General features: G+C 34.7%; 9 protein-coding genes and 2 pseudogenes across 10 annotated transcripts in view; 4 read left to right on the forward strand and 7 right to left on the reverse strand.

Moving 5' to 3' along the window:
* LOC131614405 (uncharacterized) overlaps positions 1-4067 on the forward strand; it is a 4671-nt gene extending 604 nt beyond the window's left edge. The window contains exons 4-5 of the mRNA XM_058885990.1: positions 3164-3352; positions 3503-4067. Of these exons, the coding sequence (XP_058741973.1) occupies positions 3164-3352; positions 3503-4067 (754 nt within the window). The remainder of the gene's footprint in view (positions 1-3163; positions 3353-3502) is intronic.
* An 8679-nt stretch (positions 4068-12746) lies between these two features.
* LOC131614406 (F-box/kelch-repeat protein At3g23880-like) lies at positions 12747-14003 on the forward strand. Its single transcript, XM_058885991.1, has one exon. The coding sequence runs from the start codon at positions 12747-12749 to the stop codon at positions 14001-14003; it is 1257 nt and encodes a 418-aa protein (XP_058741974.1).
* A 1026-nt stretch (positions 14004-15029) lies between these two features.
* On the reverse strand, positions 15030-16472 carry LOC131614407 (F-box/kelch-repeat protein At3g23880-like). Its single transcript, XM_058885992.1, has one exon. The coding sequence runs from the start codon at positions 16470-16472 to the stop codon at positions 15030-15032; it is 1443 nt and encodes a 480-aa protein (XP_058741975.1).
* A 1134-nt stretch (positions 16473-17606) lies between these two features.
* Positions 17607-21797, reverse strand: LOC131614408 (ACT domain-containing protein ACR9-like). Its single transcript, XM_058885993.1, has 8 exons — positions 21763-21797; positions 21552-21611; positions 21403-21470; positions 19756-19974; positions 19422-19527; positions 18861-19212; positions 18481-18768; positions 17607-18384 (listed from the first exon to the last, which is right to left on the reverse strand). The coding sequence occupies exons 1-8, from the start codon at positions 21795-21797 to the stop codon at positions 18238-18240; spliced, it is 1275 nt and encodes a 424-aa protein (XP_058741976.1). The 3' UTR covers positions 17607-18237.
* Positions 21798-22099: 302 nt separating this feature from the next.
* On the reverse strand, positions 22100-23570 carry LOC131612134 (dnaJ protein ERDJ3B-like). Of its 2 annotated transcripts, XR_009287286.1 has the most exons (4): positions 23436-23570; positions 23185-23333; positions 22432-22561; positions 22100-22270 (listed from the first exon to the last, which is right to left on the reverse strand). XR_009287286.1 is itself a non-coding variant. In XM_058883951.1 (3 exons), exons 1-3 carry the CDS (start codon positions 23504-23506, stop codon positions 22674-22676), a joined length of 249 nt encoding a protein of 82 aa, XP_058739934.1. In that variant the 5' UTR covers positions 23507-23564; the 3' UTR covers positions 22579-22673. The 2 variants fall into 2 exon arrangements, 1 of the variants encoding a protein (XP_058739934.1); XM_058883951.1 differs by lacking the exons at positions 22100-22270; positions 22432-22561 and adding an exon at positions 22579-22702 and having other exon boundaries at positions 23436-23564.
* Positions 23571-33704: 10134 nt separating this feature from the next.
* LOC131612135 (F-box/kelch-repeat protein At3g23880-like) lies at positions 33705-35720 on the reverse strand (annotated as a pseudogene).
* A 4945-nt stretch (positions 35721-40665) lies between these two features.
* LOC131614409 (F-box/kelch-repeat protein At3g23880-like) lies at positions 40666-41922 on the reverse strand. Its single transcript, XM_058885994.1, has one exon. The coding sequence runs from the start codon at positions 41920-41922 to the stop codon at positions 40666-40668; it is 1257 nt and encodes a 418-aa protein (XP_058741977.1).
* Positions 41923-42228: 306 nt separating this feature from the next.
* LOC131614410 (F-box/kelch-repeat protein At3g23880-like) lies at positions 42229-43478 on the forward strand. The gene is made up of 2 exons (XM_058885995.1): positions 42229-42265; positions 42559-43478. Exons 1-2 carry the CDS (start codon positions 42229-42231, stop codon positions 43476-43478), a joined length of 957 nt encoding a protein of 318 aa, XP_058741978.1.
* Positions 43479-57992: 14514 nt separating this feature from the next.
* On the forward strand, positions 57993-58481 carry LOC131614412 (uncharacterized). Its single transcript, XM_058885996.1, has one exon. The coding sequence runs from the start codon at positions 57993-57995 to the stop codon at positions 58479-58481; it is 489 nt and encodes a 162-aa protein (XP_058741979.1).
* Positions 58482-61777: 3296 nt separating this feature from the next.
* On the reverse strand, positions 61778-63201 carry LOC131614413 (protein NLP1-like; annotated as a pseudogene).
* A 153-nt stretch (positions 63202-63354) lies between these two features.
* LOC131614414 (myosin-15-like) lies at positions 63355-64304 on the reverse strand. Its single transcript, XM_058885997.1, has 3 exons — positions 64035-64304; positions 63804-63953; positions 63355-63528 (listed from the first exon to the last, which is right to left on the reverse strand). Exons 1-3 carry the CDS (start codon positions 64152-64154, stop codon positions 63355-63357), a joined length of 444 nt encoding a protein of 147 aa, XP_058741980.1. The 5' UTR covers positions 64155-64304.
* Between the last annotated feature and the right edge of the window lie 7548 nt (positions 64305-71852).

Raw genomic sequence — 71852 nt, forward strand, 5'->3', positions numbered from 1 at the left:
TCATTACTGGCCAACAGATCGACACTGAAACTTAATCTGAAGGATCAGGATGCAGTCCTCACCATACTCCTCCAGCCACGTACCACACTAGATCCCATCAGCTAAGTTTTCTTTTTTTATTTATTATTTTGTTTTTATACATCTTTTTAGGTATTTATTTTTTCTCAGTTTTTTTATTTGTTTCATTTAAACATCTTTTTTTATCATAATAATTTTCATATAATGATTTATTTTTAATTGAAAACTCGATTGTTCCACAAATTTATCAATAATTATTTTTTAAACAACGAAAATTATTATTTTTATATATACTTTTAATTAATTAATTAATTGAAAATTAATAGTTAATTTTTAGGTTTGTTAACCTCGATTCATTTATAAACCCTAGAATCCTCAGGTAGGTGGTGTTATCCACTAACACATTTTTAAGCCTTATAAACCTTCTTGGTCACAATAACTTTTCTTAAATAACCCTTTTAAGTTCAGGATTAGGGTTCGTAAACTTTTAGGGTGGATTAGGGTTCGTAAACTTTTAGGGTTTGTAATCAATTAGGGTTTAGATCAGTTAATGCACTAACGTTTTTCTTCTTCGTGGTTAATTTTCAGGATTAACCAAGATCCTTCAGCCACGCGCCATCAGATCAAAAAGCTAAGTTTCTAATTCTTTTTCTAATTCTTTTCTTGTTTAAATTTATTTATCATTTTATTTGTGCCTTAAAAAATAAATTAGGGTTTACTTTCATCGTTAATGAATTGGTAATACACTCACCCCTATTATTTTCATTTTAATTTTCAGTGTCAATCAAGGGTTCGAGGAAGATCAAGGCATTCAATGTTTAAGACTAATTATTGATCCCTCTTATTTTCTGCCTTTACTTTCCGCCTTTTAATTTCTGCATTCCCCTACAGGTTTTTATTGTAATTCCCCTTCCCCGCAGGTGTTTATTGTAATAGCGTAGGAATTTATTTTCTGCCTTTAATTTCCGTAATATTAATTGTTGTGGTTAGTAATCCTAGGGAGTGCAAGCCTGCTAAATAACTTAGATCACTAATTACAAGATAAATATCATCGAAGTTAACCACGTGATTGTGGCACCCACACACCTTTAGGGTAATCCCTCTTGTTGCATGTTGCCTTATATTGTTGCCTTATTGCCTTAATTTTGTTGCCTAAAAATAGTCAAGTCCCTCGATTCCGAGGATACCTAAAGCAATGTTGCCTTCAAAGTTATTGAAACTCCCTCAATGTTGCCTTATAAAAATGATTGTCCCCGATTGCTAAGGTATCCTCGCATGATGCCTAAAAGATTAATGATTATTATATCCTTCCCTTAGACTACCTGCCATCTTTATGGCAAGGGATAGTCTTGTGGCGAACGATAATTTCTCGATGACCCTTCAACATCCAATTGAAAGACTTCATGCCCTCTTATGGTATGAATAGACTCTTTCGCCCGAAAGACTAAAAGGACAATTTTTCTAACTTAGGGTAGTTGCTACTAATTGCTTGCTCTAAATTCAAAAACCCTTTTCCCACTTTTTTCCAAAATCAAATTCAAAAAGACTACGCTTATTTACAAGCTAAAGTTCTTCTTCAAAGTTTTTACTATTCACACACGACACTTCAAAATCTTTTCAAACAATTCAAACAAAGTGAGCTAAGCAATTAAGAGCCCATGGATAACCATGGATACAAAGGGTGCTTTACACCTTCCCTTTGTATAACTTACCCCCCAAACTCAATCTCTTTCAAAAAGGTTTTTTCCTGTTCTTTTAGCCTTTCTTATTGGATAAAATAAAAGTCGGTGGCGACTCTTGTATACCGCACATTTCTAATAAAGTCAGTTCACCGTATTACACAAGAATTGGGAGATTGGTGGGAATTTGATCATTGGAAACGGTAGCCATTGTTGGTGTTGCAGCGGATTGGGATCAATAATCAGTGCTCTTGATGCCAAATGTTGGAACAACATAAAACATAAAACCAGAATTTTGAAGGTAGTAACAGTGGTGAAAAGAAACTTGAAAGAAGATGAATTGAGAGAGAGAGAGAGAGAGAATTAGGGTAGAGAATAATATTGATGAATAAAAAATGGCATTAACTTTGAATTGGGATTACAACAATGTATATATACACAATACACATGAGAGAATAGTACAACTAATGACAAAACCAACTAAAATGCTATGCTGTTAAATTCTGTTATTTTTGAAAACTAACAGCTGTTATTGATTGGCAACAGCTTGCTGAATTTTCAAAGAATCAAATTTTTAACAGCTCACAACATATTTGGCACAAGCTTAACCTATATTTATAACTTCTCCCTAACTTTCGTTTTATAAAACCATGGCATTATTATCCAACTATTAAATGCAATTTTGACTATCCTTACTTCTAAGTAACTGTTACGCTTGAAAATCAACGCTGGGTAAAAGAAAAAACAGAGGAAAAATTGAACAAATAGATGAATTAAGAAGAGAAGAAGAGAAACTAAAATTTGGAAAAAGAGGACAGAATGAGAGAGGAGAGGAGTGGAGAAAAGTAATGGAATTGTTTGTATTCGTTTGTTAAATTTTTTAGTCATCTTTTTACTTTTCACTCTTCATAACTCATGTCCTTTATTTAGAACAAATAGACATAGATTATATATCGAAAGAAGAAATACAAAAAGTGATATCAATAATTTTTTTTCTTATATTTTTTGTTCCTTTGCCCAGTGGACAATTATATTTTGAGTGAAACTCTTAGATTTAATTAGGCATTATTATTTTTTTAGTTGTCAATCAAAGTCTTAATTTTTGGTTTTTGGTTTAGGATTGAAGAATAGTTATAATATTCTATGTCCTTTAGGATTGAGGAGAGGATATGTATTCATTGGATTAGTTGGAGGGAGGTGACTAAACCTATGGAGACGAGGGGTTTAGGCTTAAAAAATATAGAAGATTTCAATTTTTCTCTTTTGTGCAAATGGAGGTGGAAGATTATTCAAGGGGCGGATTCTCTTTGGTATAAGGTTTTAAAGGAGAGATATGGGGACTTAGTGTTGAAGATTATGGGTGGAGTCGTGTGTCCTAAAGAGAGGAGGAGGGCGTCATTCTGGTGGAAGGATTTATTGAAGTTGGGGAGTGACTCTTTTTTTGACCCGTTTGTTTCTTCTTGTAGGTTTATTTTGCGTAACGGCTTTAATATCCCGTTTTGGGATGTTAAGTGGTTGGACGGGATGGTTCTTAAGGAGGAATTTCTGTGTCTTTATGAAGCATCCCGCTTGAAAACGGTGTCGGTAGCGGCGATGAGAGGTTGGGTGGATAATAAGTGGATTTGGTGGGATTGTGGTATTTTGGGAAATCGGTTGTAAGACCATTTGTTGGCGATCGATTGGGGTGTTTTTCGTGGAATGTTGGAGGATGTGGGAATGATGGGCTCGGATAAGGATGGGGCGGAATAGGTTAGTAAAGGGGGTGATGGCTTCTCGGTGGCTTCGTGTTATGAGGAATATGCTAGGTATCGCACTCCTTTTGGGCCGAATGGTAGACACTTTGAAGTGAAGAATTTGGTTTGGAAATCGGTTGTCCCTTTCAAGGTTAAGGCTTTTTGGTGGAGGCTCCTTGCCAATAGGCTTCCAACAAAAGATCTCCTTGTGCTCAGAGGTATTCCGTTATCTTTTGACATGGTCTTGTGCTCTTTTTGTAAGATTGATCCGGAGAATCAGGATCATTCTTTTTTTGGTTGCTCTTTTGTAAAGAATATTTGGAGGGATATAGCGGTGTGGATAGGTAAAGATGGGATAGGAGAGGAAGAGAGCTTCTCGAGTTTTATGGATTGGCACTCTTTTTGTAAATCAAAAAAAGTTTTGGTTAAGAAAGTAGATATTATTTGGTTGGCTACAACTTGGTCTTTATGGTTAAGTAGGAATGTGGTTTGTTTCTGGGAAGAGGTTTGGAATCTAGATGATTTGATTTGGAACATCAAAGTGTTGGTGTGGAGGTGGTCTTTTTGTGGAGAGAATACACATTCCAACTATTCCTTTTATGATTTTGTCAAAGATCCGATTCGGTTCTTATCATAATCTTTAGTTGGTTTGTATTTTCTTGTCTGGCTGTGTGCCCCCCTTTTGTAAACAGGTTGGAGAACCCTTAGTTCTCCGGTTTATATTATCTTGTTTACTCAAAAAAAAGTTATAATATTCTATGCAAGAATGATGCCTTAGGTTATGTTTGGGAGTTTGGAGGGGAGGGGAGGGGAGGGGAAAACGAATTTTTAAAAAAAGATTTGACATTTAAAAAAATGATTTTGTTTAAAATGATAAAAGAGTCATTATCACTCCAAAATTTTTAACTTTCAAAATAGTATAACAACCTAAAATATATTTGGAAGATTTATGTAAGCCCTCCAAAACTTTCTAAAATCCTCCTTCAATACAATTTTTGAGTTCCCTAATTTTATGGGATTTTTGGTGTTATGAATAAAATCAAATCCTCTAAAACTCTTCTACCCAAAATCTTTTTATTCTTTTCACCCAATTCTTTCTATTTTTCAAAGTCCTCCCCTCCCTCTCCCCCCTCCAAACTCCCAAAAATAACCTTAGAAATGTAGAGAAAAAATTGTTTAGACATTATAATAACATCTTCATGAGTTGTTGCATAGTATCCTCCCAATATAATGAAAAAGTCTCTGTTAAATGTATCAATATGGAACAATCGTTCATAGAACTTAATCAACATGCTAATGTATATTTATGTATCATCTATTTTATATATAAAGCATGAATGAATTATTTTTTAGAAATCTTTGTATATTCTAGTTTATAATGTATGAGAAAAAAAGAATATACATTAACAATGTAACGAATTATAAATGTGTATCTCGTCAAATCACATATAGTAACATTTACGGGATTAATCTTTGTGATGCTAATCTTCAAAATGTCATCAACGTTTATGTCTTGTGGTATAGGAGTCGCTCCCTTCAAGTTTTTGGGTGTTATGGTGGGGGATAGTCCGAGGAAGACGACAATGTGGGAAGAAGTTATTAAAGATATAAGGAGGTTGGATAAATGGAGAGGGAAATTTCTTTCAATAGAAGGAAGGGTGGTGTTGATCAATTCGGTGTTAAACGCAATTCCTTTATACTCGCCTTTGTTTTACCAAGCCCCAAAGAAGGTGATAAAGGATATCATAAGCATTCAAAGAAACTTCCTTTGGAAAGGAGTGGAAGGAGGAAGAGGCATAAGCTGGGTTAGATGGCATAATGTATGTTAGTCTAAAGAAGAAGGTGGTCTAGGCATAAGAGACGTTAAAAGCATGAATATCTCAATATTAATGAAGTGGAAATGGCAAATATGTACAGAGGAGAAGGCAATTTGGTCAGATCTTTTAATCCATAGGTACAAAAATCCGGAGGTTAAAATGTTCGTCAACGACACGGGTGTTATTTCTAGGAGACTCTATATGGTGGCGAGACTTAATCATGATCAACGATTGCGAAGACTCCAACAGTCTATCTGTTTTTGGTTTATTTCTTTGCAGGGTCAAAAGTAGAGCAATATTGTCCTTCTGGTTCAGCAAATGGGTGGGGAATCAAACTTTGTCGGAAGCGTATCCGGAGCTGTATGATAAAGCTGCAAACCGTTTCATGTCAGTAGCAGAGGCTGGCCATTGGGAGGAAGAGGTTTGGACCTGGGATTAGGACTGCTGGCTGCAAGAAACTGAAGCAGAATATGTGGAATTCTTGAGCTCCTTGCTTCAACAATTGCTGCTGGTCAGCAGCCAAAATTCTGGCAGAGATGAGGTCGTTTGGATGGCGGATGAACAAAAAGGATTCTCAGTTAAAGGTTGCGCCAAGGAAATCAGTCGTCACACAATCCAAGGTTGCAATCTATTCAATTAAGGAGAATCAAATTTGTGTGGAAGATTAGAGTTCCTTCTAAGGTGGGTATATTCGGTTGGAGGTTCGTTTTGGGTAGACTACCGACGAGAGAACAATTGAAAATTAGAGGGATTATAGTGGATGATATAGATTGTTGTTGCGTTTTCTGTTTTCAAGAAATGGAAACCTCTTCTCCTCATTTTGACAGTTGCCCATTTACTAGAAGAATTTGGAACAAAGTGGGACAATGGATAGGGGATAACGTGAACTTGCAGAATGAGGATCTGAGGAATTTCTTGGATCATTTTGATAAGATTAAGGCGGTAAAAGAACGATTAACTGTGGGAGTAATTTGGATAGCGGTCATGTGGAATCTGTGGATGATAAGAAATGCTATTCTCTTCAAAGGTAGCATTTTTAATTTCGATGAGTGTTTCTCCGCTATCGTCCTTAGTTCCTGAAAATGGTTTAGAGTAGTTAATGATTCTTCTAAGGCGTGTAACTTTCACGCTTGGAACACTTATCCTCTTCTCTGTATAAAGAGGTAACGTGATTTCCTTTGTAATTTTGTTCCTTTTGTGAATAATACCATTATTTATTAAAAAAAGAAAAAAAACATATAATATATTATTAAAAAAGGATATATGGTTTTCAATATTTATTTATGATACTTACATCATAGGGGGAAGAGAGACCCTCAACTTTTCAAAATTTTATACTTGAAAAATATTATTATTCTTTCTCTCGATTAAATTAACAAATCAATTGTTGAAGATCAAAATCAACATCCTCAAGAAATAAATCATCAAGTGGCATAAAATTTACATATATAAATTATGACTGCAGAAATCTCCTAAGCACTTTGATTGAATTTTAACAAACAAGAGTGGCAAATTGAAATCCCGTAAAATGCAAATGGATGAGAATTCATAAATTGCATCATAGTTAACATAATATTAAAACCATAATCTTTCGTGTAGAAGTGTTGTAGATTAACATTTGGCTAATAGAATCTAATACACCAATACTCTAGTTCCTTGATTATGCCACAAAAGAAGAATGGATTACCAATAATCTAGTTCCCCCGTTTGGAATAGCTTTTTCTTCACCCCCAATGCGCCATTAAATGCCATTTCACCTTGAATTTTCACCTTGATTTGAATTTTCACCTTGTAGAACCATGAGTGCTTTTATAGACTTCCAAAAACCTCTTCAATATGGCGCAGCTGTTCCGCTCCGGCACCCTGTAACAAGTAGTTGAAAATCAAAACTGAAACCTAAACAAACACCAAAACCACAATTACACAAAAAAAAAGAAGCAACATCCATCCATTATTCTATAAAGAAAACACGAATTCAAACAAGTAAATCATAAGAGAGGAACTTACTTTTAATTAATTGGAACCAGGCTTTCAACATAATCTTGGACAGAATCGGAAGATAAATAATATCTTTTTCTACTTGTAGTAATTTCTATTTGTCGTACTCTATTATCTCTCCAATTATAGAGAAATGCTCGGGCATCTCGATTGCTTTTAAGCATAAGTGTATCACGATCTTCAAAAAGAAGCAACGGTATCAATTGAAAATGATACTTTTTATAGTCACTAAAGGCATAATCTATTTCAAGATTTTGATAACTAATTTTAAGAAACTGGATCCAAGAATCTTGAACTCCAAACTTCTTTCATCTGCCATATAACAAAATCAGTTCCCTTAATAGAATATTTTGTTAAATTTAGTAGACAATGAAATTATTTTGTTATAAATTATTCAATTAAATTATGTTGCGATTAAACTTTTGTTTATATTTTATAATTATGTACTATTTGATTGTGTGTGGTACTTATGTGTAAAATTTGAATTTAAATTATGAACTTGTGAATTTTTTTATAATATGATGTTTTCAAAAAATTTAAGTACTAGTTATATTTTGTAGGGACTGAATCATCCGGTTCGACAGATTTTACACATATATAATTTTGTTATAACGACCGGTCTATTCAACCGAGTTATCCGGTTTAACCCGGTTTAGTCATGCGGTTCGACCAGTGACCCAGTAGTTCGACCAATAAACCAGTGACCCAGTACCCTCACCGGTTTGATGTCCGGTCCGGTTTTTAAAACACTGGTTGTAACAACCAAATGGGGCGGTGAAGATATAGTGTGAAATTAGTACGTGCAAGATACATTTTTACCGTTTCTTTAACATACCATGATTTTGATGCTTTTAGTTGTACAAATTAGATGTAACATTTTCTTTGGTAAAAATAGTTCAAATTTGAATCACTTTAGTGCTAATATTTAGTGTGAGGAGATTTTCCATTGTATATATATTATTTTTGTGGATACCAACAATGTGCGTTTAACTCGTGTTTATTATGTTTAATCGTGCGTTTTTATTTAATTATGTAAAGCATGAAGGTGATCAAGGAGTTTTGTTTCAAATTACGAGTATAACTTCTCTACCAAAAATAACCTACCCGGTGAGTGTGTGAGTATTTGCTAACCACTTAGAACCGTTTTGCCAAGATTCAGTCGGTATCATTTCCTTATTGTCAATTGGTTATCATTGCCGATTTTTGATTTGAATCTTGATGACTTTCTTTTAACCTTGAAGAGCTACCATGAAATGTGGTTAGGATTGATTCCTTTTTGCCTTAGAATAGGGAGCATTCTTAATTATGTGATGGTGATATTCAAGTTGGGGAGAAATAAAAAAAAAAAAGAGAAGATGTAATGGTATGGAGAAGAAAATAATTAATTGCTCAAGAGTGAAAACAAAAAAAAAAGAAGAAAAGAAAAAGAAAAGAAAAGAAAAAGTAGAATAAAAGCTAATAGCTTTGTGAATCTAAAGTGTAAGATGACCTCTTGAGCAATAAAAGAATGAGACCGGTTGGTAAGGATGTGTGGATTGAATTGTGATATTGAATGCTCTCTTAGGTATTGACACTTTCGTTTCAATGGCCGTGAGAAATGACACTTCCTTGTTAACCAAGCCAAGCTACAACCTTAAAGTCCTTTGTGATTCATGCTTTTACGCTTTTTGAATATTCGTGCTTAGATGAATGCATAATTAATTCTGGATGTTGGCGTCATTGTTGTGTGAGTGTTAGGATCCTCATTTGTGTTCTCTTACAAGAGAAGTGTGTAGATTGTGATTCATTCTTGAACTTCTTTTGCTTTAGGAATTGTTGACATAGAATTTGTATATAGCCTTAGTATCTTAATCATGGTGTTATTATGGTAAGGGAAAGATGTTGCTATGTGTGCTTTTGGAATTTGAACCACCCATTTGTTCTTGTTTTAATTTGCGATCTTGTGGTTGTTTTATGTTCCTTGTAATTTATCATGTTTTTTTGTTGAGGACAAACAAGGTTTTAAGTTGGGGAGAGTTGTTAGGTGCCAAATTGTGTTAATATTTGCTCTTGTATTTGGTACCTTTCGATCATTTTTTATCGCATATTCTTGGATCCCCGTTTATTTTGAAGTAAATAATAGTATTTTAGTTAATTTAGCTTTCATTTTCTGTTAATCTATTTTTTCAGTGATTTTTGTACAGGTTTTCTTTTGTGGATGGAACTTGAGGCTTGGATTGAGGAAAGTATTGCAAAGGCAAAGTATTGCAAGGGCGCGTCGCGAGCTGGAGCGTGCACCGCGCGCTGTAAGGAAAAACAAAGTTCAAAATCCAGTGGCTTCCGCGCGTCGCGAGTAGAGGAGCGTGCAATGCGCGCGTCACAAGTTTGGGCGCGCGTCGCGCGCTGGACAGAAACTGAATTTTGTATAAAAGGGAAAATTTTGTTTTTGAGAAAGGTGACATCATTTGAAGAGCTTAAGAAATCCTAATTTCAGTATTTCAACATATAATCGAAGAATCGGAGCATTGATCGTCGAGAAATCACCGTTGATGCTTGCTATCCTTCCTACATTCCTTCTTGTGCAAGCTACCATGTCAATGGATAGCTAAACACTTTTGGTGTCAAGGCTTTGATGTAATCCTCCTTACTTTTTGTATGTTTTTCTTATGAATATTGTGTATGAACAAGTTATTAATCAATATAGATGATCTAGTTGTTTATTCTTGAATTTTTATGGTTTAAATGTTTGTGAAATACAATATTTAAATCTTGATCTAACTCTATCATCTATCAAACATGAAGTCTAGACATAGAATTAATGGTTGATAATCACTTTGTATCGGTTTATAAACGTTATTTGTATTGTTCAATCGGTTGAGAAATCGTTGGTTGAACAATAAGCTAAATCTTGCTATAACGTTGTGGAAACGAACAGTATAGACGAACGATACTTGAAGTATTGGTTGAAAACGAATTCATACGCATGTTTGTAGGAAGACATACAATTTTAGGTCGATTTAATCAAGTCTTGATACTTTTCTTTAAACTTAGAACTTTCCTAATTTTACTCTTTGCTACTAAATTTGTGAATGATCTTTTACCAAACCAAACCCAAAGTAACTTTAACTCAAGACAACATAAACTATAGAACGGCGGTGATATCGCACCAATCCCTGTGGAAACGATAAACTAAAAGTACTCCAATATACTATCAACAATTTACTATGTGATATTTGGATTAATGTGTGCTTATGTGATAATTGGAGATTGTGTTGTGGCAATAATTGTAGAACTCATTAATTGTGAAGTGTGTTAAATTGTTGTATTGTAATAATACTTTATTCATTGTACACATTATATGTATTCATTATGATGTGAATTCTCACCCTTCTGTTTGAATGATGTTCTATGCGACATCGCGCAGGTTCCAACGAGTAGAGAACTTGCATGAGGATTTAGCCGAGGAGCTTATCGGTTATTTCATTTTGATTTAGGTAGAGAATCAATGCTCTGATCATGTAACACTGGAGGGGTATTTGAACTCATGTTTTGGATGTTGGATTATTGTTATCTTTATTGTATTCGATATGGTATTTTGGATATATTATGTTGATGGCTATGTTGCCTATTATAGGATTCATATGACATTTAATGAGATGATAATGTTATTATGATTTTGGTAGATGATTGTAGTATGAGATATGATCATTGAAATGCTTGAGAATTTATTTTCCGTTGCGATATGCATATTGATGAAACATAAAAATTTCAAATTGTGTTATAAAAATGATTAGGTGCATGTTTGTACGTTTTTCTTTGGTTTTCATTGTTATGGAAACAGCATGTGATGCCCTTTTATTATATGCATGATATATTACTCTGTGAATGTATGCTATTATTTGGGGGTTAGAAAAGAGGTGCTACAAAGAGGACATCCTGGAACCATGGCTCGGTAGGCTTCACGAGAGAGGCAATCTTCCGGCCGTGGTTGTAGAACTTTTGGGGATCGCTATCCTGAAATTTTCCAAAAGAAAACGTTGTTAATAATAAGCAAAGTTATAAATAATTAATCTGAAACTGAGGACAAAAAAGTAATAAGTAATAAGTCTAAGAAGTTTTACATCTCTGTCTCAGATATGTCTGGCTGAATGATCTGCATACCCTGTCAACAAGGATAAATCTGAAGGACCCCCTGGGTAAACGACAGGCGCCTCAGTCGCATCAGTCTCCTCGTGCAGTTCAGAAGGTGGCACCAGAGATCTAGCATCCTTCTCCGGCGGTGGCACAGGAGTAGAAGAAGTGTTCCAGCAACTACTGCGGGCAGAAGGCGTCTGTGAGGAACCCTCACCATCATTCCGAGGCCTCCAGGATGAGAGAGTAGATGTGGAAGGCCCCTCTGCTAGAACAGATGTAACATGTACCTCTGTTGGAACGGGGGTATTAGGTGCATCTGCTGGAACGACAGATCCATCTGTCACTTATGACAAGACCTGCATTAATTCGTGCATGTCGCACAGAGGCATGCTGTGAAATCCTCCAAGATATAATGTCTGGATGGCCGGCCATAATGTCTGCATTGTATTACAAATAAGAAAAGAAAAAAAACAAATTTACTTCCGTACGTACAACTACGGAAATCTTCCGTAGATGTATCTACGAAACAAGCTTACATTTCAAAAAACTGGGTTTGTTCTATAGTTGCATCTACGAAACTACCTAATGTTTCATTTTTTTCATAGATGCACCTACAGAACGTTCTGAAACTCCAAGGACGCAACAATGACGTTTGTCACTGTTCCAGAGGCTTAAAAAACCCAATTTTGGCGGATTGATCGTACGTTTTACACATCCAAAAAATACCTAAATTGTCTTTAAACTATGTTTCTAAAAATATTCAATCATTTTTACGGAGATACATCTATAACAGCAGAAGAAAATTTTGACAACGCGTATAATGCATAAGAGAACCAAGGAGTGGGGTTAGATATTCTCTTTAAAAATAGTTTTTAAAGAATAAATAAAACTTAGCTAGCCATATTTTAAGTAAATGCCGCCTTAATTGTTAAATCTACATTTTATATTTTTCTAATCCAACCAAATTTTATTTTAACTCTTATTTGATGTGTTTTATTTTATACATTAAAAATTTCTAATTTTTTCTAATAATTATAAAAATAAATTCAATAAATTTTTTTAAAATTTTGGTTATATCCTAAAAATATATATATATTAAATAAGCTTTATTATTTTTCTTTACCTCTATCCTAAATTCAACCTATTTTTTAGTTGAGTTAATTAAGTACTTAGGGCTAGATTCAAATCCGTGATTAAAATTGTTGATACAATGACTTAAAATAACTTTGAAAACAAAATGCCAAACAATATTTAATTTTATTTCCTTTCTTAAAATAGTTTTTAAAAACCTAGGCCCTTATTTATATTAGCAGGTTTCTTCAGTACTTCCTGCTAAACGGCGCTGGGTTGAGTGCAAATAATCAACCACATCACTGCATCATTCTACGATGATTCGGTCGCCGATCGTGCTTCACGATGAACTCATCGCCGAAATACTTTCCATTCTTCCCGTCAAATCTCTTCTTCAATTTAAGTGTGTCTGTAAGTCTTGGAAAACTCTCATCTCCGATTCCGCCTTCATCAAATTGCACCTCAAGAGATCAGCAACACAAATTCCGATGTTTGCAATGATCTTGGATCGCTTGAAGATTACTCCTGGCGAGTCTCCCGACGGTAATGACGATGAATATGAAGAGAATTTCAGTGTTTTTCCATATCCTACTCGTAGTTTACTGGATAATTCCTCAATCACCCTTTTTGACGATCCTTACTATGATGTGGAAAACAAAGAGTGCTCTAATGTATTTGCTTCCTGTAATGGATTGTTTCTTTTGGCCAGTGTTATCTTCACCGGTCCCCATAAAAAGTACTCGTTTCAATTGTGGAATCCAGCCACCAAGACAATATCTAAAAAGTTTGGATATTTTTGTGCTATTCAATATCAAAGTTTCACCTTTGGACTTGGATTTGATGATTCAACAGACACTTATAAAGTGGTGGTGGCGTCCCGTTACATTGGTAATCAACTGAAATCTAATGTGAGAGTTCTTAGCTTCGGTGATGATGTTTGGAGAAGCATAGAAAGTTTTCCGGTTGTTCCTCTTCCTTTTGAACTCAATAACTATAATATCCATGATGGTGTGTATGTTAGTGGTGCTGTTAACTGGTTGGCTATTCGCAACAACATTGACTACCATAGTTGGATTAATATGAAACTCACGATTAATAAGACTATCACAGTTGAACATTTTGTTGTTGTTTCTCTTGATTTGAGGACTGAGACGTATAATCAATATCTTTTGCCCCTTGATTTTGACGAAGTGCCGTCAGCTCAACCAATCATTAGTGTTTTAGGGGGTTGCCTATGTTTTTCTTATTCTTATAAGGAAACTGATTTTGTTATATGGCAGATGAAAAAATTTGGAGTTGAAGATTCTTGGACTCAATTTCTTAAAGTTAGTTATCAAAATCTTCAAATAGATTATGACTTGAGTGGCTATATGAAATATCATTTTCAATTGATACCGTTGCTTCTTTTCGAAGATTGTGATACACTTATGCTTAGGAGCTCTCAAAACTTTGAAGCAATTCTCTATAATTGGAGGGATAATAGAGTAAAGCAAATAAAAGTTACCGCAACAACAAAAGATTTTGAATTTTGGGACCCTGTCAATTATGTTGAAAGTTTAGTTTCAATTTATTAAAAGTAAGCTCTCTCTTATGATTTACTTGTTTGAACTCATGTGTTCTTTTTAGAATAATGGATGTTGTGGCATTGAATTCTCATATTTGCATTTTGCTGAATTTCAATTTGCCAATTTTTTTTTTGGGTTAAAATTCAATTGTTGAGATTTCAGGATTCTTTATACTACCCGTTAAAACCATTTTGCTTATAATATATATTTTATTTTTATAATTTTCTAAACGTTGTTCTTGTCTAGATAAAATATGACGTTTAATCAATCAACTATAAGAGTGATCAATGAAAATTAATAATTAGTGTATCTCTATCCACAAAATATCTTTAGATAAAAAGCTCTAATGACTAATCCATTTTTTTCTCTACTAGCTTGAAACCATTAATATTGTGAACAATTTTCTAAAATAACTTTCAGTTTTCCATGACTAAGTAATTAAGAAACGTTCTCAAATAAAATCTTTTACCTGAATCAAGAGAAGCAAAGTTTTCCAGTGGAAAAAAAATCTAATAGTTTGTATTTCATATTAAAGAAATCTAGCAAAATAATCTAGTGGTGTCCAGTCCACTCATGCGATGTTGTTGGTAGATGATAATGTTGTTGGTCTTTCAGCAGAAAAATGTGTGTTTTTCTTATCTCTAAACACTAAACAATCATGTTCATGTCAAAAAGGAGATAATTTTAAATCTGTCCACAATGGTTTTATACCGTGCAAGCAAATATATGGAAACAACTATCCCAACATGTTCATATAGTTATATACAAAGTACAACCCATATAAATTTTCTCAATATAAGCCACATGCTCAATATACAATTAACCTAAGAAATCATTAAAAAGAATACTCACATGGTCGATTATTATGAACCACTTACACAAATGAACATAAATTCCAACAAGTAGTAAACCATGGAAGAGAAACTTACTTTCAAAAAATTGGAACTAAACTTTCAACGTATTATTATGAAAACCACTTACACAAATGAACATAAATTCCAACAAGTAGTAAACCATGGAAGAGAAACCTTACTTTCAAAAAATTGGAACTAAGCTTTCAACGTAATCCTTGGCATCCTTCCAAAATACATGATCGCTAGTCCTATTATCGGTAATAGTTCTACTTACAATAACTTTTGTCCGCTCTACTCTATTATGTCTCCAATTATAGAGAATTGCTTGGTTTTCTTCATTGCTTTTAAGTACTAGTGTATCACCATCTTCAGATAGAAGCAACGGCACCAATTCAAAATATTCCTTTCTCCAATCAACACTAAAGTCATGATCTATTTGAAGCTGCTGATAACTAATTTTAAGGAATTGAAACCAAGAATCCTCGACCCCAAATTTCTTCATCTTCCATATAACAAAATCAGTTTCTTTATAAGAATAAGAAAAACAAAGACAGCCCCCTAATAGACCGACCATTGGTTCTCTAGGTGGTACTTCATCAAAACCATGTGGCATTGGATACAGATTGTATGTCTCGGTTCCCAAATCAAGAGAAACAATAACAAACTGTTCAACTGTAATATCCTTATGGTCACGAGAATACCAAAAGTAACTGTCCATGTGATTAATGGCCATCCAATTAAGAGTGCCACATAAATACACACTACCATATATACTAAGACCGCCAAACTCCAAATGAAGAGGAATGACAGGAAAACTTTCAATATTTCTCCAAACATCGCTACCCAAATTAAGAACTCTCACCTCGGTCGTCCCTTCATAACGACAAACACGAGACGTCACAACTTTATAAATGCCTGTTGAATTATCACAACCAAATGCAAAACCAAATTCTCGAGATGGAGAATTACTAAAATCATTAAAATACCCAAAAGTTTGAGACGTTGTCCTGGTGGCTGGATTCCAAACACGGAGCCAATAGTTATCATCCTGATTGCCGTTCCAACTATCAAGAAAACATCCGGCCAAAAGAATTAGTCCATTGCATGAACCAACTATATCAGAGCATCCTTTGTCTCTCACATGATAGTAAGGATCGTCAAAAAGGGTAAATGAAGGGTTGTCGAGTAAACTGCGTATAGGGTATGGAACAACACTGTGCTCACATTCCTCGTCACTACCATATAAGGAATCTTCGGGGACATGTTTTACGCGATGCGTGATTAGTGTGAAGAGAGGATTTCGTGTCCCTGATCTCTGAAGATGTAATTTCACAAAATCGGGACGGGAAATGAGTGTTTTCCAATACTTACTTAGACATCTAAATCTAAGAAGAGATTTGACGGGTAGAAAGGAAAATATCTTGGTGATGAGATCGTCGGGGAGGACCACAGGCGACGGAGATGCGGCTGATTGAATATTCTTATTTGCAATGAACGTAGAAATGTGGTTGAAACGTAAATAGTTTGTAATGAATAAGAGAAATGCCGTTAGGTGGAGTATTGCCATTTTAAATACCCCGGCTACAAATAATGCAACATCGGTTTTCTCCCTAACTTTCTTCATTTCCGGCCACCCCTAAACCTTTCTGAACCCAAATACATATAGCAGTATAAACAAGGATATAATGGTAAATTATGCTGCAGTTAATTCACTATCCACTTTTATTCCCTTTAGACGCTTCCATTTCTTTTCTCATTAACTATTTCATTGACTTAAATTTATTCTCACATTTTTCAATTATTTAATTTTGGCCTTCCATCTCCTCTCACAAATTTGCTTACTTATGCATTTAGAAGTTTCCAATGTCATGAAGCCTAAATTTTGTTTATGCGGCATTTTAAAAGTTAAATCACACCGTAGTTATGGCAAAAGTTTTCAATATAAAAATCGTAACAAAATCAACCGCATCTGCAATAATTTTTTAATTTTATTAATTTGATTTTTTATTTTAATTTTTACTTAAAATTTTCAAAACGAGGCAATTAGGCATTCAGCATTTTGTACCACTAGTACAAAAATGTTAATTTACACCCGTTTTTTATTAAATTTACACCCATTATTTTTAATAAAAATCGGGTGTATATCCACAGGGTGAGAAATGTCTATAGCATTTACACCCGTTTTACACCCGTTTAAAACGGGTGTAAATACGTTCGTAATTACTCCCTATTTTAAGAATATCGGGTGTAAATACGTTATACGTTACACCCTATTTTAACAAAAATCGGGTGTAATTGGGCGTAATTACGTTTTTAATTACACCCTATTTTAATAAAAATCGGGTGTAATTACGTTTTTAATTACACCCTGTTTTAATAAAAATCGGGTGTAACTGGGCGTAATTACGTTTTTAATTACACCCTGTTTTAATAAAAATCGGGTGTAATTGAGTGTAATTACGTTTTAATTACACCCTGTTTTAATAAAAATCGGGTGTAATTGGGCGTAATTACGTTTTAATTACACCTTGTTTTAATTAAAATCAAGTGTAAATATGTTCTTAATTGCATCCTATTTTAATAAAAATCGGGTGTAAATACGTCATTTATGAATGAACAATTATATTATATTTAAATCTATTTACACCCTATTTCATATACACCATTTAGTTATATTTCATTTTCAGTCATAATATTGCAAATACTACTATAAAATCATACACATAAAAATCATATTTTAACTAAGTCAAAATACTGATTGTTCAATCTGAATTACATTATTCATTTGCTTGTTTGATCTTTATACATGATTCTCCAATTTATACATTAATACAAAATCATGAAAATTTACATCAAGAAACAAAGACTACAAGTTTCAAACATTACATATCTACAGTTTAAGGTGGCCTCAGTCTGCTGCAAAGTATAACAATTCTTTCACTATAGGACTGCGTTTGCAGTGATTATCTAACAATTTCCTAGAAGACACAATCTGCATATAGCATCTTGCAAAACATCTTGAGGTTTCTACAGACACAATCTATAGTGATGCCACTGGTTTACCTTTCTGTTATTCCAGCATTGCTTCATGTGGGAATTGCTTATGGATTTGTTGATTGGATAGGTTTGAATTTCCTAGAATCACACTTGAGATATAATTGTAGCCGACTCAGCACTAACAGTTTCGAAAACCAACATTTCTCTGGTAGGTCTGCAATAACAAGGGTACTAGCAGAATTCCTCAGAACAATCCTCAGTCAGAAACACCATCAGCTACCACAGTGCCAAATTTACATGATTAGTTAAATAACTAATACATAAACCAAATTTAAATGACAGCAACACAAATACTCAAACAGTGTTTTTTATTTGATATGAACTGAACCAAATTACCAACCCATCAATGTTCTTCTAACTTTGTCCACAATCTGACTTCTTGCTTTACTGCTGTCCAGTGAAAATTCCCGACTTTCCTCCAACAAAAACCTGTAGACTTCCCACTGGCGTTCTTGTGTCGAATGTCTAACAACTTTAGCCTACGGTAAAATCAAGACATCATCGTAGTGAAATCATCAAAGTCTGTTAAATTGTTAATGTGTAGTTATTGAACTGTAACTTGAATAAATGCTTACCGAGAAAATGAATACTCCCAATGCTTTTAAGGCCAATGTAACGTCATAGAGAACACGAGGTCTTCCCCCTCCGGACAATTCTACAGGATTGGCAACCAGTAGTTCTCTATCAGGACCACGGTTCACTATAATTACCCGTAAAGGATGAAGCATCTCTTCTTTTAAGGTAGCACATAGAGTTTTATGACGTTCGGGATCTATGATCTTTTGCCCATCTTCTTTTTGTTGAACAAATAAGTCAATATTTTGAAAGCCTTTCACACTTGAAGTGAATCTACCATAAGCAACCTGATTGAGAAGGGCAAAGCGAATATAAATATACCAAATAATCCAAAAAATGCATGTACGATGATTGAAGAGAGTATGCAGAGACAAAATACCTTAATACCAGAATCCTTTGAAATCCTCATAATGTCATAACACAAGCCCTTTTGATCAACACACTGTATCTGAAGCAAGGTATGAGCCGGGCTCAACGTATTATCCACAGTAACACTCGGTTTTTTCAGTGTTGTCATGTCTTGACTGAGAGGATGCAGCCACACCTTGTCTGATAACTCAGGACCAAATAGTTCTTCAGAATAAGCTGGTGGAAGAGAAGAAAACCCCTGCAAATGTCCATCATATTCAGGTCCAGCCAACTGAAGCTCACTGGAGATACATTTCTCTCCTAAAGCTTCCATAAGATATTCACATACATCGTCTCGCCGCTTTTTCGTGTGAAACAATTCCCTGTTTTTTAAAACAAATATGGTTTAAAAGAACTGTGATAAGCTATGATGCAAGGATATGAGTATCCACTTTTTTTTGGTAAATGTATGTTGGAATTTAACTTTTTCGATCATATCATTGCTTTAAAGATGTGATAGTAAAGAGAACCCAGCAGAATCAGAATATAAACTAAATCTTAACAAATATGAATCCAATATAGCTACACTCACATTTCATCAGTGATAAAGAACAAATCTAGGGCCCTTCCATCAGGAGTTGGCATCACTTTAACTCGCTGAATCGTAAGTTGGAGGTTACACAAGATTTCGTTGATATCTATAAAGATAGAACAAAAAATAAACATTGTATTTGATTCCACATGTGACAGAAAAAAAGAGAATACTCATCATGATCTAGCGCAAGTTGTTAGTGCGGAGAGTGTGTGTGGGTGGGTGGGTGAATGTTGTAAACCCTAGATATCAAGTCCGATTCTTACTGATATAAAAAAAAAAGCAAAAGAGAGAACATAAGAGAATAGTGCTAAGTGTTAACATAACTAGTTACCGTATAATAATCCTTTATGATAAAAAATCCAAACCTTCAACAAGTAAATTTGATTTGGGGAAGGATTAGAGGATTGTTGTTTGAAATGATAAGAAAACAAACATGAAGGACAAGGTGAAAGAAGCCTTGTCTTCAAGCTTTCCCAGTCAACTTTGAGTGAGTCAGGATGCGGAATAACCCAAAAGATCATGTAGCACCATCTTCCATCCGTCGAAATATCTACATCAACATCAAATTCATCATGAAAACAGACCAAAAAATACAACAAAGTCTAATTACAAATTTTAAACCATGAATAAACCGAAGAATTGAACTTTGCACTGGTTTTTTTTCTAAAACTTAAAAATAAATAAATAAATCAAAATAAAACAAGCAAATATAAAAGGAGTTGGAAAAAAGGTAGGTTCTAGGCAGTCTTGTCTATGGAGGAGAGCCAAAATCCCACCTTAAAAGCCGCTTGGTGGCACTATCATAGCACAGATTATGGTGGAAAAACTCGCAATAGTGGGTGATATTTACCATTGCGGCGAGCCTAAAAACCGCGACATATATCCGTCATAGCGCTGCCATGGCCGATATTCGATAACACTGGTTCTATAATAGACTAATAACAAAAAAACGCCATAAACACAAACAACTTTTTTTTAAAAACTCAGTAGTCCTATGACATGACAGAGTGACAAATACTAATATTTAAGATTATATATATAGATAGAAAAAAAAACATAAAATCATTTAAATTTGGTTTAGGTATTAGTTATTTAACTAATGATGACACTTTAGAGCATGATATAGTTAGCTATAGGAATGCGTGATGGAAGATTGATTGTTTTCGTTAGACTTAGAAGGTTAGTAGTGAATTTCATCTGAAAAGAATGTTATTTTCTACTAAAATAACTTACCAAAATGATCTGAAGATGATTTTTATGATGGTGTTTTTTTTTCCTTTTTTGTAAGCTTGATTTTTATCATTGTTGTAAGTAATTGATTCACAGGCTTATGAAAAGAAGGGTGAAATACATTTATGGCCCCTGAAACTAGTATCTTCAATGGTGTGGTGTGTGTCATTGTATTATGTGAACTATTAGTATCTTCAATGGTGTGGTGTGTGTCATTGTATTATGTGAACTCCTAGTAACCAATCTGTGTCTCTTGCAGAAGTTAAAAAATTCAGGGAGATTGGGAATGAATCTTTCTCACCAGATGACTCAACCAAGTTTAGAAGTGTTGTTGAAACAAGTTATGTTGATCTATGATTCTATGACTCATGCTCATCATGTGACCATTCTGGTAAACAAACTTCACCAAGTTTCATGGAACTTCAGGTACTGAGTCTGACAGAAAAACTAAACATTTTGGAAAGCCAGTTAGAAGAATTGCAGGGCGAGCTTGCCCTTAAGAATTCCAGGATTGCTGAACTTGAGTTAGCCCTTACTTGTGATGAGTTTCCTAAGGATGAATCTAGTTACACCATATGTTTATTAGATGAAAAATTTAAAGAGCTGGAGTCTGAGTTTGAGAGTCTTTTTCAGGAAAAGATCGAAGCCGAGGTCAAATATGTGACCATCAAAAACACGATGCAGAAGTTGAAGGTTGCATCAGCTTTAGTAGAAAAACAAGAAACAATGTACCATATTGTTTTCATACCATTTTTAATCCATAAACAAAACTCATCAACATTCACAAATAGAAACCCACCCATCAACACCAAAACTCTTCCCATAAGAAAAAAAACAAAACCAACTAAGTTCCCACAACAACAAAAAAGAAAAAGAAAAAGAAAAAGTAGAATGTACCTAGCACTGGGAACATGCCCCGAGATCTCAACTTCAAACTCAACAGGAAGCCCAAGAAACCTGTTGAGTCATAATTTTAAAATTAACTAAGAAAATGTTGTCTCACTTCAAAGTTGTAAGCATGAAAGCTTTGCATCTACTACAATAATAGAGAGCTTACATGAATAAGGTTAAGAATTAATATACAATAAGCCAGAGTGATAAATCTTACGAGTTAAAAATATCCTGCAACGAAAAAGCAGCCATTAATAACCAAAATAAGAGCCCATTTAAATTAACTTAATTGAACTTATCCATAGACATACACATTTGTGAGACTTTTTTGGAATGCTTATACAAACCACTTATGACATAATCATAACCTATTTTCAGCTTTGCATCTACTCCAATAGCCACTCCTGTTCAAATCAAATCACATTTTTGTTTATCATTTCTTTTAGGATTCAATGCATTGAAGAGGAAATGTTGTAAATAAATAGTACCTGAGAGTACTGGTTGAATACTGTTTAGCAGTGTAGAGATCGATAACAAAGGCGATAACTCTCCGACCGCTACAGCCACCTCTTTGTTTGAGGTAAATATGTAAGCAAGTCTTTCCCTAAAGAATAAGAAAAATAAAAATAGACAGGTTCCGATGGCCAACGATGTAAGCACTGTCACGACGATTGAGAATTTTGCGGCTTTCGACTTCCTTTGCCAAGCTCGTTTGATACTCAACGCTACACGATGATTAGATACATCACAATGGCCCAGAAGAACTTGAATTTGTTAGGACAATTTAGATAAATTATGCATCATCCAAATCATATGATTAGTGTTTGTGTCAATAAATATACTCAAATAAATCAATCCAAATACTTACTCTTGTGAGAATACTTACTCTTGTGATAAGAAGAACAATTTGCAGCATCATGATGAGTTCCACTTCCAGAAGGACAGTTACAAGAAAAATGAGAAAAATCATTCTGATTTGTACCACATGTTCCTCCAGATTCTCTGCAACCATCACACTGAGAGGACCACCCTACACCTTCATCATACATCACATCAAAACCTTGTTCCGGCATATGAACTCCACTCTCAGAATCCCAAACAACATCCTTAGAAACTTCAACTTGGAAACTAACATGACAGTTCCGAAATCCTGAGAACTGGTTTTGCATCTGAGTTTCATTATTGACAACATAGAAAACATGTACATTGCTACCATTTTTCTCACATGTAAAAGTGTTTATGTTTTTCATAACTGAACTATTCTGAATAGGACAATCATAGAATATAGTGAGATTTTGAACCGTTGGAAGAAAACTAAAGGGAGTTCCAACCAAAGAAGTGTTTGTGAAATTTGAAGAACAGATATCATTGACAAGATCAGTTCGAATGATTCTCATGGTAGAAACATTCTGGTTAATGTTTAGTACATTGAATTTTTGTGAACCAATTTGAATAGAGGTGTTTTCATTATGCATGCAAGTGAGTTTGAACTCAATTTTGCCACAAATGTTTGGTCGGTTATTTCCCCAAAAAGGAAATAGTTTATAGCACATTAAAAATCTTATTTTCACAAACTACATCATGAAAATACCAAATAAAAACAAACAAAAGCAACGATACATGTATACATATATACTACCATTGTTAATCTCCGCGAATTTCTTATTAGCTTCTTCATTCCTCGGATTCTTATCAGGATGATACTTCAATGCCAGTTTCCTATACGCTCTCTTAATCTGATCATCCCCCGCACTCTTCGACACTTGCAGTATATCGTAATAGCTCTTTCTGCATACAAAAACATCAAACAAATAAATACAGAATCAGAATTTTCCAAAGAAATCGCAAACAGAGAAACAGAAATGAAAAAACCGAAAGCATGGAAATTACGCGGCAAAGGAATTGAGTGCATAACAAAGAGCGCAGAGAAGGAACAGCAATTTCACTCTTCGATGTGCCATTGAAGATTCGGATCTCTCCGAAACTCTACTATACTCGTTCGGATCTCGATGTGAATTAGGGTTTAGGATGAAAAATGAAATGTGTTATATCGCGTTTGGCGTATGAATGTGTTGTGAAATCGCTTCTTCAGTTACGATGAAGCTTCATTTCTACCCGAAACTCCAACAATCGTTTCAGATAGTCCATGAACAACTGATTCTTCATTTCTACACACACAATATTAATATTGTAAACATTGCATTAATTTGTGATAAGTGTAAACAAAAGCGTGAATACAAATGCAAAATTGAACCATACTATTGAACTGAAATTTAGACCCATTAATATTTAATCAATAATTTGTTAATAATATTTAAATTATTTGTTAATATGTCATATATTTATATATTTTGAGTTATAAAATTAAATTAAATAATTTTTGTAATATATAAATTTACATCCGATTTTTAGTTTACAGGGAGTAATTGAGATTTGATTATAATAATATTTTTAATTTAAACCCGTTTTTAAAAAATAGGGTGTATATTGTCATCTAATAATGCTTGAAATGACACTTTATTTACGAAATTGCCATCACATTTCTCAATTACACCCGTTTTTAATATATTGGGTGTAAATTTTAAAATTATATTAAACTTTTTGCACTAGTGTACAGGCTACGGAAGACAACAGTTCTGTTTCGGCCTTAATGGAACAGCTGCTGCTTGAGCTAGATAGTGTTATGTTCTCAAATTCAGGGGCGGATAATGTTTTTTGGAAACCGGAAAAGGAGAGTTTTTTTACGGTAAGAAGCTGTTATAAGTCTCTCACCTTGAGGCATGTCCCGTTTGGACCGGTAGGAGAATTTGATATCGCGTTATCTCTAATATGAAAGATGGACGTGCCAATGAAATCTAAGGCTTTTGGTTGGCGTAGTTTCCTTAGTAGACTTCCGACAAAAGGAGCACTTGTTAGAAAAGGTATTATTCCTAACTCCAATTCTTTTTGTGCTTTTTGTCGTGGCACCATGGAGGACCCGGTCCACTTATTGGTGTCTTGTTATTGCGTTGATTTGATTTGGAGGGAAATGGCCGAGTGGTTTGGTTTTGATAACTACAAAGCGGTGGACATTAAGGAAAGCTTTATGAGGTGGTTCAATTACGGAAGGAGAGTTGGTCTTAGAAAGGGAAAAGAGGGAGTCGTATGGTTGGCGGTGGTGTGGCATATTTGGTTGGTCAGGAACGGTATTGTGTTTAAAGGTGACACTTAGAACATCTCCGATATCGTTTGGGGTGCTAAAGTCTTGGTGTGGCGTTGGTCTTTTGTAGGGAAAAATATACATCCCAATTGTAATTTTTACGAATTTAGTAAGGATCCCCTATTCTTTTTGTCGTAATGCTCAATTGGAGTATATTTTTCTTTGTCCGGTACACATTACGGGCCTTTTGTATCTTGCTTTGAGAACTTGGGTTCTCTTGATCAATATAATCCTTGCCTATTAAAAAAAAACTTCATTTCGAATAAATGTTTTTTAAAATCAACCGTTGGATTGAAACATAATATCGTAAGATCATACATATAAAGTTTGAAATTAATCTATATTGATTTACTATACAATCAACAAATCCAAAGATCAACGTCAAAATGAACTTTCATATAACGTTAATTTTGATGTACTTCGTTGACATAGTAAATCATTATTGATTAATTTCAAACTTTATATGTATGATCTATACGATATTATGTTTCAATTCAACGGTTGATTTTAAAAAATATTTATTCGAAAAGAAGTTATGAGCGAGTGTAACTCGTAGTGTAACTCTTCGGGTGTAATTTGATCTCTCCTCATAATTGTTTACCAATAAATTTTTTTTATCAATATTTCTTTTTCAAATACAAAAGTAAATTGATTTTTTGTTTTGTTTTTTCTTTTCTAATTTTTTTCTCTTACAATTTAATTCTTCATCTCTTTTACCTACAGGATTCAAAGGACATAACTTATAATACACATTATCTCTTGACTGACAAAAAAAACTGTTGCTTTCATCTAGACCGCCTTCAAAGAGCACTTGATTAGATGCTCCGGATTTAATAAAGCAATGGTTAGGATGAAATTTAAGATAGACCATATTTTTCTAAGAGAACATGGAAACAAATATTAAATTTCGAGTAATGTAAGGAACAAAAAGCAAGTCATTGAGTTTTAATAAGTGATTTGACATAAGAGTAGAAGCAAACTAAGAAAATCCTACTGACTTGGCCACTAGACATTGTCTATTACCAATTATAACTTGTTTGGTCCTACACTTGATGCAATACTTTATAAATGCAAGTTGTGAGATGTTATATGATGAGAAGCGCCTTAGTATGCAAACCAAACTTGTGCTTCTAGATCGTGAGGTATTTGCAGTTGCTAATGGTGTGCTATGTAGGTTGTCCAATTGGTGTAAATATAAATTCAATGAAGAGTGGTGAAAGACCATGTGTAATTATCTGTTAAGGCTCTAATTTCAGTTTCCATGGCTTTGACCAATTAGGGTCAGCACTAGCTTGTTTTTAGGAAAGATGATCACAAGCAATATTGACAGCAAAAATAAAAGAATGATATGCAAGTGAAAGATGATTATATAAAATATGTTTTGAAATGTCGTTGAGGATGGAGTTATGAGATGCATGACATACAAAATCTTTTAAATAAATAGGAGCATTTTTATGTCTAGTAGATTTTCTCATGGTAGAAATATCAGGGGAACTGTCAATATCAGAATTGTGTGTAAATTCAGGTTGTTGGGCAGGCATGCTGGTGAGAGGAGTGAATGGTAATGTGTTGTGGTAAGGTGAATTATTGTCGTTGGTAGGTGAATTTATGATGGTAGGTGTGTTGTTTAGTTGGCAGATGAACCTATGAGGTTAAGATGATAAAAAAGAAAGGGATTGTTAGATTGGTTTGTGGTAAGGTTAGGTGCACTATTAGGGTGAGTGGAGGATGAGGAGTATAAGAAAAGATGTGTTCATGAAAAACGCAATTCTTTGAAGTAAAAATAGACCTGGTGTTAAGATTGAATAACAGGTATCTTTTAATTCCCATGGTGAAACCTAAGAATAAGCATTTGGTACTTCTAAGGTCTAATTTGTCTCTTTGTGTAATAAGAATAGAGGCATATGCAAGACAACCAAAGGTTTTAAGGGTGTCATAAGATGGAGGTGTTTTGAAGAGAAGCTCATAAGGAGTCTGGTTTTGGATGATAGGACTACAAAGTCTATTGATTAAAAAATTAGCATGACATAGGAAAAATGTATAAGGTATAATATATAAAACATGTACATGTTTTTTTTTTTGTAATCAAGAAATAATATAAAACTGAGAACTAAGGGTTCTCCAACCCGATTACAAAGGAGGAGCGGAAAAGCTCGACAAAAAGAAAAATTACACACCAAATACCCTTACGATAGAAATAAGAGCGGATCCTTACTAAAGTCGTAAAAAGAGTAGTTGGGATGAGTAATCTCTCCACAAAAAGACCATTTCCAAACCAAGAACTTGATGTTCCAAACGGTGTTGTTAATGCTCCAAGCTTCCTTCCTAAAACGCACTCCATTCCTAATTAACCAAAAGGACCAAACGGTGGCTAACCACACCACATCCAATTTACTATCTCTAATCCTATGAGATCGAAAAAACAAGTGCCACTCCATAAAATGTGGTAAACACTCCTTTTCCCTAATTTCCTCTTTACCAATCCAATAAGCTATGTCATTCCATATCTTTGTACCCACCAAACAACCAAAAAAGAAATGATCCCTATCCTCCGGGACATTACCACACAAAACACATTTAGTATCTTCAAAAGGAAAAGTCATGCCTCTATACAACAAACCGTCAATCGTTGGAAGCCTATCAAGAAAAAGTCTCCAACCAAAGGCCTTGATTTTAAACGGGACCTCCGACTTCCACAAAATACCAAAAACACCATCATGAACGTTAGGTGGTCCGAACGGAATATGAAACTTCAAATAAAAGTTATAACAAGAAGCCACCGAAAAATCCATCAACGGTCCTTCGTTCCAACAAACCGAATCACAACCTTGTCTCCACCCGGTAAAAACTTCCACACGACCCTTCAACTTTAACAACTCCGCTTCTAAAAAAATGCCTTCCGCCCTTATGCCAAAATCACCCCAACACCACTTATCTTCAATCCATCCCCCCATTCCCGCCACCGAAACACCCTTCAAAATAGAATTTAAAAATAATTCCGGGAATTCTTCTTTCAAAGGAATTCCTTCCAACCAAGAAGATTCCCAAAACGGTGTGTGGAACCCATTATGAACATTAAATTTAACCTTGTCAACCATCGGATCCGCATGCATCAAAGAATTAATCTTAACCAAATCCCTCCACCACAAAGAAGAAGAAGATGAAGAGACTTTATGGTAAAAAGAGGTAGAATTACTAACCTTGCAATTAATCAATAAGGAAGACGATAAATCACCATACCGACCTTTCAAGACATCAAGCCAAATAGAATTTCCACCTTGAAGAATTCGCCATCTCCACTTGTTAAGAAGAGAAATGTTGAACACCGCAATGTCCTTCACGCCTAAACCGCCTTTGTCCATGGGAAGACAAACATCTTTCCATCTAACCCAATGAATCTTTTTTTTCTCCTCTAATCCTCCCCAAAGGAATTTACTTTGTAAACTAGTAAATTTCTTCACCACCTTCGACGGCATTTTATAAAAAGACATAGTGAAAATGGATAGGGAACTAAGCACCGATTTCAAAAGCGTGATCCTACCTCCTAAATTCAAGTAGCGATTAGTCCAACCATCCAACCTAGCTTTTGTCTTCACCAATAGCGGCTCCCAAGTAGCTTCCAACCTTGGATTATAGCCAATCGGAATTCCAAGGAAAATGAACTTGCTTTCTTCCACCTTACAAGATAAAAAGTGAGATGCGGCTTCCAAAAAATGAGGATTAAGATTAATACCAATCAACTTACTCTTGTGATAATTAATCCCAAGACCCGATACAAGTTCAAAAGCTCTTAGGACCGCCTTAGTTGCCCGAATGTGCTTCCAACTACCATCTCCCACTAATAAAGTGTCATCAGCAAATTGAAGGATATCCACTCTACTAATTCCATTAATGGTAAAGCTTTGAAATTCCTCTAACTCAATAGATTTTCTCACTAAGGCCGTGAGCGCTTCCGCTACCAACACAAAGAGAAAAGGAGAAAGAGGATCTCCTTGTCTCAACCCTCTAGAGACAACAAATTCTCTCGAAGGACTCCCATTCACCAACACCGACATATCACTCTTAAACACCAATAGATCCATCCATTTCATCCATCTATTACCGAAACCCAAAGCTTTGAACATGAATCGGAGAAAAGACCAACTCACCTTATTGTAAGCCTTTTCGAAATCAACTTTGAAAAGTGCACATTTACTTCCCGTCCTCTTCGCATAATCAACCACCTCATTCGCTACAAGCACTCCATCTAGCAAAAATCTTCCGGGAACAAACGCGGTTTGTCTAGAAGAAATAATAGAATTTAACACCTTTTTAAGTCTCCCCGCCAAAAGCTTAGCCGCCACCTTATGAATACATCCCACCAAACATATGGGCCTATAGTCATCCAAACTCAAAGGGTTTTGCTTCTTTGGAATTAGAGTTAAAAAAGATGAAGTGATAGCCTTAGACAAATTGTTCCCACCAAAAAAGTAGTTAAAAAAATTAAAGAAGTCTTCTTTTAAAAAGAACCAACACTTTTTAAAGAAGAGAAAGGAATACCCGTCCGGACCCGGGCTTTTATCTCCTCCACACTCCCACACCGCCTCTTTAATCTCTTCTTGAAGAAAAGGTTTCTCCAAAAAATCCGCTTCTTCCTCACTAAGAGACTTGAAAGGGATACCCTCTAAAATAGGCCTAGCATAATCCGCTTCGGCAAACTTCTTCTCAAAATGATTGAACACCGCCTCCCTAACGTCATCAACCGAGTCCGCCATACCGTCCGAAGAAAGAATCGGACCGATATGGTTTATTCTTCTTCTTTGTTTCAACACCTTGTGGAAAAATTTACTATTGGAGTCTCCTTCTCTAATCCAACTCAATCTTGACTTTTGAAGCAACATATTCTCTTTTATTCTCAAGTTCTTCCAAAAGTTACTACAAGCTTCCTTCCTATTCTCCATAACACTATCAAAGTCGAAAACATCATCGGAAGCCAACACCTCATCGGCCACGTTCATCTTATTCACACCCTCCTCCATCTCCAAATCAATTCTACCGAACACCTCCTTATTCCAAGATCTCAATTTAACTTTTAAGATCTTGAGCTTTTCCTTTAACACGAAATCACCTCGCCCCTCCACCTTGATACTTTTCCATTCCTTCTCCACAAAAGGAATAAAAGAATCAAAACTAAACCATTCATTATTAAACTTAAATGGTTTAGGACCCCAATTTCTTTGATCCTTTACGATCCAAATTGGACAATGATCCGAAATATCCCTATCACCGATGAATTGACCCATAACCTCCCATCTAGACACCACTTCGTTGGAAACAATGAAACGATCAATTCTACTCATCGACTTCCCATCGCCGCTAAACCAAGAAAACTTCTTTCCTTTGCAAGGAATATCCACCAACTCGCTTTTATTAATGAACTCCGAAAAGAGCTCCATCTCCCTATTATTCACATATAAACCGCGACCCTTCCTTTCTCTAGAATTTTTTATCGCATTAAAATCCCCTCCCACAATCCAATCCCCATCCTTAAAAGCCTCCTTTAACTCAAGCAACTTCTTCCATAACTCCACCTTTTTAAACATAATGCACGGTGAATACACATTAATCAAGTAATAAAACTTATTCTCCCAACAAGCTTTTATCCCTAAATAACCTTCTCCTCTAAAACTATTAATAACCTCCACTTTGTTATTCCATAAAATGAGCAATCCTCCCGACCTACCAATTGAGTTTGAGAAAGAAAAGTCTACCTCCGAAGAATGCCAAAAAGACTTGGCCAAGTCACCCTCCATGTTAACAATCTTTGTTTCTTGAATTAGAAAAACATCCGCATTACCTTTTTTAATCAACGCACCAATCCTCCTTCTTTTGAGCGCATTCGCTCCCCCCTAATATTCAAAGAACCTATAATCATTGTTCACCTTCTTTATTCTCCTTCCTTACCTCCCCCAACTCCAAAGATTCAATCTTAGACAAAAGGTTATTCCTCCCCTTCGCGTCGACCACACCGAGCGCCACAATAGCCGAACAAAATTTTCCCCCAATATCCACATCCATCAACCTCCATTGCCTCTCATTATTTCTCCCAATGTCCGATTCTTCATTTTGTTCCCCATAAAAGATTGAGTTATCTCCTGCTGTTTCAACTCCATTGACCTCCAAATAATTAATAGGATTTAAAACCGGTCCATTTACGCAAGAATCAAGGACCTCCGGCTCCCTCCTGTCCTTAACACCTTTCAAACTTTTATTCCTTGCCCTCTCATTAATCATTTTCGTCCTTATCTTCTTCTTAAACTCCAGTTTAACACTTGCTGCATTCTCCTCTAGCGAACAAGGGACAGTGCTGGGAGAGAAGGACCTTCTCGGTCCACACAGCTTGCTGGAAATCGGTGCACTATCAGCACAAGAACAGCTCTGTTCAGAAACGAGGGGCTGCACGTCAGAATTCGTGAGATCTTTGTTAGTGGCAGCGGTACCACTATTAAGATTAACGCAACCGTTACGGACTTTCCGGACTGCATTATCAAACTCCCATATTCCGATGTTCTTCTCCGCATCATCCGAACTCCCACCTCCACTCACACCACCTTCAGGCTGTTTCAAAAGCGCAACAACCACAGCATCCCCTAAACTACCAGAATTCCTCCCAGTTTTCTCCCTTAAAGACCTGTCCGAGAATTGCGTAATACTATCCTCCGAATTACCCGCAGACAGAGCATCATTACTTAGATTATCGTCCTCAAACAACCGGTCATCCGAATCTGAAGAAGAAGTGGACACAGATGGAGAATTAACGATACCTGCTGAAGAGGAAGGAGTACCCCAGCGGTCCTCCCTAATCGTTAAGCAGTACCGCTTGCCGTCAATGATAGCCGTGATCGAGTTGGGAGCCAAAAAAGATAACTGAACCTTGACTAATATCCTGGCGACATCAAAAGTGAGACCTTTAGAAGTCCTCTCGTCGATACAAACGAAATTTCCCAACGAATCAGCCAAAGACACAAAGAAGTCCGCAGTCCAAGCATGAACAGGTATACCGTAGACTCTCAACCAAACTTCCCTGTGTTCCTCAATCAGACCCTCCTCCCACTTCCTGACATCGCTAAACCAATTCTTCCACCAATCCTGCCCCTCACCAATCAAGTCCTGAATAAAACCTTCCTCCGATTCTTCGAGAAGGCAAACGTTACCTCCCATCGGAGAAACTTTAACCGCGAACACCCCTTCCATCTCCATATAAGTTTGGATATTGTAAGCTGTACCCGGCACTGCCACTTTCCCGACAAAAGCTTTGGCCAATCTGTTTCTGAAACTATCCGGAGAGGAGAAGCAAAACTCCTTAACCACCGTGGCTTCCCCATTGGTCGATTTGATGTTAAACGAGTTGCCCTTGACGATATTGACAAAAGATTGGTCAAACGGAACCGCACCCCCCACTCTTCTGTGATTCCCATCGTTGTGAAAGGAACCTGGCTTCGCAAAAGTTCTGTGAACGACTCCCTGCTTCCTTTCAAACCGAGGCAGGTTAACATGGAGTTTCTTCTCCCCAATAACCACATTATCAAGTTTAACCGCTAGTAATCGAGCGTCTCCAACCTCCACGAACCTTGCAAAACCAAACCGTTTGCCAAACTTGTTCCTTCTAGGTGAAAAGGCCACCTCAACCACATTCCCTATACATCCGAATAACTCAAATAAATCCTTCGCGCAAGAAGAATCAGGAAATTCAGAGACGTAAAAGGACGTCAACTCCTTAGCTATATCCGGTCGATTCCTATTTCTTCCACCCAGCGGGAAGACATCCCATCTGACTGAACTCTTGACCGACTGTCGAAATCGCGACACATGCTTCCACCCATCCTCTTGCTGGACAAATCTACGATACATTCGAGATGAAGACTAGCAGATCTCGCCGCAGCCAAATCTGAAAAGAATGAACGCCAACAGAGAACCCAAACAAAACAGAATGAAACCAGAATGAATCACCACACCAGAAAAGGAGAAAAACAGCTCCTCCCCACAGACAGACCACCGAAACCGTGAGACGAACAGACAGACCACCGAAACCGTGAGACGAAGACAGAGAAACAGACTAGCTGAGTGTTACCACCCGGTGATACCAAAAGCCCTAAAACAGTATCGATTGAATCTTCTCACCAAGGTCCCTGAGCCCTAAAGCCAGGAATTTAAACCGAAGATGATAGGAAACACGACACCACTCTAGAGGCCTTTAGAAACCACCGAAGAGCCAGAAAGAAAAGCGCTCGCGGATCTCACCGAGCGGCCGCCGGAAAGCCCCAAACTGAAAGGGTTTTCATCGGAATAGTGAAGAGGGAACTTGCAATGAAGATCAGTAAAAATCCAAGAGAGTCATCTATATTTGCTTAATTTTATTTGCTTTTATTTCATACTTAAATCTCTCTAATGTATCCAATATATTATTATAGATAATGATGTATCTAATGAATTTTCTTTCATGGTTTCAAATTATGGCTGCGGTTGTGGGTGTTGTTGCGATGCGCAATGTGGCTATTCCGGTATGAATTTTTATAGGGAGGTGTTTGAAATACAATGTTGAAAAATACTTAATATTAAATTGTTTCATTCCATAAGAAGTAAATTGTAAATTGACTTTTAGGATTCTAATATTTTGTTTTTTTGATAAAAATACTCGAAGAAACTTGATTGAAATTGTCTGATGTGGTTTTTAATTTAGCCGAAGGTGTAATTTTAAAATCACATTGCAATTGCGGTCCGATGTGGTTGCAGAGGCGACCGCAATTTAAAACCATAGTTTCTTTTAGTAAGCTCAAGATCAAACTCACTTTAACTTTTATATAAAAACAATTATGACTGCAGAAATCACCTAAGCACTTTAATTGAATTTTAACAAACAAAAGTGGCAAATTGAAATGTCATAAAATGAAAATGGATGAGAATTCATAAATTGCATCATAGTTAATTTTCAAAAGCAAAACATTATCTTTTGTGTAGCAGTGTTGTAGATTAACATTTAGCTAATAGAACCAATAATCTAGTTCCCCTGATTATGCCACGGAAGAAGAATGGATTACCAATAATCTAGTTCCCCTGCTTGGAATAGCTTTTTCTTCACCCCAACGTGCCTTTAAATGCCATTTCACCCTGAAAAGGAGCTTCTAGGCTACTGTGAATTTTCACCGTGACTTGAATTTTAACTTGTAGAACCATAAGTGCTTTTATAGACTTCCAAGAACCTCTTCAATATGGCGGAGCTGTTCTGCTCCGGCACCCGGTAATAAGTAGTTGAAAATCAAAACTGAAACCCAAACAAACACCAAAACCAACGAAACCAAAAACAACAAATTCAATGCCACACACTTCCCATGAAATAAACAAGAAATTATGCTTTCCTATCTTCAAACATTAAACTATCAAGCTCATGAGAAAAAAAGGCAACAAAACTTGTCCACAATAATGTTATACCGTGCAACCATTATCTAGAACAGCTATTCGAACATCGTCATATAGTTATACTAATCATATTGATTTTCTCAATACTAGCAACATGCTCAATATACATTTAACCTAAGCCACAATTCACACCATCCATTATTCTAACAAAAACACGAATTCAAATAAGTAAATCATAAGAGAGGAACTTACTTTTAATTAACTGGAACCAAACTTTCAACATAATCTTTGACACAATCCCAACCTAAATAATCTTTCGTTCTACTTGTAGTAATTTGTATTCGCTGAACTCTATTATCTCTCCAATTATAGAGAAATACTCGGGCATCTCGATTGCTTTTAAGCATAAGTGTATCACGATCTTCGAAAAGAAGCAACGGTTTCAATTGAAAATGATACTTCTTATAGTCACTAAAGGCATAATCTATTTCAAGATTTTGATAAGAAACTGGATCCAAGAATCTTGGACTCCAAATTTCTTCATCTGCCATATAACAAAATCAATTCCCTTAACAGAATAAGAAAAACAAAGGTAGCCACCTAACACACCAATGGTAGGTTCTGTAAGCGGCACTTCGTCAAAACCACATGGCAAAGGATACTGATTGTACGTCTCAGTCTTCAAATCAAGAGAAACAATAACAAAATCTTCAACTGCAATATCCTTATTATTTGTGATATTCTTATTGGTAAGACTATGGTAGCGAATGTTGGAATGAATAGCCAGCCAGTTAACAGCGCCATTCAAATACACACCACTATAATCATAATTATTGATATAAAATCCACCATAGTCCAAATGAAGAGGAACAACGGGAAAACTTTCAATATTTCTCCAAACATCGTCATTGATCCTAAATATTCTCACCTCAATTTTCAGTTGATTAATATAACGGGATGCCACCACTTTATAAGTGTTTGTTGAATCATCAAAACCAAACTCAAAGCGGAAACATTGATTTATAAAATCACAAAAATATCCAATTTTTTCAGATATTGTCTTGGTGGCTGGATTCCACAATCTAAACCAGTACTCTTTACGGGAACCGATGAAGGAACCACCAGCCAAAAGAATCAATCCATTACAGGAACCGACTGCATTATAGCAGCCTTTGTTTTCCACATGATAGTAAGGATTGTCAAAAAGGGTGAATGAGGGATTATCCAATAAAGTACTTATGGTATATGGAACTACACTGGAACCCCGATCGTAGTCCTCGTCATAACCGTTGGGAGACTCTACCGGAATAATCTTCAAGCGAAGCATGATTAGCGCGAACATGGGATTTTGTGTTACTGATCTCTTGAGGTGCAATTTGACGAAGGCAGAGTCGGAAATGAGAGTCCTCCAAGATTTACTGACACACTTAAATCGAAGAAGATATTTGACCGGAAGAAAGGAAAGTAATTCGGCGATGAGATCATCGGGAAGGATGATCGGCGACGGATTCATAGTAGACAGATTCAGTGGTTGAAGGTCGAAACCCTAAGAAACTAATCAAGAGGTAGATAAATATGAATCCTTGCAAAACAAAACAAAACATAAAAAATAACCGTCAAGGAATGATTTAATGAGAAACGGTGCTAAAGCATATATTAATGGGTTTATTCAACAGTTAAAGGTGTGGAAACGCAACGTTTTCTAGTAATGGGAAATTGGGAATGCAATATTTTTTTTAGATCAAGTAACCCATTTTTTGTTTAATCAAAAAATTATATTAAAGAACCAAAAGTTCTCACTAACGATTACAAAAAAGACGAGACAAAATTCGAAACAAAAGAAAATTAATCACCAAACACAACCTAGGAAAGATATAACAAATGGGATTTGTTAAACTCATAAAAGTTATAATTGATTCGATTAATTTTCCCAATAAATGACCACCCTCCAAATGAGTGTCTTGATGCTCCAAAGCTACGTATTTATTTGTTTATTTATTAGGGTTTTGAAATATTTAAGGCCTTTATTATTGTGCTTTTAATTATAGTTTTTTTAAACTACTTTTTAAATCAATTTTTAAAAATGATTTTTAAAATTAAAATTAAAATAAACATCTCTTTGGGATTTATTTATTTATTTTTAACCAAGATATATTAATAATTGACTAAAAGTTCTAGAACAAGATTACAAAAGGGCGAGACAAAACTCGAACAGAAGAAAAATTACACACCAAATACAACCTAAGATAAATAAAACAAAGGGGATTTGATAAACTCGTAAAAGTTATAATTGGTATGAGTAATTTTTCCTCCAATGCCAAACAAGCGTCTTAATACTCCAAATGGTATCGAAGACATTCCAAGAATCATTCTGAAAGATAATACCGTTCCCAAAGCTTCCAAATAGTCCAACAAGTTGCCAATCATATACTCCCTTCCCTATTGGATTTCACCTTGTTGAATTTGCAAAAACAATTTCATCTCAAAAAATTACTCATGATGCAATCAGACTCATAGTCAATAAACTCAATCTAACTAACCACCTCCTTCCAAATTATAGCAGAAACACCACAAAAAAATAAAATGTGATTCAACCATACCACATAACACACAATCGATAGTAGAAGGGAAAGAAATACCTATAATAATGAGAAGATCCCTTATTCGCATTTTATTGATGAAACATTTCCAACCAAAACCCTTAATCTTATGAGGAAGCTCCAATTTCCAAATTAGACAAAAAGCTTTGTCAAACTCCATCTCCGGTTCATAAGGAACATGGTAAAGTTCGATAGTGCATAACAACATCCTAACGAAAAAAACATTGTCGACTTCCGCCGACCAAGAAACCGCGTCGCTGCCCGTGACATCGGGCTGGACAAGCCGCAAATACAACCTGAGGCACTGCATTGTAGTAGCAGTCGCCAAACTGTTTTTTGTCGGGATGCCAAACTCACCCCACTCCCAAACACCATTGATCCAACCGCCAATTTCTGCCACAAACTTTAGCTCCGATAGATTAAACGCATCTGAAAATAAATCCATTGAACACTTATCATCCAACCAAATAGCATGCCAAAAGGAAGTGGTGAAACCATTTCCAATATGAAATCTACAATTGTTGACGAAAAAAATTCTCCTTGTAGGTATTCTCCAAAGAAAGAATGTCCATCCACCAAGAAGACTTAGAAATTCTCTTATTATTCCCAATAAACAACATGTAAATTAATATCACCGTATCTAGCTTTCAAAATTTTGTACCATAAAACTTTCAAACCTCCTAAAATTCTCCGTCTCTATTTGTGAAGAAGAGCAAATTAAAATTGTGAATCCTTCTCAACCTAAGACCACCCTTCTCAATAGGAAGAAAAAAATTCTTCCAACTTACCCAATGAATTTTTCTACCTTCCACCGATCCGCCCCAAAGAAAGTTACTTTGCAACCTCGTAATTTCATTTAAAACTTTCACGGGAGCCTTGTAAAAAGAAATCATGAAGATCGAAAGACTGCAAAGCACCGACTTGAGAAGAGTTAATCTTCCCCCGAAACTTAACAAACGAGCCTTCTAATCCATAAGCCAAGACTAAATCTTATTCAAAATCAAATTCCAAGATGATATTCTTCTAGGATTAAATCCAATTGAAATACCAAGGAAAATGAAAAAATTTTCCTCTCTCCTACATGATAAAAAGTTAGTAATAATGTATGAGAAATTGTCACTAACCTTGATGCCATTTATTTTTAAAAGTTGGTTTAAAGATGGAAAAAATAATAAAACTTATGTTTTTCAAATATTTGTAAAAAAAATTAATATTTTATTATCGAATTTTTTTTATGATTATATAAAAAGAGAAAAAAGAATATACACTGACAATGTAAAATAATTTTAAACTATCAACCAATCACGACAATATTAAGTGTCAAATCACACTGTTATTTTTTAAAAAATTATGTGACATGGTTGATTAATGAATCCCAATTGAATGACAGTGTAAAATTATTTACACTGTCAGTGCACTACCTTTAACCTCATATAAAAAAACCCACGTATTTTAACCGTAATATAAAACACCTCTTATAATAGACAAAATTAAATTTTTATTCCATTAAATAATAGAAAACGTAGATTAGAGGTTTCAGGTCGGACTTAATTCAAGATATTTGTGCTTTTTAAACATTTTATTTATTTAAACAGATCATATTTAATTAAAATGAAAGATATAAAATTAAAAAAATAAATAAATAAAATCTTTAAACATCTTATTGGTCTATTATTATTTTTTTAGAAATGTGTTAAATTTTTTACTTAGTCTTATTTTTTAAAACTCGACCTTCGAAATTTTCTTTTTAAAAAATAATTTTAAAGAGTGCTAAACTTTTACTCACTAAAAAATGTATAATAAGATGACAATCCTGTTGTGTAAAGTTGTCTGGTTTTAGGATTTATTAATTTTTTTTAGTAAGCAAGTTGTATTAAAAGGAGAACTAAGGGTTCTCAACACCTGTTTACATCAAGAAAGGGGAAACAAAGCCCCACCAAAAAAATCGAGAAAAATTACAAACCAATTAGCGCTACGAAAGAAATAACAAAGGGTCTTTGTTAAATTCGTAAAAACTACAAATGGGATGTGTAATCTCTCCTATAAACGACCACTTCCAAACCAATACCTTGATGCTCCAAATTGTATTATCCACATTCCACACTTCATTCCTGGTTTTAGGATTTATGGTGTATTGTGAGAGGTTATGTCTCCTGTATTTTTGGATAAATTAGAGATTCCTTTCCTAGTTCTGGAATGGAGTATATATACAAAATTTCTTAGGCTTGAACTAGAGGACTGGAAAGGTAGTTTCCCTGTCCGTTCGATAAAACGTGAGAAGACTTGACTTTTCCGCAAATGGGGGATTATTTTTCCCCTTTGAATTTTTTCTCCCACCGGTCACTAGCTATTTGAACACCATGCCAGTCATGTATGGTGAATGGATGGATCGACTTACGCATCCCAAGCCTAATTGGGTCACCTATCGCCTAATTCTGAGCGACCTCGTGCCTTATTTAGGGCGCTTGCCTAATGTTGTGAGACTTGACTTGTATTGAACATTTATGGATCTTTTTTCTTATGGCTTAGTAAAATTATTTCAATACATAGTCCCTGAAGCACAAGGTCTTGGAAAAGGCACAATGAATCCAATTCATTTTTTGGTGAAGCAAAGTGAAATAGAGCAGAGACAAAATGAAGAAGTGAGTGTGACCGAAAACCCTAAACACCAATGATGGTGATGTAGCAGAAATTGGAAGATAAAAAAATGTAGATGCACAAAAATATAGGATTAGAATTTTTATCATGACAAATTTGAATTTATATAGACTAAGATGTAGCTAGAGCAAAATTTGTAAAATGCTTGTTTATGAAAATATTTTTTATAATTGTTTCAGAATATATAATGGCTAAAAAATATGATATTTTTTATTTATGTTATTGTAGCTTAAAAATATATTCAGATGAACACTGCAAAAAAATTCGGGATCAGTTGAATTTCAAGTATTCAACTTCACTAATAAAATACGAAGACTTTCTTCACATTTTGTATTACACCCAAAAGACTAACTAACCTGCCCTGCCAGCCGTTGGATTTCCTTAAACGAAGTCAGCTTCCTCATATTAATGATGGATGACATTTATTTGGGTTGGCCTCTATACCTCTCTTTGAGTTAACATGAAACCTAACTATGACTTTGCAGAAATTTCAGCGATTGAATTTTAACAAAAAAGATATGGCAAATTGAATTTCAGCAAAATGCAAATGGATGAGAATTCTTTAATTGCATCAAGTTAATTTTCAAAAGCAAAACAAAATATTAAAAACAAACATCTTTTCATTACTAATTGCCTCCAAGGCTTCAGACACAGCAGATCACATTCTCATTTGATCACTCACTCATTGCCCCGGATTGATTTAAATTTCAACATGTAAAACTATGAGCGCTTTTAGACTTCCAAGTACGTTGTCAATGTCAATATGGCAGATTTGTTCCACTTTGACACCCTATAAGTTGTTGAATATCACCAACATCAAAGATTCAGAATTAGACGTAATCAATGTTTTAAGTAAAAGTATGCAAATTTTGGGCTGCATAGCTACCCCTGATATCTCAATTCTCAGGACTCATGTTGTTCAACCTATATATGTTCGATCAAAACATAACAAAACACTTATTTTTCTGTGTTGATGTTATACAGTATGCAAAAAGAACAAGTTTTCATCTAGTGTCCACATGAAATGTTGAAATAATTCTACTGCTCTAAAGCAAGTTAATAGGATTTTCTTTTTATTTTAAAAGAGTGCTCAATTTCTAGGGGAGAAAATGCATGACTGTCATATAGTTGTACCAATCATATTAATACAATTAACCTAAGCCACAATTCAAACCATCCATTATTATCAACCTATATAAATGAACACGAATTCAAACAAGCAAATCACAAGATTCAAACAAGAAAATCATAAGAGAGGAACTTACTTTTAATGAATTGGAACAAGGCTTTCAACATAATCTTTGACCGAATCCCAATATAAATAATCTCTCGTTATATTTGCAGTAACTTTTATTCGTTGTACTCTATTATCTTTCCAATTATAGAGAAATGCTTGGGATTCAAGATTGCTACTGAGCATAAGTGTATCACGATCTTCGAAAAGAAGCAACGGTATCAATTGAAAATGACGCTTCTGACAGTAACTAAAGTTATCATAATCTATTTGAAGATTGTGATAACTAATTTTAAGAAATTGAGTCCAAGAATCTTCAACTCCAAATTTCTTCATCCGCCATATAACAAAATCAGTTTTCCTCAAAGAATGAGATAAACAAAGGCAGCCCCCTAAAACACCAATGGTTGGTTTTGTAGGCGGCACTTCATCAGAAACCTGGGGCAATAGATATTGATTGTACATCTCAGTCCTCAAATCAAGAGAAACAATAACATAATCTTCAACAGTTTTATTCCTAATAATATGACTATTGTAGTCAATGTTGTTGTGGCTAGCCAACCAGTTAATAGTACCACTCAAATACACACCACTAAACACTCCAACATAGAAACTATGTTCACCATAGTTCCAATTAAGACGAACACCTGGAAAACTTTCAATGTTTCTCCAAACATCATCACTGAAACTAAGAACTCTCACCTCAGTTTTCAGTTGATCTTTGATGTAACGGGACACCACCACTTTATAAGTGTCTGTTGAATCATCGAAACCTAACACAAAGGGCCAGCGTTGATATTGAAAATCATAAAACTTTCCAAATATTTTAGATGTTGTCTTGGTGGCTGGATTCCACAATCGAAACCAGTAATCTCTTTGGAGACCGGTGAAGGAATCACCAGCCAAAAGAATCAATCCATTACAGGAACCAACAACATTAGAGCATCCTTTGTTTTTCACATAACAGTAAGGCTGGTCAAAAAGGGTGAATGAGGAATTATCGAGTAAACTACGACTGAGATATGGAACAACGCTATAACTCTGTTCATATTCATAGTCATTACTGTAGGGAGACTCTCTGGGATTAATCTTCACGTGATACATGATTAGTGCTAACATGGGATTTTGTGTTGCAGATCTCTTGAGGTGCAATTTGACGAAGGCGGAATCAGAGATGAGAATTTTCCAAGAGTTACAGACACACTTAAATTGAAGAAGATATTTGACGGGAAGAAAGGAAAGTAATTCGGCAATGAGATCATCGGGAAGGATGATCGGCGACGGGTTCATCAGGAAGGAAAACTACGGTTACGATGGAAGTATTGATATGTTTATTAATTAGGGTTTTGAAAATATTTAAGGTCTCTATAATTGGGTGACTTCTAGGGTGAGCATTAACAAAATCAATAAGAATGCCAACAAATATTTTTTTATATCCTTCTAGACTTGATTTAAATATCCAACATCGCGTAATATGATAGTACAGCAAAAAAATATAAAATAAGTGAATAATCTCACGCTATGAATATCCATTTCCACTCAAAAATATAGTTCTAATATTTTAGGTTTCAAATTCAAATTCCTCACCTGCCTCCGATGAAGCCGCTGCCGTTGATCCTCCCTAACGATTCAGGTGTGTCAGTAATTCTTGGAACACTTTCATTTCCGATCCCGTCTTTGTGAAATTACATCTCAAAAGATCGGCAACACAAAATCCTCTTTTCTCACTGTTCAAACATCTCACTATTTTTATCCCGGAAGAGTCACCCTATGGAAGTGACGAGTATTACACTTACTTTCCGTATTCTGCGAGTTGTTTACTCGAGAACCCATCATTCACCCTTTCTGATCATCCTTATTATGATCTGCACAACAAATGGTCTTCTGACATAGTTGGCTCATGCAATGGATTGATCTGTTTGGCAGGTTATTATTCCTCCGAGTACTGGTTCTATGTTTGGAATCCTGCCACCAGAACTTCAAAAAAATGTGGGTGTTTTCGTGAGTCAGCGAGTACTTCCATTTTTTCCTTCGCATTTGGTTGTGATAATTCAACAGGCGCATATAAAGTGGTGGCCTACCGTTACTTTAAAACTGACTCGGGAGTTCTTACAAGCGAGGTGAGAGTTCTTAGTTTGGGTGGTGATGATGTTTGGAGAAACATTGAAAGTTTCCCGATTGTTCCTTATCATGTGAACTATGAGGATAGTGATGGCTATTTGAATGGCACTCTTAACTGGTTGGCCAATCACAATGCTGAATGTTATATTTATCCATGTACTGATCCTGATCCTGTTGAACAGTTTGTTATTGTTTCACTTGATTTGGGGACAGAGACGTATCATCAATACCTACTTCCTAGTGGCTTTGAAGAAGTGCCGCCTAGACAACCATATATTGTTATGTTGGGAGGCTGCCTTTGTTTTTCTTATTGTCATAAGGAAACTGGTTTTGTTATATGGCAGATGAAGAAATTTGGAGATAAAGATTCTTGGACTCAATTATTTCAAATTAGTTATCAAAATCTTCAAATTGATTATAATGAATATATAAAGCATCGACTTAGATTGCATATTTTGCTTCTTTCCAAGGATTCTAATACACTGTTAATTAGGAGCACTGAAGCATCCGAAGCATTTCTCTATAATCGGAGAGATCAAAGAGTAGAGCCTACGAATATTACTCCAGGTAGAACTAGTTATGGTGATACAACTGGTTTAGAGTGGGACTATATCAAGGAATATGTTGAAACTAGGGATTGGGACTTTATCAAGGATTATGTTGAAACTAGTGTAGGTTGGGACTATATCAAGGATTATGTTGAAAGCTTAGTTCCTCTTCCATGATTTAATTGTTTTAATTAATGTATGTTATTTTCATAATAATTGATTGTATGAATTCTGGCTTATGTTAGTTGCATATGTAAGCATGATTATATAACTATATAAGCCATGGTTTTAAATTGCGGTTGCGGCTGCGGATGCGGTTGCAGTCACTGCGGTTGTGTCTATTGCGGTTGTTGCGATGCGGAATGCGGTCATTGCGGCGTGAATTCATATTTATGAACATAAAATATTATATTTTATTATTTATTTTCGATTTCACATATCTTTCATTTCCTCTCTAAATTTTCATCTATAACTCATTAATAATTCATCACCTCCTTTGAATATCACTATTTCTTTTAAAATATATCTTAAATCTACGATATAATTAAAAAAGAAGGTAGACCAAATAATTTTTGCGAGCATTGCATAATCTCTTGCAGTCTAATGCGGTCTGATGCGGCTTGATGCGGCCGATGCAGTGTTATGATGCAACCGATGCGGTGTTATGATGCGGTTTTTATTGTGATTTGCAATCACACTGCAATTGCGGTATGATGCGGATGCGGACACTACCGCAACCGCAATATTGCGGACGCATCAGGTGATGCGATCCGCAATTTAAAACCATAATTATAAGCATCTTGGAATTGCTTTTTCTAGATAATGTTTACATGTATAACGATTGTAGAAATAATCCAGGTTATCTCTTTTTTTCTAATGAAAGGTTTCTTATACCCTTGATGAACTCTAGCTCTTTTTGAATGCAAACTAACACAAACACTAATGTGTTTTGTCATGTTTTGATTGTTACTTGTGGTGCTTACATAGTTCAACATCCTGAGCCTCGGGATACCAGATGTAGCTATGCGGTACAAAAGTTGAATACCTTATTTAAACCATTTATCTAATTCTGAGTTTAATTCATCCATCATTTTTAAATATGCATATAAACTATATGTTTTCCGGTTTATTCCATGCTAAGTGTCTGGTGTATTGATTTTTTGTTGTTTTTGGTATCTGATCTTACATGTGGATCAGAATAGGTGAGTGGGGCCAGCAAAATGTCCGTAGTTCTGAGCGATCAACGAAAATGGGGATTGTACCTGCAGGCACTCTGATGCTTAAGTCAGTTCAGGTGAAGAGGTAAGTAAGAAAGGGTAAAGAATATAATACATGACCCTCCTGCAGAAGAGGGTTTTTATAGTGAGCCACAACGCTTGGCCAATGGTCTCCCTTATGGACTGAGTGTTCAGGCCCACAACGGATGACTGCTAAGATTTCCATGTGAAAGTAAGGATGGGCAACTCATGCTCATCGTCCTTGGTCAACCGCTTCGCACTTCACGGATAATAGATGAGTTTGCTCGTTACGAAGGGCAAAACGGTTCCTCTACTCACGCAAGGTGTGCGGGTTCTACTGGTGACTTGTCCTCAGTCGAGGAGCACGTGGGAAACTTGTTTTCCATTTGTCCCAACGGATTGGGCCAACACTTTGGACCGTCTTCGACGTAGACATGGATTGGACCGTGCTCGACGGTGGGTTAACCACAGACCTAGTCTAGAACTGGATCCCCTAAGTCATTGCTCCTAGGCAAATGAGAAATGACTTATAGTTAGTTCACACGTCGAGGAGGATCGAGGGACTCCGCGCGAATCGAGCCTTCATTCGGGTCCACAATTGCAGCTAGTGTTTCCGTAGACATTGATCTCTATGGACGTTTCCTTGTTTGCAAGTTTGTGCACACGAGGACGATATTATGCTCGCAACTCGTTGGATTTCGTGTTGTGCAGGGATCGTAGTTGAGGGTTTAGCTTGCACTTGCATTGAGCGTTGACTTTACTCACGAGTCATCACGCTACTTGTAGATTTGCTTCAAATTTTTCTCCGAGGCCGTTCTCGTGAGGGAATGTGAAAGTTTGTCCTTTGTGTTCGACAATAGGTGCTCGACGCATTGGAATCCAAAAGATCGATGGGACTTGAAGAGACAAATGATTAGTCCCCTCGGGCTACGCGTCATTAGAAGAACACCAACTAAAATTTTCAATATCGAACCGTTTGCATAGTGTAAAATGGACTAAGAAACAAACAAACTAAACAATTTCATCATTTGGACTCCTGGAGGTCCACCATCACCTTCTCAGATCATAATTCACAATCTTCCACTAGAAAAGCTCCTACTCACCTGACTCATTCTTTCACTTGAAGAACACCAACTAGAATTTTTAATATCAAATTGTCTACATCGTGTAAAATGCACAAAGAAACAAACAAATTCATAAATTTCACCATTCGGTCTCTCAGAGGTCCACCATAACATTCTCATATCACAATTTACAAGTCTTCCACTAGAAAGTTTAATTCTGAACTAACTCTTTCCTTCACCTGATAAACAATGAATTAATGTTTCAATATCAAATCGTCCACATCGTGTAAAATCGACTAAGAAACAAACAAATTGAAAATTTTATCAACTGGATTCTTATATGTCCACCATCACATTTTTAGATCATAATTCATTGGTCTTTCACTATAATGGGTCCTTCTTAATTAAATCTTTCCTTCACTGGGAGAACACATTATAGAATTTTCAATATCAATCATCTGAATCGTGTTAAATAGACTAAAACAAAAAAATTCAAAATTTCATCAATGGGACTCCTTGAGGTCTAGTGTCACCTTCCTAGATCACAAATAACAGGTTTTCTACTAGAAAGGTTTTATTTTAACTGACTATTTCCTTCAATAGAATAACACCGACTAAAATTTTCAATATTGGACTGTCAACATCATATAAATGGACTAACATACAAACAAATTCAAAAAATTCATCAATGGGACTCCTGGAGGTCCATCATCACCTTCCTAGATCATAATTCAAAGACCTTCCAATAAAAAAGGTCTTACTCAACTAACTGTTTCCTTCACTAAAAGAACACTGACTAGATTTTTCAATATCAGACTGTCAACATTGTGTAAAATGGACTAACATATAAACAAATTCAAAAAGTTCATTAATCAGACTACCAAAGGTCCATAATCACCTTCCTAGATCACAATTCACAAGTCCTCCACTAGAATATATCCTTCTCTATTGACTCAATCCTTCCCTAGAAGAACACCGGCTAGAATTTTCAATATTGAAACGTCCTCATCGTGTAAAATGGACTAAGAAACAGACAAAATCAAATTCATCAATCAGATTATAAAAGGTACACCATCACATTCCTATATCACAATTCACATGTCGTCCACACGTGTAAAATTGACTAAGAAACAAACGAATTCAAAAATACTTTTCGTTCGACACATCACGATAAGTCTAATAACTATTATGGGTCATCTATCTCAATTCATTCATTATTCTTGTTTCACAATGAAACAATTATTATTCAAAAAAAGTCATGATATGCTAACTAAAATATATTTTTAATAAAAATAATGTTAATCAATATTTCATTTGATTTTTTAATTTTTTTAAAAAAAGTTGCTAAAAACCAAACTTTAGAATTATAATAAATAAGTATTTAAATAATTTTATAATAATATTGTGCATTAGTATTAAATGTGAGAAAGAATGTAAAAAGGTGGATAGGGTAAAGTTGGAAATGAAAAATATTTTTTACGACAACTTTTTCATTAGATAATTTTTCAACAAATGCATTAAAAATAGAAAGAAAAAAAATAATCACGTTTAAAATAAAAACCAAAAATATCAACTTTTGTTAAAAATTACCTGGGTAATTAGGTTTGGGGGGAGCCTTACACATAGGAGCCACACTATGGCATCATAGTGTATTTAATTACACATATGCGCCACCCCCCATGGCTCATATGTGCAAGCCCAAAATGGACTGCCATGTGGGGTGGCACAAATGCCCAATTATTTTTATTTTTTTTAATTTTTTAATTTTGTGTTTTTATATAAAATTAAATATTTATTAAATAATTAGAAATATGAAAATAAATATATTAATAATAAAAAATGCATTGCAAGTTATTTAAAAAAAAGATTACAAATATTTTAACGCCTATTGTCACCGTAATGACCGCCAGTTCCGCACCTAGGCGCTACCCGATTTCGTTGGGGTAGTTGTCGACCCCTAGCTCTTTGAGGTTCTTGTTGTATTTGGGTAGGTGGGCCTTGGAATAGCCCCTCCATGCGCTCGTTGTCCATGTACTCTTTGATCCTACTATCAAAGAGTCGGTTCCCCGTGCCCTCAAAGTTTTGTCGTGGTGGTGGGGTAGCCATATATGGTTGGTAGCAACTGGCACTTGAATTGCCTTGTTAAAAAGGAATTGTTGGTTAGGGTGTGATGTAGCCATATTGTTGTTGTAGAGAGCTACGGTAAAGTGATTCCTGTGTGATTATTGGGTCGCTTGGGTCGTATTCTTCATTTGGGCGCAAGTCGGGGCTAAGATGGGATGTGGAGGGGCCCTCCTCGTGGCATTTTTAGGTGTAGCCATATGGTTGTTGTTGGTAGGGAGTTTGATAATCTATCCATAAGGGTATTGATAATCTCCCATTGGTGATTCACTCTTTTCATATGACAGTCGCCCAAATCAGTTGGGGGAGCCGGGATCTCTTGACGCATGCCAAATTGGAGTTTCACACGGTCAGCATGGTGCATATCCACAATGTTGAACCTTATGATAGGTGTTATCGCATTCCAAACTTCTTGGTCATCGGGGTTCGGCTCATGTTCGAGACCCATATACGGTGTCCAATAAAACTACATAGAAGAAAAGAATACAATATATTATTAGGAAGATGGTTGGTAATACATAAATGATTCATAAAAAGTTAAGTGGTAATGCATCTTGAGGTCGGAGGTGATCCAAAAGTTGTCGATACAATAAAATATTTCCCCTCGGGTTCTTGCTGTAATCCAACCCAGTACCACAAAACCTTAAACAAAAAAGAGGGAACATGTTATTTTCCATTTTTTAGAAGAGAGTGAGAAAATTTGTCATACCCCAAAATTTGTCCTCTTATAATTGTCTATGTCATTTTATTTCAAATAATTGACGTAGTGCAATCAGTAAGAATTTGAGGGCAAAAGATGCACGACCGAAAGGTCCCGGGTTCGAATCTCACTTCTAACCTTTATTTTGTTTTCTAACTTTTTTTCCATTTTTTATTATTTTTTTAACTTCTTTTTTATACATTAGGGACTAACAATTCTAACCCTTATTCTCACTCTCTCTCTTCTCACAAACACAAAAAAAAAAAATTCTCCTACTTCTCCTTCTTCAGGGTTGCAATTCCGGTTGCAGCACATGAATAAATTTTCCAGCCTATCAGTCGAATTCTGAAATTACTGTTTTGATTTGCTCCGAATTTTTTCCAGAAGTTCAGAAAAAAAGGGTTTAATATACTTCACCCCCTGCCAATATAGCGAGTTTCGGTTTGGCCCCCTTGAATGTTTTTTTTTTACAAAACGCCCCTTATAAAACCCAAAATCTGGATTTACCAAACCCTTTTACCACATTTGCTGACTGGGCTTTGACTTTGGATGATGTGGCAAAAGGTTGTATAAATAATTAATTGAATTATATTTAACCACTAATACAAAATAGTTTCCACCTTCACCATAACCAACACCACCACCACCACCACCTTCACCATATCCAACACCACCACCACCACCACAACAAAATGTATATTATGTTATGAATGTCTTCACTCATTTGGAAAACAACATACCAAACATCTACCTATCTAACTCACAAAGAGACATGCAAATCCAACAGCAAAAAACAAATCACAGACCCAAATTATTACCATCCACATGATCACATCCCATCATCCCAAACCATAATCCATAATAATTCACTCATCGCAAAACTAAAATATATAAAACATAAACAAACTCACAAAACCATAGGACCCAATTGTTCCTATAATTATTATACTCTAATATTAATAAGTAGTAACCATTTCATTGTTCATTACAATTCCTTCATTAGTTGTTTTGCTTACACCACCATGACAACAACCTACGGTACAATCCCAACCTCCCCAACACCACCAAAACTCAAATACATAACACGCGGCAAACAAAGAATCAAAGCCGGCTTAGGAACTCGTCGACCATGGAAAACCATGTTCGATATACGATCACTCGGTATCCCCGCCCGTGGCTTACCAGAAGCAATATCACGGATTCGTGACAACATCTCATATTTCCGCATGAACTACACTATGGAAGACCATTTTTAGAGTTTTTTTCTATGAACTTTAAACAACTAGCTTGATTTTAGGCCGCGAGTAGCTTTGAGCTTGAGTTGGATTGGATGGATCCCCATCTAAAGGCAAGTTGTTTTCTTGCAAATATATGTGGGCATTATTCTCTTGAACATACTACAAACTGCATACATTAACAAGCAGTGGTTATTGTCCATAACTATTACTAGTAGCAGTTTGAACTTCTTTTTTGCTGTTGCGGTTACAGATTTAAGAAATGAGTATGTTTTGGTTTTGGTCATATAACATGTAACATGCTTTTACAAATCAACTTTCTCCATTTGTGATCTATAAAAAAAGTCTAAAGTTTATTAGTTAAGCTCTAAGTTGCATATACAAATGTATTCGTCAAAACCATGATACACTAGTCCATAACATGGTACAACTGTTTCTCTGTCTCTCTCTTTGCTGCTTCATGCACTCCTTCTGTAGCGACATCGATTGCAGTCCCGTTAGCGACATCGATTGTGGTTGTCGCGTCATACTATAAACTTATCACAATTTTTTTCTTAAGATAAATGTTTGTATGAACATTAACTTACATATATACATGTTATTTTGGCAGAGAAAAAGGCATAGAAAATCAAGTTATTGTGATAACAGAAACAACTTTATATTCTTATTCATACTTGTGATAACAGCTACAATACAAGTAGTGGAAGCCAGGTTCTTTGATTCCAATGCAGCTGCTATCATAGTGATATTAATAACTTTTAATTAAAAAGTACTCTTTGTTATTGTAACTATTGTTCCTCGTGGAACAGCAGCTCTTGGGTTTGAACAACAGCTCCTTGTTATGGTGAAGGTGGTGGTGGTGGTGGTGTTGGTTATGGTGAAGGTGGTGGTGGTGGTGGTGAAAACTATTTTGTATTAGTGGTTAAATGTAATTCAATTAATTATTTATACAACCCTTTTGCCACATCATCCAAAGTCAAAGTCCAGTCAGCAAATGTGGTAAAAGGGTTTGGTAAATCCAGGTTTTGGGTTTTATAAGGGCGTTTCGTAAAAAAAAAACATTCAAGGGGACCAAACCGAAACTCGATATATTGGCAAGGGGGTGAAGTATATTAAACCCAGAAAAAATCGTAGAACAATACACTTTTGGAATAGAATTCTAAAGGATTTCAACCCTCAAAATCGCAAATTCCTCGTTTTCTATTTTATTTGATTTAATTTCTATTTTCATATTTTCAAAAAAATCTTTAAAAAATTGTAGTTTCGTGTTCTTATTTTATTTGATTCATAATCAGGTTTTTATATATTTTTTTATTTTATTTTAATCACTTTTCTATTTTTCCATTTGTTTTCTTAACCGTAACATTGCGTTGGTTTATGAACAGGTTTTCTATGGATTGACCAAGTGGATGGAACCCCAATTGCTTATTGGTCAAAAACCTTTTGGTATTTGGCCAAATCAAGGTTATTCATATTTGACAAAAAACCTTTTGGTATTTGGCCAAATCAAGGTTATTCGTAATTTTGTCCATTATTTAATTTACTAAACCTCAATTCTTTTCTTGTGTTATTATTATTACTATTACTAATATTCTTATTCTTATTATTATTTTATTTTTGCAGGTACCTCCTTTGGGCAAAGGGGAGCAGGTGTCAATTGTTCATTACAATTATTTGTTTTCTTCATTGCCCTTGAAAACCTTCGTAAAATCTCTTTTTTTAACCACTAACCCTAAAATATATATAATAGGTAGATGTTGTCCATTTTCATGAATTAGGGTTAAGATTTTATCACCTTCTTTATTTTTAGTCTAATAATTATTTTTAGGCTAATTAATTTATATTTAGGCTAATTAATTTATTTTAAGGCTAATAATTATTTTTAGGCTAATTAATTTAATTTTAGATTTAATAATTTTAATTAATTTTAGGTTTAATAGTTTTAAGTTAATTTTAGGTTTTTAATCAGGTTTAGCCTTAAACTTCAAAAACCATAGGTAAATCTTGGAATTTATCAATAATATAAGAGTTGTCTATTAACGGTAGATTTTAACCCTTAGGTTTTCCCATTAGTTTTTTTAACCCTTAGGTTTTCCCATTAGGTTTTAACCCTTGGGTTTTATTTATTTTTGTGGTAAAACTTGTTTATTTATTTATTTATTTGCCATTTATTTTTGCCTTGCCTATTCTATTAACTGTGGTTAACTTTTTCTCCCATTTGGGGTTACCTTTTTATTACGCTTATTATCATTTGCTTAATTTTGTATCTGCCCCAAAGCCATGTACAAAAAGTTTTCTACCTTTCTTTCTGCCTTTTATTTTTCGTTACCCTTCAGGATTTTATTGTAATAGTAATTAGGTTTATTTTTCTGCCTTTATTTTCCCGCATTAACAGGTGTTTATTGTAATAGCGTAGGATTTTTAACTGTTTTTTAAACTGCGTGGTTAGTAATCTTAGGGAGTGCAAGCCTTGAATTGAATTAGCATCACTAATTACAAGATAATATAACTGAATTGAATCACATGATTGTGCACCCACACACCTTTAGGGTAACCTCTCTTGTTGCCTGTTGCCTTATTGTTGTTGCCTTGTTGCCTTATTATTTGTTGCCTTCAAAATAGTCAAAGTCCCTCGATTCTGAGGATACCTAAAGCAAAGGTTGCCTTAATCATTGAAATCATCATAGGAGATCTAGTCCCTCGAAGTTGCCTCGGTAAAACATGATGATTTTCCCGATTGCTAAGGTATCCTCGCATGATGCCTAAAAAGATTAATGACTATTATATCCTTCCCTAAAGACTACCTACCTCTACATGATAGGGACAGTTTTATGGCGAACGATAATTCTCGATGACCCTTCAATATCCAATGAAAGGACTTCCTACCCTCTTTATGGTATGGATAGCCCTTTCAAACTGAAAAGCTAAAAGACCAAATTTTTAAACTTAGGGTAGGTGCTCCTGATTGCTTACTCTTTTCAAATTCAAAATCAAATCTCTTTTTCCCACTTATTTCCAGATCTATTCAAAACGAGGCTACGCTTATTTACAAGCTAAAGTCCTTAAACAAAATTCTTTTTCCACACTTCAAACATTTTTTGAAAACAAAGTGAGCTAAGCAATTAAGAGCCTATGGATAACCATGGATACAAAGGGTGCCTTACACCTTCCCTTTGTATAATTTACCCCCCGAACTCAAATCTTTTTAAAGGTCTTTTTCTGTTCTTTTAGTCTTTCTTATTGGATAAAATAAAAGTCGGTGGCGACTCTTGCTTACCGCGACATTTCTTTAAAGTCAGTTCACCGTATTACAAAATTGAAATAGAGTTATGAACTTACCTTGTTGCATAAGGGAACGTGAGGTTATTATCGTTTGCAGGGGCTAGTGTAGGCATTCTCCACCAACCTCATACTTATACTAAGAATGCGCATCCATAGAATGTGCAAGTATCAGTTTTTGCGTTCTTACAAAGAGATTGGTACAACATGGCCAAAACGGCGGACCCCTAGTTATACTTTCTAATTTTATTGATGTTGTCAAATAAAGTTAAACAAAAAAATTGACAATGTTACCTGTCGACTTTGGAAATAAGAGGTTACCAAATATTATCATAAGGTAAACCTTAGTTTTAAGGAAAATTTATTCCTCAGTTGAGTTCTCGTCTAACCTAAGCTCCTTATAATACTCTTTAAGGGTCTTAAGATTGATACCTTGGCCCCTCAAATTCCGGTTTGTCACAATCATGTCCTTGCCCAACACCTCCTCACATAGTTTATTTGCATGTTGAACACTTCCATTAACTGCCTTCCCATCAATCGGCTGACCAAGCAACATGTGGACATCCTCCAGAGTTATTGTACACTCACCGGTTGGAAGGTGGAACGTGTGGGCTTCAGACTTCCATCATTCTAATAATGAAAGTATGAATTTTAGATCGATGATGTTATCGGAAATTTTAATAACATGTCTAAAGCCACATGTTTCCGGATACAGAACTATCACCTCATCAGGAGGGACATAACCGTGAAAACGACAACGGAATCACGAAACATCCTAAAAACACATATAAATAAATTAATATGGACATCATATAAGTATAGGCCTGCCGAGACAAGAATACAAGCTTACATATTTCGACTGATTCAACCGCCCTTTAGTGTCAATTAAAATAGTTAACCACAATGAGGGCCTGCCGAGACAAGAATACATGGTTCTTCTAGAAGAATGGTGGTGCGACTGCGAAAAGTTTCAGGCATTTCGCATTTGCTCCCATGTCATAGCAGCATGTTCATTGCACACCGAGATGTCTCAACACTCTTATCTCCCATTTACAAGACAAACACCTTGCTCGGAGTATACAACAATGCATTTCCAGTGATGGAAAAGGAGGATTACTGGCCTGCGTATGAGGGGGAGGTAGTTTGGCATAATGACAACATGAGACGAAAGAAAAAAGGTCGATCCAACAACACGCGAATAAGAAATAATGTGGGTGATCATGAAAAAATGGAAAGAAAGTGTAGCATATGTTGTCAGGTCGGACACAATAAAAATAATTGTCCTAATCGTGGATCAACCTCCACCAACCAATAATTGTATGTCATGTATTTATACTCTCTTTTGTGAAATCAACTAGACTTTATTTAATCGTGTAACATATTGGTGTTACAACTGAACTGACACAAACAAAGATTAAACAACAACACAAACAACGCATAACCAACAACAACACAAATAACTCTAAACAACAACATCACAAACAATGCTTAACAACAAACACGAACAGAAATTGAATACCTTAATACAACAATATTTTTACGAGATCACAACCAACAAAACGATGTCGTCTGTGGAATGCATCATGATCATGACATTAATGTCGTTCTTAACTTCAACCCACCAAAGCTTGGTTTTTCCCGTGATATATGATGTCCTCGTTCTCTGCCTCTGAATTCGTCTGATGCTTTCACCAGCTTCTTACTTCCCGTCTAATTAGAGCAGCAACGACCTCTTCAGATGGTCCATGGAATGAATGTTCCAAACCTCCATTTTAATTGAAGGTTTCACAGTTGAGAAAAAGTCATGACCATCTCTCTTAAAAAATCAGCAAGGCACCATGACAAGAAAAATTGGAGAGAATGTGAGAAAACGGTGGATAAAAGGTGTGGAAATGAAGGAGAATTGGGAGTAAATTTATAAAAAAATACCCTAACACATAGGAGCCACCCCATATGGCTCCTATGTACAAAATATGTACATAGGGGCCACAAAGGGAAAACCCTAATTTTCCCTTCAACATTGGTGCCACCTAGGGTGGCGCATACAGACATTTTATTGGTCATTGGCGCCATTGGGGTGGCTCTTATGTGTAGGCGCATGATGAAGAAGAGGAAGAGCCCAACAATGAGGCGGCTCACTAGAAGAACGCCAACTAGAATTTTCAATATCGAACCGTTCACATCGTGTAAAATGGACTAAGAAAAAAATTCAAAATTTTCATCATTGGAACTCCCGGAGGTCCACCATCACCTTCTTAGATCGTAATTCACAAGTCTTCCACTAGAAAAGGTCCAACTCAACTAACTCATTCCTTCACTGGAAGAACAACAACTAGAATTTTAATATCGAATCGTCTACATCGTGTAAAATGCACAAAGAAACATTTTTTTTTATAAATTTCACCATTCAGTCTCTCAGAGGTCCACCATAACATTCTCAAATCACAATTCACAAGTCTTCCACTAGAAAGTTTCTTTCCGAACTAACTCTTTCCTTCACCGGAAGAACAATGAATAGAATTTTCAATATCAAGTCGTCCACATCGTGTAAAATCGACTAAGAAACAAACAAATTTAAAATTTCATTAACTGGATTCATATATGTCCACCATCAAATTTTCATATTATAATTCATTGGTCTTCCACTAAAATGGGTCCTTCTACACTAAATCTTTCCTTCACTAGAAGAACATCTTCAAGAATTTTAAATATCAAACAATCTGAATCGTGCAAAATTGACTAAGAAACAAACAAATTCAAAAATGTCATAAATTGGACTATTGAGGTCTAGTGTCACTTTTTCCCAGTTCACAAATAACAAGTCTTCCACTAGAAAAGGTTCCATTTTAACTGACTATTTCCTTCAATACAATAACACCAACTAAAATTTTCAACATTGGACCGTCAACATCATGTAAAATGGACTAACATACAAACAAATTTAAAATATTCATCAATCGGACTCCAGAAGGTCTATAATCACCTTCCTATATCATAATTCAAAGATCTTCCACTAGAAAGGATCTTACTCAACTGACTATTTCCTTCACTGAAAGAACACAGACTAGAGTTTTCAATTTCAGTCTGCCAACATTGTGTTATATGGACTAACATACAAACAAATTAAAAAAGTTCATTAATCAGACTCCCAAAGGTCCACAATCACCTTCCTAGATCCCAATTCACAAGTCTTCCACTAGAATATGTCATTCTCTTTTGACTCAATCTTTTCCTCGAAGAACACCTACTAGAATTTTCAATATCAAAACGTCCACATCGTGTAAAATCGACTAAAAAAAACAAAATAAAAAATCTCATCAATCAGATTATTGGAGGTACACCATGACCTTCATAGATCACAATTCACATGTCGTCCACATCGTGTAAAGTTGACTAAGAAATAAATAAATTCAAAAAGACTTTTTCGTTCGACACATCACGATAAGTCGAATACATGTTATAGGTCAACCATCTCAATTCATTCACTATTCTTATTTCACAATGAAACAATTATTATTCAAAAAAAGTCGTGATAAACTACATAAAATATATTTTTATGAAAACAATGTTAATCAATTTTTCATTTGATTTTTTAATTTTTTTTTAAAAAGTTATTAAAAACCAAACTTTAAAATTATAATAAACAAATATTTAATTAATTTTAAAATAATATTATGCATTAGTATTAAAAGTGAGGAAGAATGTAAAAAGGTGGATAAGGAAAATTTGAAAATGAAAAATATTTTTTACGTCTTCCTTATTAAATACTTTTTTTTCAAAAAATGCTTAAAAAATATCACTCTTGAGTAAATAAATTAATTTTAAAGAAACTTCATTTTTAAAAGACAAATTGTAAAACAATATTTAATGTAAAACATTTTTTATTAATTAAAATCATACTAATTATTTTAACTTCAATGAAAAATATAATATAAATGAATTAGAAGTCATCCCATCATACATTGTGAATGTTTATATTCTCCCAGATGTGGTGATTAATGACATTGAGAATCATACATTGTGAGTGTTTATATTCTCCCAGATGTGGTGATTAATGACATTGAGAAGATGTTAAACTCTTTTTGGTGGGGAGGCAGAAGTAACAACAAAGGCATAAGATGGATGACGTGGGATAGACTAGGGATGACAAGCAAACCCAAATCTGTGGGGCCCACCTGCATCCGAGCTCGAGTTGATTGGATTTGGGTTTGGGTGCCACCCGATATTTCGGGTGCGGGTTTGGGTAGTGTGAAACCCACACATGAAACCCGAAATCACACCCGCTTATATATATATATATATATAAATAATTATGTAATATTGTGGAAAGTTGTAAGAAAATTGTATTTTGCTGCGGGTTCGGGTTTGGTTGAAAAAACTCGAACCCAACGGGTGTGGGCGTGGGTGTTACTTTGTCATCCCTAGGATAGACTCACAGTTTTGAAGAAGGGAAGAGGGTTAGGATTTCGTGATTTTAAAGCCTTCAATATGGCGATGGTAGCTAAACAAAGTTGGTTTATCATGTCTCAACCTCAAGCTTTAGTGTTTCACATCTTTAAAGCAATGTACTTTCCTAGAACCCCTTTCCTAAAGTAAACTACAACAACGACTTTGAAAAAGGCGTTGGCTAAAAAACCGTTCCTAAAGGCTAAAGCAACGCCTTAATCTGGAACGGCCTGAAAACCGTTCTCATAAGTAAAGGCGGGAGTTTTTTTTAGTGAGTGTGCAGACGTATGTGGAATCTAGAGAAGTTATAACGCTTGGTTGCAGGTGGAGTATTGGGGGCAGTAGTAAAATCAAGGTGATGGATGAACCTTGACTTAGAGGGAAAAGGGAGGGTTGTATGAGGGGACCTTAGAAGCCAGGTCCGTTTGACATTACTATTAGCAATCTCATGATTAATAATCTAAAACAATGGAATTTGAGAGTCTTAATGGATATGTTTGATTATGCTACAGTGGAGGAAATTATTCAAGTGCCATTAGTGGTGGAGGTTAAGGAGGACAGCTTATTGTGAGGAACCAAATGGTTGCTAAAGTTTGCGATCGGGATACATGGTGTCTAGGAATGCTAAGAAGATCCCTTCTAATCTATCTACCGATGAAAATTGGAACAATATCTGGAATATTAAAACACTTGCTAGAGTGAAACATCTTTTATGGAGAATCTGTCATGATTGTTTGCTTTCCTGTATGCGGCTTAGGCAACATCATGTCCAGTGTTCGGGAGCCTGTCCGTTTTGCGGTAATAACGATGAGGATGTTTGGCATGTTTTCTTTGGATGCCTGGATACGTACACTTGTTGGATTTCTGCAGGTTTGAGCAATATTATTGATCATAGAACTCATTCTTTTAATTATGTAAAATCGCTGATCCTTGATATTTGCAGCAAGGAAGATAAGAATACTGCGGGTCAAGTTGCAGTAGCGATTGAAGCCATGTGGAAAAATAGGAATGATCTTGTTTCGAATGATGCACAGGAAGATGGATCCAAAGTTGACTGGCTTGCATATCATAACTGGAGAGAATGGTTTTTGGCGTAACAAGTTCCTAATAATAATAATAATAATAATAATAATAATAATAATAATAATAATAATAATAATAATAATAATAATAATAATAATAATAATAATAATAACGGGCAAAATCAACCTCTTCATTTGAATCCGCCTCCTAATGGGTGGATTAAGTGCAACTTAGACGCGGGTTTAATAATAATAGAGGCACAACAAATAGAGGTTTGTGTCTTAGAGATGAATTCAGTAACTTTATCACAGCTGAGTGGCGTGGGATCCAGGTAATCTTTCGGTTCTTGAAGCGGAAACTTTCGCCCTCAAGAAAGCTAATCAAAGTGTTACATTGTTAAATCTCGATGGGATTATATTTGAAAGTGACTCTCTTAGAGTGGTTCAAGCTTCTCAATTAGTTACTGCACGAATCTCTTAATTTTATTCCATAGTTAGAGACATCAAGTTGTTACTAATTAAATTTTCCAACTTTGAGATCAAGTTTGTTAAACGTCAAACGAATATGGTTGCTCACTCGTTAGTGAAGGTGGTCAATTCTTAGGTTAGACATAGTGTTATTCATGTAATTCCTCCTTGTATTGAACTTTTAATAATGAATGAGAAATCGTAGTTTTGCTTTGTTAAAAAAAAACTTATAAAGATGAATAAATAAAAAAGAAGAGAAGGAGAAGATCCATGGTGAAAAGAAAATTTGATAGCTCATAAAAAACTAAATTTAATAATACTCAAGTTAATGATGTCCATCAAAATTTAATATAAAATCCCTCGATATAATTCCATCTAATAGAAAGTGCCTCCAAGTCCTCGAACAGAGTAGATGGCTTATACAGTTGAATAGGAAGTATCTCCATGCTTAATTTGACCATCCTACGTAAGAAACAGAAGAATCAAAGATGTTACAGTCTTACAAAAACAAACTATTTTATGAAAATTCCTAATAATTAATATATATATATATATATATATATATATATATATATATATATATATATATATATATATATATATATATATATATATATATATATATATATATATATATATATATATATATATATGAGGAGGGATCAAATTACACCCGAAGAGTTACACTACGAGTTACACTCGTTCAATAGCTACATCTCGAATTAATATTTTTTAAATTCAACCGTTGGATTGAAACATAATATCATATAGATCATACCTATAAAGTTTGAGCTTAATCTATAATGATTTACTATATCATCAAGATATCCAAAGATTAACGTTAAAATGAGCTTTCATATAACGTTAATTTTGATGTAATTCAATGACATAGTAAATCATTATAGATTAAGCTCAAACTTTATAGGTATGATCTATATGATATTATGTTTCAATCCAACGGTTGAATTTAAAAAATATTAATTCGAGATGTAGTTATTCAACGAGTGTAACTCGTGGTGTAACTCTTCGGGTGTAATTTGATCCCTCCTCTATATATATATATATATATATATATATATATATATATATATATATATATATATATATATATATATATATATATATATATATATATATATATATATATATATATATATATATATATATATATATGAGACGTATCAAATGAAAACTTTAATTATTATGAGAATTATGAAATTTTAATAATAATCATACGGTTTAAAATCAACGTCTCATCTTTCACTTAAATTTTAAGAGATAATAATTAATAGATAAATTCTGGTTTAAATACACATAAATACAAATCTAAGCATTGATTTTAAATCGTATGATTGTAATTAAAAGTTCTCAATTCTCATAATAACCAAAATTTTCATTTGATACGTCAAAAAAGTATGGTTATATGCATATCACAATCTAGTTATGACCTCTCATAGAATGCTTATGAACACAAACTCAAACAAGTTAACAACCATGGAAGAAAACTCAAACCAGAAAGTCAAGGTAGAGAAACTTACTTTCACAAAATTGGAACCAAGCTTTCAACATAATCTTTGCTACATTGCCAATTATATGAATCAGAAGTTCCATTACAATTAATAATTTTACGAGCAATAATGTTTGTTCGATTTACACTATTATCTCTCCAATTATAGAGAACTGCACACGATACTTGACGGCTAGCCAGTACTAATGTATCTTCCCAAAGAAACAATGGCATCAACCGAAAATCATGACTATTAAATTCATCACTATAGTCATAATCTATTTGAAGATTTTGATAACTAATTTTAAGAAATTGAGTCCATGAATCTTCAGCCATCTTTCATCTATAACATACTCTAACTCTATATTATCGTTGTAGTTTGAAGAATCCCCAGCCAAAAGAATTAATCCATTGCACGAAGCAACTATTTCCGAGCATCCACTAGTGCAAAAATGTTAATTTACACCCGTTTTTTATTAAATTTACACCCATTATTTTTAATAAAAATCGGGTGTATATCCACAGGGTGAGAAATGTCTAACGCATTTACACCCGTTTTATACCCGTTTAAAACGGGTGTAAATACGTTCGTAATTACTCCTTATTTTAAAAATATCGGGTGTAAATACGTTCTACGTTACACCCTATTTTAACAAAAATCGGGTGTAATTGGATGTAATTACGTTTTTAATTACACCTTGTTTTAACAAAAATCGGGTGTAATTGGGAGTAATTACGTTTTTAATTACACCCTATTTTAATAAAAATCGGGTGTAATTGAGCGTAATTACGTTTTAATTACACCCTATTTTAATAAAAATTGGGTGTAATTGAGCATAATTACGTTTTAATTACACCCTATTTTAATAAAAATCGGGTGTAATTAAGCGTAATTACGTTTTAATTACACCCTGTTTTAATAAAAATCGGGTGTAAATACGTTTTTAATTACACTCTATTTTAATAAAAATCGGGTGTAAATACGTCATTTATGAATGAACAATTATATTATATTTAAATCTATTTACACCCTATTTCATATACACCATTTAGTTATATTTCATTTTTAGTCATAATATTGCAAATACTATAAAATCATACACATAAAAATCATATTTTAACTAAGTCAAAATATTTTTAATATTAACCAAAAAGTATACAAAATCATGTGCAGTCATAATATTTCAAGTACTATAAAACCATACACCTAAAAATCATATTTTAACTAAGTCATAACACTTTCTTCATATATAAGTTTTCTTCTTCTTTTATTTTTATTTTGGCAACATTTCTATGTCTTTATCCTCTTCAACCATTTGCATTTGATCTTGAAATCTTAACATCTCCATGTCACCAACATAACAAGCTGAATCAACAGTCGATATGCAACTCATCATCATATCATCATATGATTATTATTGTTCATCTGATCCGTTGGAACTGTAATCGAAACACTGCATCCACCACCACCGGTAATACCTTTTCCTCCTCCTTGTTGTATGCAAGGAGCCCATGTTAGCGCTAGTGGCAAATTGTGAGTCTTGCATACAGACGCCAACACCTCTACGATCCCATTCACCGCTGCTTCGTACAACTCCTCAAAAACCTAATTATTCATTATCATATGTAAAACAATTAAGTCAAGAATTGAATCTAGTATTGATTTGATGAATGATGGAATGCATCCTTACCTTTACTGCTGGTGGAATATTCATGTTGTGGCTACTTCTAAAATCAACAGCCTGCACCAAAGATAGATAGATCCATCAATCACATGTTTTAAATTACGGTAATATTATTAAACTAGTACTAATGCAATTAATTGAGAAACTACAAACCTCGAGAGCATTGGAGAGATGATCGAGTTGTGGACGATAATTGATGAGGTTTTGATTGGCGATAACAAACTCAATGACACCTAGACATGTTCCACTTCCTCTTTCGAACACAGGAAATGCTAGAAGAGAACCATACTGTTGCTGCTGTTGCTGATGTCGCGGATACTCGTGGCTTCTAAAGAATCGAACATGAACATTCATGTTTGGATTCACAGAAATCGGAACAGATCAACTGGAATCCTGCTGCAGATATTGAATTGCTGATCTCCTCCTTAGAACAGGCACCCACATGTGAATAAGAACGTTGTTGGAAGAGTTCTTTGTGTACTCTTTTAAGTAACCAACAGCAACTACTAATCTCTCTTTCACCAAAGTCGATGGACCTTGACTCGCCCTCGGCCCGATCCACCATCTCCCAACAACAAAACCACTTTCCTGATCAACTTGATGATGATTAACATGGTCACCTTCTCCCATTCCAATGGGAATATTATTGGCCATGTAGTGTTGCTGCGTCGATGCAGTTTGCTGCATAGCCATCATATTATTCTCACTAGCTTCAATCCAGCAACCTTCTCCTAAGAGCTCCTCAATTATATCTCCTTGATCTCCTCCAACCATAGTCCCAAATACACCGCCGTCGTCCACTATCCCACCACCGTATTCCATCCTAGCTAGCTTCTTTCTCAGATCCTGTAATAGTTAGATTTAAAACTTGGAAGACAATAAGAGAAAACACCTGAGTAAATTGATCCAGATTGAGACAGTAAAGATAACGGGCCACGGCCGAAGCCCAAAAGCCCTTGGGCCGGAATCGAAGCACCAGAGATAGCATTAATGCTTCCAAAAGAGTAGTTACTAATAACATCCTTAGCTAATCTAAGCGAATCTTGAACGAGTGTGGCAGAGAAAGAAGAACCTGCTTAATATATTTGGTTATGCTTACAATATCATTATCAGCTAAGTTGTCATCAAGGGCCATATTGGTATAAGATTATAACTAAAAATAATTCTGATAATTCTCCAATTTTCGCAATCTAAAAAAATTAACATAATAAATTCTATACTATTTGGTAAATTAGGTCAATTTCATTGTATGAAATTACCAAAAAGGAGAAGAAAGTGTTTATAGTTATTAATTATGCACTAGTTTAGGCATTTGTAATGCACCCATGTATGAGATAACCCTCAATAAAAGGTCTTCATAAATAAAAGCATTAATTTCCTCAACAAAGAGTGACAATAATGCATGTCGTATACTATTATACGATGACCCAGAGAAATGGTGACAGAGAGCCATATTTCCATACTAGAACAAGATTTTCCATAAAATAACAGTATTCATATGCATAACCTAGTAATGCAAATGCAAGCTATCATTTCACTAATGTACCAATCCTTAACTACAAAACTCGGCTCACCAAACAACAATTAGCATTTCCCATATTCATAAAGTGCAATAACACAATTCTAGACTCAAGTGCATTTCACCAATAAATCGAGATTGTAAAAGTGGAAGAATAAGCTCAAGTAGAGCCTTAATTGACCATCTAGATACTAAAAATCCCAAGACTAAACACTTACATATATATCATTAAGCATGTATCTTCTCCGAATATTGTACAACACTCCTGGTTCATTCAAATAAGCCAGCCTCGTCATATCTTCGACTCCGCCGTGCTCATCTTCATCGGCATCCCTAGGAAACAATTTCTCCGGAGCAACAACAACAACCTGCTATAATTCAATCGAATTAGTAAAAATCAGTCGTAGACGCAATCATCGTAGATAAGGCAAAATCAGAATAATAATCACCTTGTTGCCGGAATCCGTTTCAACGCGAACTTGCTTTTCGGAAGATTCGAGTACTTCAGCAGGTAACCAAGCAAAGTCCCTGTCAGGAACCCAAACCTTGGAGCCCTTGCGTAAACTCATGATGAATTGATGAAAATGGAGAAGAGAGCGAGAAGAAAAATGGTTGAAAAGTGAAACCCTAGGTTAGGTTTATGTGAGGTGGAAGAGAGGTTAGAGAGAGAAAGGGAGGAAGAAAACAGAATAGAGAGAGAAAGAGAACAAGAAATGGAGTGAGAGCTTTTAAAAGCCTACCTTGTTCTTCTTCTCCAAACCACCAATGATCCTATCAATAGCTGCCTCGAAATGATCCATTGTGACTTGTGCTTCATCGGTTCTTGCAGCAATCAGGGCAGCTTCATTGCAAACATTAGAAATATCTGCTCCAGCAAAACCTGGAGTAAGGGCTGCAAGCCTTTGAGAATAATATGAGGGCTCATGGAAAGAGATAAAGAGGCAGTGAATAGAAAGAGACCTCCAATGACCCAATTACTGGTTTCTTCTAACAGAGTCTGGAAATGTTGCGGCGTCGAGGGTTGAGTTCGAAAGCTGCAAATGGGAGCACCTTTGTAAAGGGTCACTAGCAATGCTCCTGAGATAGACATTTTGATGCATGTTATTTTATGGTTTACACAATACAACAATGGCAAAAGGGACAATGAAAAAAGAAGATGAGAGCATTTTCAAAAACAATACTACACAGTAGAAGACAACTAGATCAATTTTCATATTAAGCACCGTTTAAGTTTTGGTAAAATGATGAAAAACATCTATCACTTTTTTACCAGAATCTTCCTGCTAACCTGCATATTCAAACACCAAAAACCAGCCTATTTTGCATGAGTTAAAAGGCATGGAACCAAAACATATCACAAACCATACACAATAATAACCAACAGGTTCATATATCGCGCCTGCGTCGCCACTCTAGGAATGAAGAACCACAAAGCGATTCAAATCCGGCCCTGGAACCTCTTAGAGGCATCAATTTCCTACAGTTCAAGAGGGTAAATATTTTAACTAAATATTTTCACTCTAGCATATAACCCACCTTCTGTAGCCGCAGGAATACAGCTAAAAATAATCAAAACTAAGTATCTTCTCTAGTCTCTACCTTTCTTAAGCTATAAACATGAGATCAACTATAAGTCTATAACCAAGTCTAAGTGCTCAGAACTCAGAAGAACATGTTACAAATTACTTTTAAGCTAATAACCTAAATCATTATCAGAGAAAAAAGACTAAAGGCAGAAAACTTACATTGTGAGTCTTCACAAGCAAAGAACTAGTATTAAAGGGGTGTCTTTGAAAAGGGTGTCTCACTATTGTTTCGAAAAGCTCCTTGCTTTGTATCATCTTGTTTTGGAGAAGTGTTCCATTGTCGTTGCTGTCTGGGGCAAGAGTTAACTGATCATAGTCACTTAGGGAAACGCAAAAGACGACAGCTCTAACATCTTCAAACATTTCAACCCACTTGCAACTTTCACTCATGCCCTTGGCATTCACCCTTATGAGTTGGTACCTGAGACATCAAAGAAATGTTGTTAATCATTGTGTTTAATATAAAAAATGGCGTGATTCTGAATATCAACCACTCTTTATGGTCTTAGATCCTCGGTGTCTTGAGGTCATTTAACCCCAACTAATCTGAATTGAGTCGGGTGAATCCATTTAAGGAGATAACTCTCTCAATGCCTATTTTTATGTGCACAAAACTCAAAAACGCGACATTCCTTAATGGAAATCAAACTCTTTTCCACTTGGACTTACAATAGACAGTCTCAATGACTATTTTGAGTGGTGGAAAAACAAACTAACCGACCTCAAGCAACCTGAAATCACAAACCATTTAAGCCACCTGAAATCACTTATTTGCACAAACATGTAAATACATACATTTTTTCTTATTCATGTGTATCACGGAATTTATACACTTAAATGCAAATAAGTCCAAATCAGACGAATATTCCATTCACCATTTGAATCATCCAACATAAATACAAGTATAAATCAAACAAACAGCAGCAACGAAAAATGCCTTTAAGATGTAAGCAAGAAACTTCTTTTATATAGACACATAAAACAACTACTTCAATGAAGAAGAAAAAACACTAAATAAAGGGAACAGGGGTATAATTTGTGAACTGGTAGGCAAATACAGTGTCAGACTATCATATCAGCCCCAAATGTCTCAAATCCTAAACCTTTATCATATTTGATCCACCTTTTGATTAATAACCATACATGTAGTTCATATTTTTACCAAAGGAAAATGAAGAGAGAAAAAATGTTTGGGTTCTACTGAACTGGAAAAAGATTTGCTCTATCAATAAAATGAAATGTGATACCTATGTCAATTTTAGACATTTCTTCACCTTATCAACTCAAGCACCAACTACAATATGAAAATTCTGACCCTGAATATTAAGCTACACTTTCTTAAAGTTATACTTCAGAGTTACAAACAAAAGGAGACTGAGAATTCCGTAACTAATATCACAACAAACCTAAACTAAAATCACATCTCAAGAGTTACCGCCGTTCGGTCCCTTTCAACTCTAGCCAGTAATGGTCCTTAATCTTTGAATTGTCTCATGATTAATTTGACTCATTAATTTGGTGCATTACAAAATATTTATTAGTTGTTTCAGTAATTTTATAATTAGTATTCATGACTCAAGATTTCTTAGTTTTTTTAATGTGTATAACTAAACTTAAAGAGAAATGTCGCACCAATCCAGCTGCATACCGCATGCAAATCCGTTTCGAAACAGAGAAGATAAGAAAAGGTGCTCTATATCTTCATAGCGCGAAGTTGTATTATGATTACCTACAATAGCGCGAAGTTTTGCCAACTCCACCCTCGTAGGCAGCCTGTTTAGAATCAAACGCCAACCTAAGATAAGCGCTTTACTAGGCGCCATTGTTTTCCAGAGGGCACCCAAAAAACACAGATCAGCAGCCTCCATAACCTATCCACCCTAAACAGCGACCTGCAGGATGCTAAATGAAGCGATCCTCCTGCCGCGAATCCAACTTAACAGCCTGCAGCTGGAACAACGACTTAGAAACCTTCTCCGCAAATAAAGTTGCATTAATCCCAACATCCCACACTCACCATATTAGAAATTACTTGACAACCAAGATCCCCAAGACCTAAAATCCACTCTCTGTCAGTTATAACAATGACTTTAACGTTCTTCTCAGGACAATTTCTAAGTAGTTCCAGAACCTTTCCTCTTTAAACCCAACCAAACAGAAAATGGAACGATTACTTTGTGACGAAGAATAGACACAGCATATAAAAATTCAACTATAAGCTGGTACAAGTATAATGTCCCCTACAAATTTTTCTAAATCTTGATTACGTTTCTAACATTGTTATATAGAATGAATGCAATATCTAAAACAAGAAAAAGCACAAGAAAATCGAACCTATAAGCCAATACATCAGTGACGTTGGAACCAATACAAATTGCACCTGCTTGTAACAAAGTGATAATCGATGGAGCAGTTGATGTAGCCACTTGATGTGTCTTTACCCATTCAGGACTCCCATAACCAACAATGAAACCTTTCACATCAAACCTATAATTAATGGATTCAAATCCGATTAATTTGATTAATCTTGTTTTAACGATAGAGATTAAAATCAAATGTTACGAAACTTACATGTCTTTGATGGAAAAAGTGAGTGAATTCAAAGGAAGAGAAGGTGATGAATCCAAATGTAAATTGAATTTCTCAATGAATGCACCATAATCTGAATCCATGATTGATGAAAACTTGCAAAGATTGATCCTGTTATTAATTTTTATGAATATATGAATATGAGTATCAAGCCAATTTATATATCAATTTCAAACCCTATTATTGGCTAAACATAAAGAGGATTAATTATTGAGATAATTTCTATTTTTCATTTAACAGCAACAACTACTGGTTATTTACTACACCTTCAGGATAATAAGCCAAAAAACTTATCAGTATTCTACCAGCTTCTGTACTCCATTGATCAACCAAAAAACTAAACGAACGATGCTCGAGTAAACCCCTTCTGAGTCTACACTTTCAAAATAAACAAAATCAACCTGAAATATAGCACAACAAAATCAACCTGAAATAAACAAAATCAACTTGAAATATAGCACAACAAAATCAACCTGAAATAAACAAAATCAACCTGAAATATAGCACAACAAAATCAACCTGAAATATAGCACAACAAAATCTACCTGAAATCAACAAAATCAACCTGAAATATAGCACAACAAAATCAACAAAATATAAAACCCTAATTCTTCAGCTACCAATGTCGCTCAAAGTATAAAACCCCTAATTCTTCCTTACTAATGTCCTCTCAGTTTCGAAAAAGTGAGAGTGAGAGAGCGGTGCGGTGTTGGAGAAGAAGAGAGCTTCGTTTCTCTACCAATGTCGTCACAGGAAGTTGAGTACAAGCATTAGCTTCGTGAAAGGAACTGGGAGCTTCGTTGTCGTCACCATGGCTGAGTTTCGTTGGTTGTTCAGAGAGTGGATTGAAAAATGGGTTTCGTTGGGTTTGTTTAGAGAGAAAAATGGTTGATTGGAAAATGTTTTATTCATTAATATTTTAACGGGTGACATATGCACATTAATATTTTATTAGTTGTGTTTGGTTAATATTTTATTCATTAATACTCTCTTATTAATATTCACTTAACTAGTTAATAATATTTTGGGTTATAAAAATAAATATTTTTCAAAGTCTATTTAAATTTACACCCGATTTTTAATTTAACGGGAGTAATAGAGATTTAAATATAATAATATTTTTAATTTACACCCGTTTTTAAAAAATAGGGTGTATATTTTCACATGATCAATCATAAACTGACACTTTATTTACAAAAGTGCCATCGTGTTTCTTATTTACACCCGATTTTATTATATTGGGTGTAGATTTTAAAATTATATTGTTCATCTTGTACTAGTGATCCTTTGTCTTCCACATGAAAGTAAGGATCATCAATATGGGTAATTGTGCGGTTATCGAGTAATCTGCGAATAGGGTATGGAGCAATACTGAAATCAGTGTCACATACACTATAACTGCCAAATGACACTTCTGTTGTGTGAAACATTACTAATGCTAAGAACGGATTTCGTGTTTTTGATCTCTTAAGATGCAATTTTACGAAGGCATGATCGGAGATGAGGGTTCTCCAATGCTTATTAACACACTTAAAACGAAGAAGAGATTTGACAGGAAGAATAGAAAGTACCTCTGTGATGAGATCGTTAGGAAGGATCACCGGAGATGGATTCATCGTCATTGATTCAACTACACCAGTGGGTTTTAGTGTAAAGTAATGTAAACCAGCAATCGAATTTGCAGCAATTTTATATATTGTTCTGTTGTTTTTGATCTTACTAAAAAAGCTACACGAAAGCCATAAAATTATCTAGAGATTCATTATATTAAAATCAGTAGTTTGGAATTTTAGGGTTGAATGGAAAGTTTTTGGTTTTATTTAGGTGGTTATATATAATTACAGTCTTCCATGGAGTCTCTCTCGCCTAGTTTGTAGTATATATTAACGGAAGAATAGTTCTTTCACAATCACATGTCATTTAATAAAACTGATGTTTATCATTTTTAATGCACTAAATGGTCTAAAATTAGTTGGACACATATTCTCTGGTGTTCATAAATCAGTTTACTCAAGATTTAAAACCCAAGCAGTTGAAAATCATCAAATGGCTGAGGATCAACAACTTCCTCAGAACATATTAAAATTACATGTTAATAATTTATGAGAAAAAAAAGGATATTTTACACTGCCAAAGAATCACTCAGATGTATCCAATTAAGTCATACTTAAATTTTAAAAATACTTTAATGAGTTGACAAGTCATTATGTTTTCGTTGAATAACAGTGTAAATCAACATTTATCCATGGATGAAAGATTTTCTCAGACCAGACTTAGATCAAAAAGATATGATGTAAGATGTAGTATTTATATCAACTATCCATACAAGAACATTAGGTAATATACAAAACTCATAACAATACTTAATTTACAAAAAGTAAAAGAAACCACACCATTAATTCGAGATAATAGGACTACTGTAGCGGTCATTTGGCTTGCTACGATTTCGTGCATTTGGATTAGGCGTAATGCGATTATTTTTAGGAATGAGTCGTATAGCTTCACCGAGTGCATGTCGGTAGTAGTTTATTTATCTTGGTCTCGGCTTCAATTCTATTATGTTCTTTCAGATAACTGTAATTTTCATGCCCCTTCTTCTCAATTGTTTTGAGAAGTAGGAGTTTTCCGCCTTGTTAAAAGTTGGAATATCCATTATACTCCTTTCTTAATATCAATTGCTTATTAAAAAAAAAACTTTTATGCATTTTTTTTATATCCGAACATACATAGATGAAACATAAGTTAGTGGTTTATGAGTTTAAGGATCACAGTTGTATGATCATCTATTTATGACATTAAGGATCAATGTACAATAAAAAAGTACTTATAACTATATTTGTTTGAGAATTTTATTTTTTTAAATTACGATATAAATAAATTTTATAAGGATGGTTAATAATATATTAATTTAATTATTTAGTTTAAATTAAATATGCGGTTCAATTGCAGTTGAACCTATTGAACCTATTGAACCTTAACCCGGATCTATTACCAATTCATTCTCCGATCCAGTTTTTAAAACATTAGAATTTAGTATAAAAAAATAATTATAAAAATAAAAGATATGAATATAACTTATGTTGATAATATTAAAAATAAAAGAGAAGGATTTTTATAAGAAAATTAAGATGTACTTGGAAATTTAATTTACCAAACGACCTAAAAACAAAAATATGTAAAGATTATAGAAAATTATGCGGATAAACTATACTTTTTTAAAAATGAAATAAATTATGCAATACAACGCATATAAATCATATTATATTACTTGAAAATATGTATCATTTTGAATTTATAATAGATTTAGACTTAATAGCAAATAATGAAATTTAAGACTATTTAGACGATGATTAAACTAATAATAAATTACAAGAAAATTATTTTTAAGAAGTAACAGGGTGTCAACAGTTTTGTTATTCAGAGCATTGAGATTCAAATAAAATGAACATATCTTTTAAAATACGAAAATAGATTGAATTTTTATAAGATAAGGTTAAGATATTTAAATAAATATAAAAATGTCTGTCATTAATATTTCGGACCAAAAACTTAAAATACAAAAGCCAAAATTCCATCAATAAAAACTCTTTATCTCATAGGAAGTGCTTCCAAGTCTTCAGACATAGCGGATGGCATACACAGTTAAATAGCTTAAATTTGGTATCTCCATGCTCAGTCGGACCATCCTATATAAGAAACACAAGAATCAAAGATGTTAACAAAACAAACTTTTTTAATCAAAATTCTCAATTCAGATACTATGTTGATTATTTTATGGCTATAAAGTTTACGAAAATTCTTGTATGAAAACAACTCTAAATCAATAATTTTAGAACAACCAATAAAAATAGAGAGAAAATTTAATTTTTTTAAATTTTAATTTCTTTTTTAATTGAATTTATAGAGTGGTTGTGATTATAAAATGAGAGAGAAAATATTTTATTTATTTTTTAACTAATTAAAATTTTATGACTAGTTATGTGTAAAAAAAATTCTTATGTCCATGTCTATCTAATAATTTTTCTAAAATTTAACTTATTAGAAAACAAAGATATTAGAATAGAAACTCAAACAAGTAAACCATGGAAGAAA

The sequence above is a fragment of the Vicia villosa genome, linkage group LG6 (genome assembly GCF_029867415.1).
Source record: "Vicia villosa cultivar HV-30 ecotype Madison, WI linkage group LG6, Vvil1.0, whole genome shotgun sequence".
NCBI classification, from domain to species: Eukaryota; Viridiplantae; Streptophyta; class Magnoliopsida; order Fabales; family Fabaceae; genus Vicia; species Vicia villosa.

Coding starts and splice junctions, on each gene's coding strand:
- LOC131614412 (XM_058885996.1), top strand. CDS start 57,993: ATGGTGTCTAGGAATGCTAAGAAGATCCCTTCTAATCTATCTACCGAT.
- LOC131614409 (XM_058885994.1), bottom strand. CDS start 41,922: ATGAACCCGTCGCCGATCATCCTTCCCGATGATCTCATTGCCGAATTA.
- LOC131614414 (XM_058885997.1), bottom strand. CDS start 64,154: ATGAGTTTACGCAAGGGCTCCAAGGTTTGGGTTCCTGACAGGGACTTT. Junction 63,954..64,034: donor AAACGGATTCCGGCAACAAG/GTGATTATTATT, acceptor GAATTATAGCAG/GTTGTTGTTGTTGCTCCGGA. Junction 63,529..63,803: donor ACATGCTTAATGATATATAT/GTAAGTGTTTAG, acceptor ATCTTGTTCTAG/TATGGAAATATGGCTCTCTG.
- LOC131614407 (XM_058885992.1), bottom strand. CDS start 16,472: ATGAAGAAAGTTAGGGAGAAAACCGATGTTGCATTATTTGTAGCCGGG.
- LOC131614410 (XM_058885995.1), top strand. CDS start 42,229: ATGAAGCCGCTGCCGTTGATCCTCCCTAACGATTCAG. Junction 42,266..42,558: donor GATCCTCCCTAACGATTCAG/GTGTGTCAGTAA, acceptor TCTGTTTGGCAG/GTTATTATTCCTCCGAGTAC.
- LOC131612134 (XM_058883951.1), bottom strand. CDS start 23,506: ATGGCACATCGAAGAGTGAAATTGCTGTTCCTTCTCTGCGCTCTTTGT. Junction 23,334..23,435: donor GCACTCAATTCCTTTGCCGC/GTAATTTCCATG, acceptor TTTTGTATGCAG/AAAGAGCTATTACGATATAC. Junction 22,703..23,184: donor ATTCGCGGAGATTAACAATG/GTAGTATATATG, acceptor ATGCAAAACCAG/TTCTCAGGATTTCGGAACTG.
- LOC131614408 (XM_058885993.1), bottom strand. CDS start 21,797: ATGGCTGCTTTTTCGTTGCAGGATATTTTTAACTC. Junction 21,612..21,762: donor TTGCAGGATATTTTTAACTC/GTAAGATTTATC, acceptor ATGACTCAACAG/GTTTCTTGGGCTTCCTGTTG. Junction 19,528..19,755: donor TCATAAAGGATTATTATACG/GTAACTAGTTAT, acceptor CTATCTTTATAG/ATATCAACGAAATCTTGTGT.
- LOC131614406 (XM_058885991.1), top strand. CDS start 12,747: ATGATTCGGTCGCCGATCGTGCTTCACGATGAACTCATCGCCGAAATA.